General features: G+C 37.8%; 1 protein-coding gene and 1 long non-coding RNA gene across 5 annotated transcripts; one reads left to right on the forward strand and one right to left on the reverse strand.

Annotated features, from left to right (window-relative positions):
- Positions 1-1,439: 1,439 nt before the first annotated feature.
- NUF2 (NUF2 component of NDC80 kinetochore complex) lies at positions 1,440-38,928 on the reverse strand. Of its 4 annotated transcripts, none has more exons than XM_065924890.1 (14): positions 38,800-38,928; positions 35,474-35,608; positions 33,965-34,039; positions 32,949-33,025; positions 32,403-32,464; positions 23,933-24,030; positions 22,715-22,788; positions 20,515-20,611; positions 19,310-19,372; positions 16,892-17,029; positions 13,614-13,754; positions 12,609-12,784; positions 11,560-11,695; positions 1,440-1,835 (listed from the first exon to the last, which is right to left on the reverse strand). In XM_065924890.1, exons 2-14 carry the CDS (start codon positions 35,594-35,596, stop codon positions 1,698-1,700), a joined length of 1,398 nt encoding a protein of 465 aa, XP_065780962.1. In that variant the 5' UTR covers positions 35,597-35,608; positions 38,800-38,928; the 3' UTR covers positions 1,440-1,697. The 4 variants fall into 4 exon arrangements, with proteins under 4 accessions (XP_065780962.1, XP_065780970.1, XP_065780979.1 ...); XM_065924898.1 differs by having other exon boundaries at positions 38,796-38,909; XM_065924907.1 differs by lacking the exon at positions 38,800-38,928 and adding an exon at positions 38,664-38,787.
- A 168-nt stretch (positions 38,929-39,096) lies between these two features.
- LOC136160808 (uncharacterized) lies at positions 39,097-44,756 on the forward strand. The gene is made up of 2 exons (XR_010661656.1): positions 39,097-39,256; positions 42,472-44,756. It is a non-coding gene; the product is annotated as an uncharacterized lncRNA (long non-coding RNA).
- Positions 44,757-72,089: the final 27,333 nt, after the last annotated feature.

The following is a 72,089-nucleotide window of genomic DNA, read 5'->3' on the forward strand; positions in this document are numbered from 1 at the left end:
ATGCCACAAGGTTAAAAATATCTATAGTCACCTCTCAGTATCCACAGGGGACTGGTATCTGCAGTATCCCAGGACTTGTGGTCTCAGATTGTGACTGCTGATGCTCAAGAGCCATAGTGGTCCTCCATATCCACAGTTCTGCATCCATGAATTCAACCAACTGTGGATCATTTATTCAAAAGTTCTACTGAAACAAATCCACATAAAAGTAGACCGACCCTTGCAGTTCCCAGCAGTGTTGTCAGGGTATACTGTATTGGCTATTGAACATCCAAGTCTGAAATTCAGGAAAAATATGACAAATGTTAACAATGTACATAATGCAGTAAAAGTTGCATGGATGTTTAATTCATGATTGAAGTGGTGGGTGTAGATGAAAATTTTCAAGGAGGGGTACAGAGGTTGAGAAGAGAAGGAGGGTCAAGGGCAGACACCTAGAGAACACACACACTCTAGGGAAGAACAGACAATGAGACCCTCATGGGAAAACATCTAAAAGGAACAGACAGATAAGAGAACCAAGAGAGCAGTGTTACTGAGACGCAGGGGGAAAAGTATTGTACAGGTGGAATGTAAGGAAGATAAAGATTAAAACGGTCCAGGAATTTTGAGAACTAGTAAAATGATTTTAGAAAGTTCAGTGAACCAGTATGAATAGAAATAACAATACCATTATGGGCAAGGACATAAATAGAGGCATATATAAATTAGGTTTTTTAGAAATTTGGCTGTGGGAAAAAAAAAGAAAGAACAAGAGCTAAAGGTGGAGACAGGCCTTGGCGAGTTAAAAAATTTTTAAATATGAAATGAGAGACACAGTCATGTTTACAGCTGTTACCCAGCCTCATAAACAGACCTTTCTATGGGCTGAACTTATTTTTTTAAAAAGCAAGACAGGGACAGGGCAATAGCTCAATTTTGTGCCCCTGTTATTCCTCCCCTGGACACCTAGCCCTTTCCACTCCTCCTAGGGCTTTTCCTCTTACTGAAAGCCTACTCTCTACTTACTGTAGTATTTTATATTTCTGTCAAAGAGAAAAATAACTGGAACTCTAAATACCATTAATTAATACGTATTGTCTACCATGGCACTGTTCTAAGCAGTTTGCACATTTTATTTTCCTCATAAAAAAAAGACCACTACACTCATACTTCCTCTTTCAAATAATTACACTAGGAAGTAATGGTAGAGTAAAAACATTCCAGACCTCAGTATTATACAAAGCACAGTTCAAATTTTGGCTCAACTGTTTACTCTTTCAGGACCTTCAGTTACTTCACCCATCAAGTAGTTATAAAAATGTCTACCTAGAGCTGCCTGCGTTAAGGTCAAATGAGATCCCACAATGCTTAGTGCAAAGTCAGGGCTCAATAATACTATGCTTCTGTATGTTGACAGACAAAGCGACAAAAGCCATGAAAATAACAGAAAAGACAAATTCAAATGCAACTGTTTTATTTCAATGACTACTTACAACAAGGAGCAGAGACATGAATACCTGCACAATTTAAGTTCGTGGACATCTACAATAAATGTATTATCTTACAAAATACTAATCTATGAGAGTATATAAAAGATGACTGAGCCAACATTATTTGGTACTTTTGATACTTTCATTAACTTCAACTTAACTATTCCCTTTCAGAATATAAAATTAAAAATTGACAAGCTATTTATAAAAAGATGAGTAATTCTGTTAATCAGGTTGAGTTCTGAACATTTTCTTCTTCAGTTCAGCTGTTTTCTCATCTATTTTAGCATGACAGTCCTCTGTTGCCTTTTCAATGCCTTCGTGGTATTTCTCCAAAGCAGCTTTCAAGCTGAGAAATATTTCCTAAGTAGAAAATGAAATACAATAAGGATTCTTCCATGAAATGACCAAAACTAAAAGTGAGTAAGAAGAATTCCAACAGTCCCAATCATATTTATTCATATTTTAAAGCCTAAATTGTCTTATGCACATGCACATACAGACACATGTGTGCCTACTCTTATTAAGACACACAGATGCAACAAAAGTCAGCTACCTAGAAAGAACAAAGCAGAGACATTAACAATGGCTTGAATTCTAAGACATTAAGGACATATTTTTAATAACCAAAGAAAAATTTTTACTTTGGAGCTTTTCATGTCTACCAGGCAGATACCTAGTTTTCTGTAAACAGCTATAACCTCTGCATTTGACTCTGATCATCATTTAAATTACATGTGAACAGGTTTAATAAGTAAACTAGAGGATTGAAAAATATACCAATAACTTTGTTTTAATAAACTGATCAGGCAGTCCTACTATAAGCAATAATGAGTTTTCATATAAACCTATATGGATATGTTAAGAATTAAGAAAAAACTACAAAACAATTTTTATAGACTGAATAAAATAATAAACCAATTAGTCTGCATGCATTATCTTTTATCTCATGCTTATCAAGTGCAATTTTGATCCATTTCTTATTGATTTTTCTTACACAAAACAATTCTCAAATCTTGATACAAGAAAAAGTAGTATTCTGAAAGATTATAAAAGGTGTTCCACCACTGAAATGAAACAGCAGGGCTTTTCCAATGGAAGGAAAAAGCAATAAATGGGTATAATGGTTATAAATATTCTCAATTTTAACTGCTGCTCCCATTAAACTTTTCTTAAACCCATAGTATAGCTAGTACTTATCTTAGTTTAAATTCTAGTGTAGATACTATCTGATTTTGAGCAAATTATATACATCATAATTAAACATAGTATGAATTCAAAATGTTTCAAAAAAGAACAACACTATTTCCAGAGACTGCCACCTATGAAAGTTTGAGAACTATTGCTCTAGATTAAGTGAGAATATGAAGAGATGGTGAAGGCTAAACATTTTCCTAAAATCTAAACATGGATCAATATTAAATCATAATACAAAAATAGAAGAGTGTACTTAAGATTCCCAACATCTAGTCAGACATAAAATTACTACAACTATGATGGAATATACATCATTAGGGAAATAAATTAAAAATTTTTGATGCCTTTATTTCTTAAAGCTTATAGGAAAAATAAGGTGAATTAGTTGCTAGCTTATGTAAACACCATTTTTAAAAATTGGCACAATCAGCAGCTACAGATCAATTTAATTTCATGATTCTATATAGGAATATGTATTTATTCATATTAAAAGAAAGCTGAATAAATTTGGTAGAAAGACATTACTCAGGAGAAACTATTAAAACAAAGTGTAGCTAAATAAAGATACATAATCTGTAAATATCTGAACCAACCATTTAGACACACTCAGGGGAACAATTTTCTCCTGAGGACAACTATATTCTCAAGGAGGAACCAAATCTGGCAGGTAGAGCCACAATGAATGAATGAAATATTAAAGCCCAATTCACTGGCACGTCCACAGAAGCGAACAGACATCTGAAGTTCTAAGCCAATCCTCACAGGATGTTTGTTAACAGCAATAGATCAGAGCCCTCACAAAAGCTACATATTTCAGTTTCCAATTAAACTCTGTATCCAAGTGGAATTTTACATCAGCTTGCATAATAAGTAAGTCTCACTGTGATGGCTTGCCTGGAGTTAAATATTTTAAATCTCAAACTCTAGTTCCATAGCGTCTAACATGACAACCACTAGGAACATGTGATTATTTAAGTTCACATTTAAATAGCTGCATGCTCCTCAGCTGCACGAGCCACGCTTCAAATGCACTGTAGCTACATGTACCTAATGGCCACCATCCTCAGCAGTCCAGGACATCCCCAGCAGTAGGTTCTATTGGACAGCACTGGTCTAGGTAATTATCTCACTTTCCAAATCAGAGATATCAGGATTGTATAATATCCACGGAGTTCTATGGCCAATATAGCCATTTATCCATCAAGTATGTACTAAATCATCAACCAACATACCATTGACTGCCTTCTACCATAGCGCTGTACGTAGCTTAACAGTACAATGGAACATGCAGTTATGCTTTTCTACCCCATGAAACATACAATCCAGACTAGTCTGGATACTCAGCACTTGAAATATAGCTAGTATAAACTAGGAACTAAATTTTAGATTTTATTTCATTTTAATTAATTTAACTGTAAGTGTAAATAGCCACATGTTGCTAGTAGCTATGGACAGCACAGATCAGAATAGACTAATAATGCTATAGTATTTGAGAAGAGAAATCAACAGTATCTGAAAGGAGCCACGGAAAGTTATAGGGAGAATATATTTTTCATTAAACTTTAAACAATGAAAATGATTAGCTTAGACACAAAACTTGAATAATCCTAGGAGGCAGGGATCACAGCTTCTTTGCTCACACTTACTCTCTGAATCAACTATGAAGGCTACTGCCTAGTAGACCCCTCTCACGGCTCACAGCTCTGTCACAGCAGAGAGGCTGAAGGGACTCGAAGGAGCTGTGAGCCATGCTGCGCAGGACCGACCGAGACGGCCGGGCCACAGTGCAGAGCTCTGACGACACACAGCTCGATGGGAAGGAGACCGAGTCCACTGCAGCACTCTTGCCTGGAGAGCACCAGGCGCGGTGTGAAAAGGGAAAGACACTCTGCCAGAAGACGAGCCCCCAGGTCACAAGGCGTCCAGCATGCTACTGAGCAGGAGCGGAGAACAACCACGCATCGCACCAGGAAGAGGAGGCAGCTGGGCCAAAGCAGAAGCGATGCTCCCTTGTGGATACGTCAGGTGGTGCAGGTAAAGTCCGAGGCTGCATACTGTCATCCTTCTTATTTAACTTATATGCAGATCACATCAGGTGAAATGCTGAGCTGGGTGAATCATAAGCCGGAATAAAGACTGCCAGAGCAGAGGGTGAGGTGTAAGGAAAGAGGAACACGGAAGCTTACATTGCCACATGTAAAACAGACAGCCAACAGGAATTTGCTGTGTGGCTCAGGAAACAAACAGGGACTCTGTATCAACCTAGAGGGGCGGAGGGGGAGGGAGACGGGAGGGAGGCTCAAAAGGGAGGGGTACATATATACCTATGGTGAGGCTTGACAGAAAACAGCAAAATTCTGCAAAGCAATTATCCTTCAATTAAAAAAAAAATACTGCTGGGAGAAATACCAACAATCTCAGACATGCAGATGATACCATTCTATAAAGAATACTGCACAGGAACCTGGAATGTCAGGTTCATGAATCAAAGTAAATTGGATGTAGTCAAGTAGGAGATGGCAAGAGTGAACATCAACATCTTAGCAATCAGTGAACTAAAAATGGACAGGAATAGGCAAATTTAATCCAGATGATCATTATATCTACTACTTGGGCAAGAAATGCAGTGAAATGCAGTAGTAGCCTTCACAGTTAACAAGAGAGTCCAAAATGGAGTACTTGAGTACAATTTCAAAAATGACAGAACAATCCTGGTTTGTTCACAAGGCAAACCGTTCAATATCACAGTAATCCAAGTCTATGCCCAACCACTAACGCAGAAAAAGCTGAAGTTGACTGGTTCTATGAAGACCTACAACACTTTCTAGAACTAAAAAAGACATCCCTTTTCAACATAGGGGATTAGATTGGAAGTAGGAAGTCAAGAGATATCCAGAATAACAGGCAAGTTTGGCTTTGAGTACAAAATGAAGCAGGGCAAAGACTAACAGAGTTTTACCAAAAGAAGGAACTGCTCATAGCAAATACCCTCTTCCAACAACACAAGACATGACGCGACACATAGACATCACCAGATGGTCAATACCAAAATCAGATTGATTATGTTATTTGCAGCCAAAGATGGAGAAGCTCTATACAGTCAGTAAAAACAAACAAACAAACAAACAAAAAAAACCTCGGAGCTGACTGTGGCTCATTATTGCAAAATTCAGGCTTAAATTGAAGAAAAGTAGGTAAAACCACTAGGTCATTCATTCAGGTATGACCTTATGATACAGTGGAGGTGATGAGAAGATTCAAGGGATTAAATCTGGTAGACAGAGTATCTGAAGAACTATGGACAGAAGTTCATAACAGTGTACAGGAGGCAGTGATCAAAGCCAACCCAAAGAAAAAGAAATGCAAGAAGGAAAACTGGTTGTCTGACGAAGCTCTAAAAATAGCTGAGGAGAAGAGAAAGGAAAGGGAGAAAGGGAAAAATATACCCTACTGAATACAGAGTTCCAGAGAATAACAAGAAAAGATAAGAAGGCCTTCTTAAATAAGCAATGCAAAGAAATACAGGAAAACGATAGAATGGAAAAGACTAGGGAGCTCTTCAGGAACATTTCATAGAAGGATGAGCACAACAAAGGACAAAAATGGTAGGACTCAAGAGAAGCAGAAGAGATTAAGAACAGTTGGCAAGAATACACAGAAAACAGAAGGACAATACAAGAAACGTTGCAATGACCCAGGTAACCACAATGGTGTGGTCACTCACCTAGAGCTGGACATCCTAGAGTGTGAAGTCAACTGGGCCTTAGGAAGCATTCCTATGAACAAAGCTAGTAGCGATGACAAAATTCCAGCTGAGCAATTTAAAAATCCTAAAAGATGAGGTTGTTAAAGTGCTGTACTCAGTATGTCAGCAAATTTGGAAAACTAGGCAGTGGTAACAAGACTGAAAAAGGTCCGTTTTCATTACAATTCCAAAGAAGGGTAATGCCGAAGAATGTCCAAACTACTATACAACTGAGTTTATTTCACATGCTGGCAAGTTTATGCTCAAAATCCTTCAAGCAAGGAGTCTGCAGTGTGTGAACAGAGAACTTCCAGATGTACAAGCTAGGTTTAGAAAAGGCAGAGCATCAGAGATCAAATTGTGACATCTGTTGGATCAGGGAGAAGGTAACACAGTTTTCCAGAAAAAACACCTACTTCAGCTTCATTTTACTTTATGGATCACAACAAACTGTTGATAATTCTTAGAAATGGGAATACCAGATCTCCTTACCTGCCTCCTGAGAAACCTTTATGTGGGTCAAGAAGCAACAGTTAAAAGCAGACATGAAACAACTGACTGGCTCAAAATTACTCAAGTTAAGGTTGTATATTGTCATCCTGCTTATTTAGCTTATATGCAGATAACATCATGCAAAATGCTGAGCTGAATGAATCACAAGCTGGAATAAAGACTACCGGGAGAAATATCAACAACCTCAGACATGCAGACGATACCACTCTAATGGCAGAAAGTGAAGAGGAACTAAAAAGTCTCTTAACAAGGGAGGAGAATAAAAAAGCTGATTTGAAAATCAACGTCAAAAAAACTAAGATCATAGCATCCGGTCCCATCACTTTATGGCAAATAGAAGGGGAAAAAGTGGAAGCAGCAAAAAATTTTATTTTCTTGGGCTTCAAAATCACTGCAAATGGTGAATGCAGTCATGAAATTAAGACACTTGCTCCTTGGAAGAAAGCTATGACAAACTAGACAGTATATTAAAATGCAGACAAAGATCTGCCTAGTCAAAGCTATGGTTTTTCCAGTAGTCATGTACGGATGTGAGAGGTGGACCATAAGGAAGGCTAAGTACTGAAGAACTGATGCATTCAAATTGTGGTGATGGAGAAGACTCTTGAAAGTCCACTGGACTGCAAGGAGATCAAACCAGTCAATTCCAAAGAAAATCAACCCTGAAAATTCATTGGAACAACTGAAGCTGCAGCTCCAACACTTTGGCCACGTGATGCAAAGAGATGACTCATTGGAAAGGACCCTGATCCTGGGAAAGATTCAAGGCAAAAGGAGAAGCCAGCAGCAGAAGATAAGATGGTTAGATAGCATCTTCAGCTCACTGGACATGAATTTGAGCAAACTCTGGGAGATATGGGGCTTCCCTGGTGGCTCAGATGTTAAAGAATCCACCTGCAATGCAGGAGACCTGGTTTTGATCCCTGGGTCAGGAAGATCTCCTGGAGAAGGGAATGACTACCCACTCCAGTATTCTTGTCTGGAGAATTTCATGGACAGAGGAGCCTGGGGTCCACAAAGAGTCAGACACGATTTATCGACTGAACCACAACAGTCTTGTAGGTATATAGACCATTTGCTAAATGGTTGACTAAATGCAGGAATAACTATAGGAAAACAGGGAATTTAGGTTTTAAACAAGAAAGTGTAGCAATAAGAGTGATATTTTAACAGCATAAGTTTGGCCATACTTAGGATTCAGGGCAGATTTGATGCAGGAGAATCTTAAGGAACAAATTTAGCAAGTTTTTGCTATAATTCATGAATATTAGAAAAGTATGTGATAGAAATATGATTAGAAAACAGTTGTTATGAATAGTTATCAGTGAGTTTTTACAAGTCATGACGTTAACGTGGTGACTGTCTGGATTATCTAAAGAAAATCCAAAACTGCAACTCTTTGTGATATTTTGAAAATGATGATGCCACTGAAGAATATGAGGAAACTAAACGAAAAAGAGAGGGAGAGGGAAGGGGAAGGAGACAGAGGCAGTGGGAGAAGGAGAAAGTGAAGGTGAGGAAGAGGAAAGACACTGAAAGATGTTAAATTTAATAAATGTTATTTGGTAATGATAAGCTTATCCACTGAAAATATCCATCAGGCAGCTAAAATAAGGAGTTGACGTGGAGAGAATAGGAAAAATAGACATTTGAAAGCTTTCTAATAAAGATGACAATTGAAGCTAGAAGTGATGAAATATCTATGGAAAAGAATATTTAATGAAAAAGAAGAATAATAAAAAAGAATGATCATTAGGATTCAACAAAATTATGAAAAGAAAAATTTGGCAATTTTAACACATCCTTCTTTCCTTTTCATGAAAGATGATTATAAAGTAAGCTAAAGGGATTTTTTTGACAAAATGTGTCTCAATGTCATCACAGGACTTAGAGAGACTCTCCCAAGCTATTTTGGAACAAATGGATATGACAATGTCTTCTGGGTAAAGCTATAGTTAGAACAACTTACCAAGTTGAACAACTAACTGCATCGAGAGTTTTGTTGCTGCTAAAAATCCAACTTGATATTATGCTTCATTTAACAAAAGCATTGTGCGCTGGGATTGGTGATACCATTACTTGGAAGACTACGTTTGGTACTGAACACTACATATTAAGCAGAATAAAAAAGGCAGGAAACAGAGTAGAGGGCAGTAAACAATGAAAATTAAACTATATAAAGAATGCTGGAAAACTAGCACTAATTAACCTGATGAGCAGGCTAAAAGAACCCATGATCTTTATCTTCAAATATCTTAAGTACAATTTTATTAAGTAGAAGAGGGTACAGATTTGTTCCAGAGAGATGATCTTGGTCCACTAGAGTACAGAAATGAAAATTTTTAAACTCAAAACAAGAAGTAACATTTTAATGACTAAAGCTGTCCTAGCAGAACCGCCTGCCTGGTGATGAGCTTTGTAATACTGAAACAATGAAGCAGAATACATGAGTGGTTCTCAAGAGTTATGCTAAAAAATTTAGGCTCATGGGCCCCACTGCCGATGATTCTAATTCAATACATTTGGATGAGGGGTTGCTCATCTTTAATACTCTTGAATTCTTTATTGAATTCTAATACACTGCTAGTTTTAAGCAACAGCATGCTACAAATATTTATCGAAAGCATACTACAATATAAGGCATGGTTTCTAGGCATGGTTTGGCATGACATATTAAGGTAAAATATTTGATCACTATTGTTAAGAAACTTAAAATGTTATTAGTGAAACACATACGCACAAAACTAAAAGGAATTTAAAGCAGGCACAGGCACCTTTTATGACCACAGACAAAAGGTACTTACATTAGTAACTGGTTCATTAATTATATCTGACGAGGTGATAATAAATCTGCTCATATGATTTGGTTAAGAAGTAGGATTAAATAAGGTTTTTCTAATCCCCATTCCAGAGATAAACTGAGGGCCAAAGGCTTGGCAAATATCCAGTTGAAGGAAAGTAGTTGGAATGTAAAAGAAAAGTAATTTGAATGTAAAAAGAAAGAAAAAAATCAGGACAGTGTACTGGGCAGACCAAGGAAGAGGAAACCCAACTATTTTCTTTTTCTTTCTTTCGTTTCTTTCTTTCCTTCCTTTTAAAGCAGCCTCGAGATAATTCTCAGCTGTATATATATACTTACATGTGCATGTGCTAATAATCTAATGTTTTGGAGGATAAAAATTCCTGAGAACAGGTGAGGGGATTGTTTACTGTGATTCTTTTTTTTAGTATTAAGAATCCTTGCAAATTAAATGTGAATGGTGAAAGGGAATGACAGCATGTTTAAATATCTTTCAGGTTTCAGAGGTTTTAGGATATCAATGTAGGCAAGATGAAGCAAAATGAAAAAAAAGAGGCCAAAGGATTTTACATGATAAAGGGCTATTTTTAGTGACTCCTGGTAGAGCAGTTTGGGACCACCTTGAGGCTACTGGACAAACTTTAAAGGTTAAAGAGAGAATGATAATGTGATAAACAGAGTAGGAATAGACTACTTCTTTGGGTCTTTGGCAGTCAAAAGAGAAACAGGTAACATGTTTGGCTATACTGATATTTTGGAAGATAAAAATGTAGAAGATGCCTGTCCACATTAAACTTGAGACTGTTTATGAAACAATAAAATAAATATACTTGAAACAGGCAAAGCAACTTGGTAATTATGATAAAATTATCATTAAAAAATCTCAAAATACAGGAACAGACCTAAGCTACTTTGTTTCAGGTAACAATTCAAATACATCTAAACTGATCATAAGAAACACTTTTGAGATTCTTTTATCAGAAAGAAGATACAAAAATTTTTGGGAAGACTTTACTTTAAATCACCATCTAAGTTAATTTATCAAAAAAATTCAGAAACTTTATGGAGCACCTACTCTTACTGCAAAGCACGATTCTAGGTGCTGACAGGGTAAAAAGTGAGTAAGGAAAAGGTGTGAGGAGACATACATGCAAACTATCCCAGGGTAATGGGAAAGATACCACAAATGGAAATAAAAGCAACAGACCCGAGGGGCCAATTTTTACTCTGAAGAACTGACAAAATCTTCAAAATGAGGGTGATATAATTTACATTTTAAACCCACAAGATTATCTGAAATTATTTCTTATGAACATGAAGAAGGAATTCATAGGGCCTGGACTCCATCTCAGGCCTGTCCGTGCTGACCGTGCTAGGCCGCCTCTCCAATGGACTCTGAGCTCTGTACTTAGTGCCTGTGGGAATGACAATGGAAGGATAAGACCCCCTCTGGGCAAGGGAATCTTGAAGATCACATCCAGGTTACTCATTGCCTAAAAGAAAACAGACACTAATCACCCCTGCCTCCGGACAGTATTTATTGGAATGTAACCACAGGCTTATTGATTATTAACTGTTTAAACACATAACACGTGAATGATGGGGTTATTGTGATTGTATTTACCCTTCCTTTGTAAGCCTCAAGGGATTTGGGCTGGTGGGTTTGGACACATCGGTATAAAAGATTTTCACAAATGCTGGTGGGGGCCCTTGGCTAAGAGGAGACTCTGCCTTGGGCCCGCCGGTGTAATAAACTGCACTCCACTATCTGCATCGTCCTTCTGAGTGAGTTTGTTTCCCGGAAAGCATGGCTATAACAAACATATCCTCACCTGAGACTTCAGTTTCTCCCTTTCAGCAGCATCTTTTAGTTGTTGAATTCCAAATTTAATTTTTTGGATTTCTTGATTAATTGTGGTTACTCGCTCATAGACAGCACCTCTTTTTTCTTGAACTTTATTACAGTCTCTAAAGGAAAACAGAGATGGATGAAATTATAATTCCACTTAACAAACATTTAATTCTAATTTTGATTACAAAGAGATTATTTGTATCAATATTTGGCTAACACACCTACACCTCAAGATTTAAAAGCAAGCAGATGAGAATCACAAGGTGGTGCTATAATCAGGTCTTTGTGTGGAAGAGCAAGCTCTTCCACACAAAGCTGTTATTTAAAAATGAGATTTTTAAGTCACCTCTCCCAGCTGCACTCCCTCATGACTGTTGGTGAGAGTGTGAATTAATACAACTTTCCTGCAAGGCAAGTGACAAATTAAAACCCTCAGGTTCTGCCCTTTTTCTTCATCTGCATGAGGAAGAGGAAAGAAAATCTTCAGACCATCCTAATATACCTTATAGAAACAGTAATAGTGTCATCTCATAGACATATCTGGGGCATTTATTCTAAAAACACTTTTAGAATGGGAAGAAGATTCTACCAATGAAACATCCAAACATACTAGCCAGCAACCACGGTGACAAAATTCTTGCAAAGTACTACTTTGTACTTAAATAAAAAAGACTTTCTCAAAATATGCTATAATGCTATAGACTAGCTGAACAGTAACATGAACTAGTTGACTTATTCTAACACAACTCTAGATCGCTGACTCTGAAATGCACAGAAGTAAGCAATAGCACTAGAACCTTTCTAACGAATTATGCAAAGGATTTAGAATTGTGATTATCAGGAAAATAAATTAAAAAACTAATACCTAAAACATCTCTATACATTCAGATCTAGCAGCATCATGAGTCATAACTGCTTTAGTCACCTAAAGGTGGAATACCTTTTTGAAATTAGAGGAGGTTTGGAATCTTAGGGAAAATAAAATGAATTAGGCTTTTCTAATACATTAAATTGAAAATAAGTTCATACTCAATCACTGTGCGTTTGTACTGCTTGACATCCTCATGCTTCTTATTTATTCTGAACTGTGCTGTGGCAAGTTTTTCCTTCTTCACAATCATCAGTCTTTTAAAGGAATTTTCTTCAGTCTTCAATTTCTTCAATTCTGACTCATCACTCTCAATTTGGTCCTCCAAGTTCAGGCTCTATATTTTACGAGATGTATTTAAAGTCAATACAACAAATTAGAATTTACAAACAAAATAAAGGACTGTCTTCGAGGATGAGGTGTAATAAAATACAATTTCAAAATGTGATAAAACTGTTTAAACACTGACTCAACAAAAGACATAACAGGAAGGCACAAGGGATACTGAGAAAGAATGTGACGCCTAGAGAGGTGTGTCATTTTATCATCAAGGACCAGGGCAGAGGAACGTATCAAGATCAGCCAGCAGGCTAGGTTTGAGGGGGTGAGGGTCTGAATTAAAGGCGCAGGAATAAAGAGGAGAGGGGAGACCCTAGAGACAATCTCACCTTCCAACCCCTTCTTTCCTCAAAAGAGAAATCTTTCATCGAAATCTATGTTAGTGATCCTGGGGACAGTCTGGATTGGGATGATGAAGTGAAAAGAATTTTCAAGTTTCTAGCCTGAGAAACTTTAAAATATCTCTTTATATACCCTAGCTATAGTGTTAGGCAATAAGTTGGCACTTTATGCTTACTGACTAGAAGATCATTTCCAACTGTCAGAACAGGTTTAAAATTCCATTGCTTTTTCCCAAAATATACATGGCAATACGCTATGTTAATTAATTTATTACTCATTTCATCTGAAGGTAACAATGGGTCTACTACTGCTATGTTTAAAAACAATACCGTTTTATTCCTGAGCATACATTGCCACATCTATTATACTGTAGAATGATCCTGCTTTTCTGTAAGAAAGTAGTAACAGAAAGTAAAAGCAAACCCACGGGACTATAGTAAACTATTACATAATAAAAAGGCATAAAAATTCCACACAATACAAACCTCCTTTAAGACAGTGGTTAATTTTTCTCTATTATCTGCAAGGTCCTGTATTTTCTTTTGATATAACTGCACTTCCAGCTGACATGAAGGCAGGCAGTCAACAGAGTCTCGATAGATTTCATATTTTTCCATCACTTCTTGCTTTGAAAGAAAAAAAAACAACAACACAGAAACCAGTGTGACACTCTCCTTTAAGAAACTGCAGTAATGTCAATTTGTTTGCTCTTAATTTCTGTACGTAATACTGAAAGCTTAAGAGCAAAGAACAATTAAAGTTTCTAGGTCAGTAATAAAGCACTACCGCTGACATGTGTCTGAGCACATAAAATTAGGCTTCCTAACCGTTAAACATCCCTGAACAAGGGAAACATGCCATAATTTCACTAAATCACTCATTGAAGTACCTTCCAAGGGCTATTCGTAATGATTTTAAAAGAGTTCATTTCTGCTAATACTCAAACTACTTACTCCCAATTACTCCTGGACAATTATATTACCAATTACAATCTTCCTACTCATTTGTATAACTATTACTACAAGTCATTCGTTCAAAAAGGTTAATTCCTCTTCTAAAATTAGGAAATGAGCATGTTTACCATAAGCACTGCAACAATACAAAGGCTTCTTTCTGAGTCTACCCCTTCTTCCCACTTTATTAACCAGTTGGATTTTGTCATTAGTGAAATACTTAATCATAGCACTGCTCCTTTTTCCATTAAGCTGTCTTTTTCCTACTAATTTGAAAATACTCTTTTGTGTCTTTGCACATCATGGATATAATCCTTTTACCTATCATAAGCATTATATATATGTTTCACAGGTCTACTTTTTTCTGCAGCTTTTGGGTTTTCAATCTTAATTTTAAAATTCTATCCAAGATAATATCAATGTTCACCTAAAACTGTTAAATTTTCAATCCAATTAGAATTTATCTTTGTAAATGGTACAAGGTATAAACCCAACTTGCTTTTTCTTCTAGATGAACAGTCAACTGAACCAAAATTGCTTATTAAATAAATAGACCTCAAATACTTAGATCTATTTCTGGGCTCTCACTACTGTTCTATTAATCTTTGTCTATTCTCATGTGATAATTCTCAATTATTAGAAATGACTTAAATAACAAATTCAGAAACTCTTTTTTTAATTAATAGTTTTAAAACCTTTCCTCATCCAAAAGTCTACAAGCAATAATGCTGGAGAGGGTGTGGAGAAAAGGGAACCCTCTTACACTGTTGGTGGGAATGCGAACTAGTACAGCCGCTATGGAGAACAGTGTGGAGATTCCTTAAAAAACTGGAAATAGAACTGCCATATGACCCAGCAATCCCACTTCTGGGCATACACACCCAGAAAACCAGATCTGAAAGAGACACGTGCACCCCAATGTTCATCGCAGAACTGTTTAAAATAGCCAGGACATGGAAGCAACCTAGATGCCCATCAGCAGACGAATGGATAAGGAAGCTGTGGTACATATACACCATGGAATATTACTCAGCCATTAAAAAGAATTCATTTGAATCAGTTCTAATGAGATGGATGAAACTGGAGCCCATTATACAGAGTGAAGTGGCCAGAAAGATAAACACCAATACAGGGTACTAACACATATATATGGAATTTAAAAAGATGTTTAACGATAACCCTATATGCAAAACAGAAAAAGAGACATAGATGTACAGAACAGACTTTGGGACTCTGTGGGAGAGGGCGAGGGTGGGATGTTCTGAGAGAATAGCAATGAAACAAGTATACTATTCAAGGATGAAACAGATCACCAGCCCAGGTTGGATGCATGAGACAAGTGCTCAGGGCTGGTGCACTGGGAAGACCCAGAGGGATGGGATGGGGAGGGAGGTGGGAGGGGGGATCGGGATGGGGAATACATGTAAATACATGGCTGATTCATGTCAATGTATGGCAAAAACCACTACAATATTGTAAAGTAATTAGCCTCCAACTAATAAAAACAAATGGAAAATAAATAAATAAAGGAAAAAACAAAAAACAAATCACAGAAAATATTTGAATTCACCTATAATACTCCAGTGTGTATCTCTAACACAGAAAGGATGAAAATAAAATAAAACCACAGGAGCTAAAACAAAAAAACAAAAAACTTTTCCTCATAAAGGATGCTAAATTGTCTACCCACTTCTACTTCTATCCCCTCCTAAATCTATCTCCCACTGTTAATTCATAATTTTTTTAAACATAAATCATACCATGTTCCAACATCCCCAACTCATAAATTAGCCAATGGTGCACTCCTGCTCTAATGGTAAAATTCAGCATCCTGAAAAACCTGCCCGTTGCCTATTTTTCCATCATCATCTCATACCATTCTCCTTCTTATACATCATACTTTCTTCCTTGAATATAACTTCCTCCCCACTACTTACCTCATACAATTGGCACATGCTGTTCCCTTCGTCTTGAATGTTCTTCAAAGCATAAATTGACTAAGATAACATCCTTCAGATGTAAGCATAAATTTTGACTTCCTTCCCATCTTTACCTCTAACTTTCACAATACTAAACTAGAGTACTCTCATTATGCTTTTTTGAAGTACCCTATGCTATTTAACTTCCCTGATGGCTCAGATGGGAAAGCGTCTGCTTACAATTCGGGAGACCCAGGTTTGATCCCTGGGTTAGGAAGATCCTCTGGAGAAGGAAATGGCAACCCACTCCAGTACTCTTGCCTGGAAAATCCCATGGACAGAGGAGTGTGATAGGCTACAGTCCATGGGGTTGCAAAGAGTTGGACACGACTGAGCAACTTCACATCACATGCTATTTTTTATTTATTTCTCTTTTTGGTGCTTAAAAAAAAAACACCGTTTTTAGAGCAGTTTTAGGTTCACTGCAAAATTAAGCAGAAGGTACAGAATTCCCATATACTTCCTGCCTCCATACATGCATATTCTATACTTTTTCATAGTATATAATTTAAAATTATATAACTGATTATAAAATTAACACCATTCTTCCTTAAGATATAGTGACTAAGTCTTATGAGGACAAATCACTTCTGTTTTTGATCACCCAGGGCAAAAAAAATTTGTTGCATAATTAAAAAAATGTCTTGAAATTATACTTCTTTTCTTATATCCACTTTAGAGAAGAGCTAAAAATTAGAGACAAGGGCAAAAAGTCTAAGAGGGAGAGATGTACAGATAATTTGGAAATTAGAAAATTAACATATGATTAAACAAGAGTTACTAAAAAATAAAAGAGGGACAGAAAAGCATTAAAATAAAAAGAAAACTCACTCTGGAATTTTTAAGCTTCTGGACTGTATCTTTCATTTTTTCTTTATAATTCTTAACTTTCTCTGGAGAATCCACAATTTTTGTTTTCAAATTCTCTTGTATTTCTTTCAAAGAAACCACTGACAATTTTAGTTCGTTCTGTTGAAAAAACATTTAAATATATTAGATATAATAGTAAAACTAGTGATTTGCCACTATAATAATGAAAAAGAAAAAAGAAATTGGATCTGATTTTGTTGTAGTCAGAACAACACACTAAATTCTGACCGTATCACTTTCCTGCTTGACCGCTCACATTTGTCTACAGGCCAAAGGTCAGGCTCCCTTGTACATTATGGAGCTCCTACTCTCCTCTCCAGTGTCATCTTCCACCAGCTTCCTGCTATACCCTACAATCCGGTAATTCTAGTCTGCCTTATGTCTGGACAATTACAAGTGATCTCTTTCTAATCTCGGAATACTACCATCCGATTCCTGTGCTGCAAATGAATTTCCATTAACCTATGAAAATCCTCTTCCTACCTACTCTGTATTTTTTCTATAAACAGTAAAATCATGTACATGATAACTATAATTATGTATTTAATATGTGTTTCTGAATTAACTGAGCAACCTGGGGTTGGGAACAGTTATTTTTGCTTTCCCACAACCCAAAGAAAGTAATAGCACTGAGAAGGTACTCAGTATATGGTTATTGAACTAAAACAAACTTCCTTTTCCTGAATTTCAGACTATCAGGGGAACTGAAGGAAGGGTCTCTGAGAACTCTCTAACATAACACAAATTCAGTCCTATGAAAATAGAACAAAACAGCAACAAATAAGTATATGCATCTATACATGTGCATGTAATAGCATAGAAAAAAGACTGGTAAGGTATAACCTCTAGGGAAGGTTGGCTGAGAGAAGAGGGTCTTTCATCTCTCTCTCTGATACAACAGGAATGTATCACTTGTATAATTTGTCTAAATTATTTTAACCAAAATTTTTTTAAAAAGTTCTTACTTTTTCATCAACTAACTCAGAAGCAAAACCTGAATGCTTGAAACAATATATTTGTCATTTTATTATTAGAATTTAGCATACCACCATGTTATCTACTCTTTTAATACCCTGTGAAATTAAAGATCATTTTCCTTACATTAGCACTGACTCTTTATCACTTTTAGTCCCTTCACAAAAACTCTAAAATTTGATATATCACTACAAAGTGATTTTATTTTAATATAGATTTAAATGGGACAGAGAAATGAATAAAATTGAACCATAATCAATACTACTCTGATTAAAAACATCTGGCAATAAAGAGAGTGATAAAAAAATAAGGAATATATTATACTAAAGTAAATTTCAGATAGTTATAAAATATAAATATCAAAATAATAGGGTAATCATAAAAGTACAATGGGAAAATATGGGAAAAAATGAGGAATGAGATAGGCCTTTCTATACATAGAATTAAACCCAAATGTAGAAGGCTATGTCTATCAATTTTACTACATAAAAACATGAACCTTCCAATAGGAAAAAATGATGAATTTGAAAGACAAATAGAGTTAAAACCCCTAACTCATGGAGGTTTAAAAAATGAAATTAAAAAGGAACATAAACAGGTTATTCACAAAGTAAGAAATAATAACAAACCTCTGAATAAGGTGGTCTAAATCACTGAAAATCAAAAAAATCAAAATGAAGATGAGACATTTATTCCTCTATAAGAAGGACACAGATTAAAAAGGAAAAAAAACATAAAAATATCCAATTTTGACAACAATGCAGAGAAAGGAATACTCTCATATTCTATACTGATATCTTTTATCTTTTTAGAAGTCAGTTTGGCAACATGGGCCAAATTTAAGTGTAATTCTCTTTAGCCCCAAAACCCTACATTTAGGAATCCACTAAGAAAAAAAGCAGCCTGGTGGGCAAATATAGATGTACATGTATAGGTGTGTAGCACACATATGCTATTGTTCAATAGCAAAAAAATTAGAAGCAATGTGAATGTCTATCAATAGGACACAGGATCGACATTAAGGTGCAGTTATCAAAATAATGGAGATCTACATAGACATGAGAACTATTTATACTATAAAGTGAAGAAAAGCAGGTTTGAGTCACATAGAGTATAATATCATTTATGTAAAATTACACATATATATGTATATTTGCTTAGAGAAATGTAATCTGTGACATGTATCTGATTGTGTGGTGAATTTGTAGATGATTTTCACTTTTGTCATACATTTCTGTGTTTCTGTATTTTTTACAACAATAGCCATCTATTCTATTGGAAAAAGTTAAATTAGCTTCACTTAAAGGGAAGAAAGAAAGAAACATTTAATAATAATGCACAGTTAAAATACTCCTACACACAAGATTCAAACCTTAAATGCTAGTTAAATGAAAAGATGCTTACCAAACGCTTGGTTTTCTCTGAAATATCTGACTTCTTTTGTGAATTTCCCTCTTGCAGCACTATCTAGTGAAAGAAATAAACAACTATTTTACAGTGATTCAAACAGATTTAAATTTAGTCAATGCTTTTTCACAAAATAGAAGTCAGAAAGTAGAAGAATTAAACAGATTAGACCAGATATTCTCATACTTTCTCTGTTCATTATGACCCTAAGGCCAAAATAAACCCCTAACAGATCCTTTATTGAGTCATTAAATTCAAATAACTGAGTATTCATACCCTAACAACTTAGTAGCCCTTTGAAAAAGTAATACATGCAAATTGAAAGAAAAATACTATCTTTATGTTATTCTTAAACAGCTACAACTACTTCCAAATTGGATGGGTATGGGTATATTGTAAAAACTAAGTACTGTACACATCTTAGAATCATGAGTCACTGGCAATTTTCATTTCCTGTTGCATGATAATATTCACACAGCACTTGGCTTTTTATTATGCCGAAAGCCAAAAACCCCGGTTCAAAAGATATGAAAGGAAGGTAACATGAGTTCACGTTGAAACTGTGAACTACCTTGAGCTAGATACTCAAGCAGTGTGTGACAGATGCTGAGCGTTGTTTTCCTTTAAAATTTAAAATATCCTGAAGCACCCTCGTGGGCTTGCTGTAGCACCCAGGGCGCCTCAGTGCACAATTTAGAAACATCAGGATTAGATATAGAAAAAAATCTTAATTCTAGTCAACAACATCACATATACCTTTGATACCATCAATAATCAGTTATTAAAATTCTGTTGACCTGGGCAACAGAAATATATATTCATTATAAGGTGAACAAATGGACACAGCAATATATCCTATTTGTTTAGTAACTGAAAGTAATGTGCTGTTAGCCCCTCCACATCACATATACAAAAAACTTTTGAAAAAGATCTAAGGTGTTTAACAATAGACACCGTTTTTATTTATTTATTTTATTCCTATATATGTAAATATATAAAAATATATATATTTATTATTATTTATTTAATTGGAAGACAATTACTTTACAATGTGTTGTGATGGTTTTTGCCATACACCAGTATGAATCGGCCATAGGTATACATGTACCCCTCCATCCTGAACACTCCTCTCATTTCCCTCTCCACCCCATCCCTCCAAGTTGGATACCCGGGCACCGGCCTTGGGTGCCCTGCTTAGATACCGTTTTTTGACGAAACTCTTGATTCAGCGATTGCTGCAGCTCCTGAATATCATCTGAAAGCTGCTTGAACTCTGCCTGCTCTTCAACTGGGACAGAACTGAACACAGCAAAATAAGTTAAAATAAGATGTATCAAGTTCTTAACCTTGAAAGTCCAAAAAAGCTCTCTGCTCTTCAACAACTTAAATGAAAAAAACTATCTGCTTTCATGTTTCTGAATTCTCATCCTTCCACATGACAATAATTTAAAATCCATGACCTGGACTCTGCTACCCAGTAAAAATAAAAGTCAGATGAGCTCTTTAAATCTCTGCCACCAATCTATGCATGGTCTCATCTGCATATACATCTACCCTCACTTCACTCCTCATTTTAGTGCTGATCCCATCTTTCGTGGGCTCTCACTTCCTCACACCTTTCTACTGTATCATCCATTTGTTTTGCTCCACAAATCCTTCCTAAGAGCACTTTCACATGTTCTAGTCTCTTCCATATGAATGCTCTCAACTTTAGTTTTTGATATGTGGTAGAGAATTGTTACTTTAATTTTCCATTTCCTTGACTGCTATTGAGTTTAATGATTTTTATGTATTTTTAATGGTATTTGCACTTAATTCTCTGTAAATTCCTTGCCCATTTTTAAAATTACTTTTTCCCATCAGTTTGTAGTTTTTTGTATTTTAGGAATACTACATGGGCATCATTAGAAATTGAAACACTTTGCTGCAAATGTTGCAAATTTCACTTCCAGGGTGCCATTTCTCTTTTGACTTGGTTTATTATAAATTTTGTTGTTGTTCAGTCATTAAGTCGTGTCCAACTCTTTGAGACCTCCTGGACTGTAGAAAGCCAGGCTCCTCTGTTCTCTACTGTCTCTCAGAGTTTGTTCAAATTCACATCCACCGAGTCCGTGATGCTAACCATCTCATTCTCTACCATCCCCTTCTTCCTTTGCCTTCAATCTTGCCCAGCATCAGAGTCTTCCAATGAGTTGACTCTTTGTATCATATGACCAAAGTGTTGGGACTTCAGCTTCAGTCATTCCAATGAATATTTGGGGTTGATTTCCTTTAGGATTGACTCATTTGATCTCTTTGCAGTCCAAAGAACACTCAAAAGTCTTCTCTAGCACCATAATTTGAAAGCATCAATTCTTCGGTGCTCAGCCTTCTTTATGGCCCAACTCTCACATTCATACATGACTACTGGAAAAAACATAGCTTTGACTTTATGAACATTTCTTGGCAAAGTGATGTCTCTGCTTTTTAATACTCTGTCTAGTTTGTCACAGCTTTCCTTCTAAGGAACAAACGTCTTTTAATTTCATGGCTGCAGTCAATATCCACAGTGATTTTGGAGCCCAAGAAAATAAAGTCTGTCATTGCTTCCACTTTTCCCCTTCTATGTGAAATGAAGTGATGGGGTCAGATGCCATGATCTGCTTTGAATGTTGAGTTTTAAGCCAGTTTTTTCACTCTCCCCTTTCACCCTTGTCAACAGGCTCTTTAGTTCTTCTTCACTTTCTGCCGTTATAGTGGTATTATCTGCATTGAGGCTGTTGACATTCGAACACTGTACAAATGTGCCATCTTAAATTGTATTATCTGCCTCCTACTCCCAGTCTTTTCAGTTTACTGTTGTCTCTAAAGGCAGTTTATGCCAGAGCAGGCTAAAAACAAAGTTTTTAACGGAAACAGAAAAACCCAAAACATCAACATATTAGAAGGGATAAAAAAATCCTTTTGTTCAAAATCAATATATATAAAGCCAAGAAATTATAACCCTTGAGTGATTTCTTCTCTTATCTAACCTTTAAGTCAAAACAAAACAAACAATAAACCTCAGCTGAAGGAATAAAAATTTTAAAGAATTAACTGATTTGAAGGAGAAAGACAGTCCTGCCAGTTACTGCTTACTACATAAGATAAATACCACTAGATATAATTTAGGAGCATAAGTTAATGGCTTTAAACATGTCTGGTAATGTGCTAACAACAAAAAAAGAAAAGAATACACTATGCGTATATTATGAGTTAAAAGAAGCAAACGCTAGCTTTTCTTCTTGAAAAAAGGTCAACTTAAATACTCTATTTAGTAAGGAAGATAAAAGAGATGAAGTAGACTGTAGATTGTAAAATACTCTTTACCTTCATTTTGCATTTTGAAATTGCATTTATTTTATTTGTAAATTTCCTACTTACTCAAGTCTCTCCAATTTCATTAATGCCTCCTGGTGTGCAGTATTTAACTGCTGCATTTTGTCCACAGAAGATTTCTATTAAAGCAATTTTAACAATTTAATATTAGCATTTTTCAACATCAATAAGTGATGTGTTTAAAAAATATCTACCAGTACTTGCACACTCTACAACTCTCACCATGAGAATTAAGAAATTTAAGAAAGAATTAGACACCTACGACAAATGAGTTAGGAATTTCTTTACTTATTCAACATACAAATGTTGAGTTCTTAACACAATTAATCATGGTGCTAGGTACCATGAATAATTCCCAAGAAGACTAACTTGTAGTTCCTGGACTTAGATAGTTCAGTCTCTTTAACGAGCCAGAAAAATAAATATAAAACTATACAACTTGTCATAAGGCTGAATATAATGACATTCAACCCAACTTGGGTCTGAGAAGGAGTATCACAGAGGGTTCATAGAAATGATAGAAGTCTGAGCCATATCTTTAAAAAAATGAGAAATTAGCCAAGCAAAATTGTGTGTTAGTATGTGTTGGCACACACATCTGTATGCTTTGGAGAGTATTTGATGTTTAAGTGGTATAGGCTGATCATGATTTGTACAAGGAAATATTTATCTATGTAGCTCAGTTGTTCAAGTACTAATTCTCTGGTGTTACCCAAGTGCTTTTCTAAAAGTATAGTACCCCAAACTGAGGGCAGATGGGAAAAAATCACACAGATGACCCAAAATCTTTCCAAATTCTCTAAATTGTGGGTAAAAGGAATTTAAAGTTTAAAGTAATTTACTTGATTCTTATAATGCAATGCTGAGCAAGCAGATGAACACCTAATTAGGCCATTATTTAGAAAGCAAATATAAACTTCAAATTTCTCAATTATTTAAAGAACATTACACTATCTATTAAACTCTAAAGAAAAAGAATTTGATTATCACTATTGTCTTCCCCTCTATTTCCTAATAAAGGAAAAGGAGTCTCTGGTACAAAATCAGAATAAAAAATCCAGCCCCTCCCTAATGTACCAAATATAAAAGAAAATCTCATTCTGAGATAACCTTACAAAATTTGAAATTTCATATAAATATGTAAATTTGATTTAATGGCCATAAAAAATTAGTTATCGTGACAACCATTTCAAGACATATTATTGGTGCATAAATGATGTTATTGACCTGGTATATGACCCCCAAAATACATTTGAATCTTACGTATTGCCAAAGAAATTCCATATATGTCTCACGGCATGCTTCTCGGAAGTGAATAAAGTTGATAATGCCGCTTAAAAACCGAGTTGTCCGTTTTGCCTCTAAAAATAGAAAGCAAGCCTTCTTAAATAAATCTTTGAAACAATAAAAGTGAAAATTTATCTTCTTCCCCCATATATTCAGCTTATAGTATACAGAACAAAAAATCTGTATGCTAATTAACCAAAGTACAGAATATCTGCTCTAACTTAATGATCACAATTATCTTAATTAAAAAAAAAAAAAATACCCCAAAAAACAAAAAGCAATTTTGGCCATGAGAGAACAGAGACCAGATATACTATTCCATCCTAAACAGCCAGAAAACCAGATAAAAAATATAAAATAACAAGTTGTATACACTGAACTATAAGTAATATATGATATCAATTTCCAAGAAAGGTAAATGAGGTGAACCCTACTAATGCACTAGCCTACCACTTGAGTGAATTTTCAGGCTATATCCTGGGGGAGATCACAAACACAACTCTTGAGTTTTGCTGAGACATGAAGACAGAATTTAGAGTCTGGAGAGAACAAAAACATTAGGATTTTTAGAGTTTAAAGAGGCCAAGGAGGCTAGAATATATAAAAACTCTATCTTCATGACTCAGAGTTCATAAATATAGTCTATAAGTACATTCCGTTTGTTCAGGAAGGTTCAGAAAAGCAATAGAATTCATTATAAGAACAGAAAGGAGAGACCGAAATCAAACTTTTACAGGTGAAAAATAAAATATCTGAAATGAAAAATACACTAGATAAGATTAACAGCAGATTATATCTACAGATGAAAGGATTAATGAAACTGAAAACATAGCAATAAAACCTATCTAAAATAAAAGTCAGAGAGAAAAAAACGAATAGAATATTTAGGAACTAAAGGACAATATCAAGCAGCATAATAAATGTGAGTCCTACAAAAAGGAACAGAAGAAAAAACTTTTATAGAATAGCTAAATATTTTCCAAATTTGACAGAAACTTGAAACATACCCAGGCTTCCCTGGTCGCTCAGATGGTAAAGAATCTGCCTGCAATGCAGGAGACGTGGGTTCAATCCATGGGTCAGGAAGATCCCCTGGAGGAGGAAATAGCAACCCACTCCACTATTCTTGCCTGGAGAACTCCATGGACAGAGGAGCCTGGAGGGCTACAGTCCATGGGGTCACAGAGAGTTGGACACGATGGAGTGACTCACACACACACACATAAACATATCCAAGGAACTATAAACACATCTAAGGAAGGGGGACAAAAATAAAATCTTCAAAGGAAAACTTATGATAAAGAGAAAGTCTTATTAAAAACTGCCAGACATGAGGAGACTCAAGAGAGAATAACTCCAGGCTCAGTAAGCAATTAGTTTGGATTATTCACTTTCATGAAGAAACAGCTCATCACACCTTGGACTCACATGTCACAGGGAATTGGAGCTGAGGTCCCTACAAGATGCGGGACTCTAGAAAGGTTACATCCTTAGTGAGATGGTAGATTAAGGGGAAAAAATGCAGGGAAATGACAAAGTTAGTAGTGTTTCTGCATCGTCTCTGTGAGGAAATAATCTCTGAGAACTCTAAATCTTGGACTCATTGCCATAAAGATTTTTATTTTAAACTATATATTTGATCTAAGAACTATCAAAATTAGGCATTTAGATAAAAAGTGGTCTTTGACCAATGATAACCCTGAAATAACTTCCAAAAACAAAAGATATCTCAGAAGGGATGTGGTCTCAATTCCCGAAGCCAAAGAGTCACAGGACTACTCTGTTGAAGATAAAACTTAAATTTATAATCACAAATGCATGTGTGTGTGTGTCAAGTACAGGCAGGATGTTGAGGAATTGAAACTACCACAGAAACATCTATAATAAAGCCATGGCATGCAGCTAATGCAAGGCTAGAGGGAAATTTATAGCACCAAACATCTATGTTAGGAAAGAAGAAAGGTCTCAATTGATGGCCTCAGCTTCTATCTTTAAAAGACTAGGAGAAAAAAAAAAGAAAAGCAAACCCAAAGTAAGCATGAAAAAAGAAGGAATAACAATGAGTACAAAAACCAATAAAACAAAAAACAGAAATAAAATACCTAAAAACTAGTGAGACAAAAAGTTGGTTCTTTCAAAAGATCAGCAAAATGATAAACCTCTAGCCAAATTGATCAGGGAAAAGTAAATGAATGAAGAAACAAATAACTAATGTCAAAATGAGAGAGGGGACATCACTACTGACCCCAAAGACTGTTCAATGATACAAGAAAAATATGAGCAACTTTATGTTAATAAATCTGCTCATTTAAAGTAAATATATAAACTCTCTGAAAAGGTAACCTACAAAAGCTCACTTAGTAGCTCTGGAAATAACCAGCATAATCCTTTATTTATTGAAAAAAATAAATTAATTAATAATTCACACCTTCCCACAGAGAAAACTCCAATCCCAGATGGATTCACTGGTGAATTCTATCGAACATTTAATAAAGAAATAATACAAGTTTTACATAACTATTTCTGAAAATGAAAGAGGGAATCTCTCTAAACTCATCCTGAAAGGTCAGCAATATCTTGATATCCAAATTTGTCACTGCGGTAGCATTACAAACCAAAAAAAATACAGACCAATAGCTCTCATGAACATGATAACAAAAACACAACAAAATATTAGCAAATCAAATTCAGCAATGTTAAAAAAACACTATATCATAATCAAATGGAATTCATCCTGAATACTAAGTTGACTTAACATTCAAAAATCAAACAATGTAATCCACTAGACTGAAGAAGAGAAAGCACATGATTTTCTCACCAGATGCAGAGAAGAAATTTAACAAAAGTGAACACCCACTCATGATACAAAATACAAAGATAAGTTGCTTACCCTGATAAACACCATCTAAGAAAATCCTATAACTAACATACTTCCTGATAAAAGCCTAAATGCTTTCCCCTGAAGAATAGGAATTACACAATGATGCATACTCTCAACACTTTATTCAACATTATGCTAGAAGTCCTAGCCACTGCAGAAGGAAAGAAAAATAAGTAAAATACATCTAGATTGGAAAGATGTAAAACTGTCTTTGTTCTCAAACAACAGGACTGCCAGTGTAGAAAACCCTAAGGAATCTATTCTAAAAATCTATTAAAAATAAGGTCAATATGTAAAAAACAATTGTCTCTCTACACTAGTAATGTCCAATCAATCCAAAATTTAAACTGAAAGAAATATACAACATCACTTACAGATAAATTTAACAAAATGTATATGACCTGTACTCTGAAAATTATAAAACACAGTCATGAAAAATTAAAGACAGCCTAAATAAATAGAGGTATAAACACTTGGATCACAAGACCTAATATCAAGTTGTCTCAATTATCCACCAAATGAACTATATATTCAAAGTAATCTCAGTCAAAATTCCAGGAGATTATGGAGAGTAGAGGGGCATAAAAGTGACAGGCTAATTCTAAAATTTATATGAAAATACAAAAGACCAGAACAACTAAAACAATTATGAAATAGAGAACAAAGTTGGAGAACTTAAACATTGCCTGATTTCAAGACTTACTATAAAGGTTAAAGTAATCAAGGTAGTATGGTTGGTGCAAAGACAGACATAGATCAATGGAGCAAAGAGTGAAGCCAGAAACATATATATTAACTGACTTTTTAATGCAGAATTTTTAGAGCACTTTAGGTTCACAGAAAAATTAAGCAGAAAGTAGAGTTTCCATGTATTCCATGTCCTGATACAGACTACTCCACTATCAACATCCCCCACCTGAGTGGTACATTTGTGACAAAAGATGAACCTACACTGACATGTCATTATTAGTCAAAGTCCATAGTTCATATTAGAATTCACTCTTGGAATGTACGTAGAAATTCGTACATTCTACAGATTTTGACAAAAGTATAATGACACAAATATAACACTGTATAACTACAGTATTATACAGGATAGTTTCACTGCTGTAAAAAATCCTCTCTGCCCTGGTTATCCATTCTTTCTCCCCCCGCAGTCCCTGGCAAACAATGATCTCTCTACTATCTTCATAGTTTTTGCCTTTTTCAGATTGTCATAATTGTAATAGTACTGGAAACAGCATTCGCAGACTGACTTCTTTCATTTAGCGATATGCATCTAAGATTCCTGATGTCTTTTTATTGCTTCATAACTCATTTCTTCATAGCACTAAGTAATATTCCCCTGGCTTGATGTACTAGTTTATTATTCACCTACTGAAGGATGTCTTGCTTGCTTCTAGGTTTTGACAATTATAAATAAAGCTGCAAAAAGATGTCAGCAGGTTTTTGTGTGGACATGAGCTTTCTAGATGTTTGGATAAATACCAAGGCACATAACTACTGGGTCAGACGGTAGGGATACACTTAGCTTTGTGAGAAACTGACAACTGTCTCCCAAGGCTGCTTTGCTATTTTGCATTCCCACAAGCGAGAAATGAAAGTTCCTGTTGCTCCATATCCTTCCTCATCAGCATTTGGTATGGTCAGTGTTTCAGATTTCTGCCGTCCTAATAGATGTGCAGAATGTACACTTTTGACAAATGTGCCAGGGTAGTTCAATGGCAAAAGGATAATGAGTGGTGCTAGAATACTTGGATAATCACATGCATAAAGGAAAAAAGTGAACCTTGCCCTTAGCCTCACATGATATACAAAAATTTATGCATTAAATAATAAATGCTGAAACTATAATATGCTTACAGCAAAATAAAGGAGTAAAATTTAGCCAAATGATTACTTGAGGCCAAGATTTTCTGACAGAATGCAAAAAACAGTTTTATGAATGACAAAAGAAAAATCAATTCAAATATCAATTAGAATATTCAAATTATTAGAATATTCAAAACTCAAATACATTTTGCTTTAGAAAAGACATGGTTATGAAACTGAAAAAGCAAGTAACAGACCAAGGGAAAAATTTGTATAACACATATCTGATAAACTACTTGTTTCCAAAATATCTGAAGAAACCTTCCAACTCAATCATAAGACAAACAATTCAATTTTTTAAAAGTAGCTAAAGGATTCAAATAGATACTTCACCAAAGATATATGGATAGCAAATAAGCATGTGAAAATTTACTCATTATTATCTAGCCATGAAGGAGATGTGAACTGAGACCATGAAACATAACTGGGCAGTCTTTGCGTGCACGTGGGCTCAGTCATGTCCCACTTTTTGTGATCCATGTACTGTAGCCCACCATGCTTCTTTGTCCACGGAATTTTCCAGGCAAGAATACTGGAGTGGGTTGTCATTTCCTACTCCACATGATCTTCCCCAACCCAGGATCAAACCCACACCTCTTGTGTCTCCTGCATTAGCAGGTGGGTTCTACACTACTGTGCCCAGAGACAGCCGTTAGCATGTCCAATTAAAAACCTGCAGTATCAAGCACGAGGAGGATGTAGAGGAACTGAAACTATCACATACTGCCAACGAAATTCACTAGAGCTTTACGATACAGCCACTTAGAAGAACAGTTCAGCAGTTTCTTAAAAAGGTTAAGCATGTGCTTATTATGTAAACCAGCATTTCCACTTTTAGCACTTATCCCATCTGAATGCAGAGTTCCAAAGAATAGCAAGGAGAGATAAGTAAGCCTTCCTCAGTGATCAATGCAAAGAAATAGAGGAAAACAATAGACTGGAAAAGATTAGAGATCTCTTCAAGAAAATTAGAGGTACCAAGGGAACATTTCATCAAAGATGGGCTCAATAAAAGACAGAAATGGTATGGACCTAACAGAAGCAGAAGATATTAAGAAGAGGTGGCAAGAATACACAGAAGAACTCTACAAAAAAGATCTTCACAACCCAGATAATCATGATGGAATGATCACTCACCTAGAGCCAGACATCCTGGAATGCAAAGTCAAGTGGACCTTAGGAAGCATCACTATGAACAAAGCTAGTGGAGGTGATGGAATTCCAGTTGAGCTATTTCAAGTCCTAAATGATGATGCTGTGAAAGTGCCGCACTCAATATGCCAGCAAATTTGGAAAACTCAGCAGTGGCCACAGGACTGGAAAAGGTCAGTTTTCATTCTAATCCCAAAGAAAGGCAATGCCAAAGAATGCTCAAACTACTGCACAATTGCACTCATCTCACACGCTAGTAAAGTAATGCTCAAAATTATCTCCAAGCCAGGTTTCAACAGTATGTGAACCGTGAACTTCCAGATGTTCAAGTTGGTTTTAGAAAAGGCAGAGGAACCACAGATCAAATTGTCAACATCTGCTGGATCATCCAAAAAGCAACAGAGTTCCAGAAAAACATCTGTTTCTGCTTTAGTGACTATAACAAATTATTTGACTGTGTGCATCCCTACAAACTGTGGAAAATTCTTAAAGAGATGGGAATACCAGACCACCTGAACTGCTTCTTGACAAATGTGTATGCAGGTCCGGAAGCAATAGTTAGAACCGGAAATGGAACAACAGACTGGTTCCAATAGAGAAAGGAGTATGTCAAGGCTGCATATTGTCACCCTGCTTATTTAACGTATATGCAGAGTACATCATGAGAAATGCTGGACTGGATGAAGCACAAGCTGGAATCAAGACTGCTGAGAGAAACACCAATAACCTCAGATATGCAGATGACACCACCCTTATGGTAGAAAGCAAAGAAGAACTAAAGAGCCTCTTGACGAAAGTGAAAGAAGAGAGTGAAAAAGTTGACTTAAACCTCAGCATTCAGAAAACTAAGATCATGCCATCTGGTCCTATCACTTCATGGCAAATAGATGGGGAAACAGTGGAAACAATGGTAGACTTTATTTTGGGGGGCTCCAAAATCACTGCAGATGGTGATTGCAGCCATGAAACTAAAAGATGCTTGCTCCTTGGAAGAAAAGTTATGACCAACCTAGATAGCATGTTAAAAAGCAGCGACATTTTTTTGCCAATAAAGGTCTGTCTAGTCAAGGCTATGGTTTTTCCAGTAGTCATGTATGGATGTGAGAGTTGGACTATAAAGAAAGCTGAGCACCCAAGAATTGATGCTTTTGAACTGTGGTGTTGGAGAAGACTCTTGAGAGTCCCTTGGACTGCAAGGAGATTCAACCAGTCTATCCTAAAGGAGATCAGTCCTGAATATTCATTGGAAGGACTGATGCTGAAGCTGAAACTCCAATGCTTTGGCCAGCTGATGCAAAGAGCTGACTCATTTGAAAAGACCCTGATGCTAGAAAAGACTGGAAGGTCGGAGGAGAAGGGTACAACAAAGGATGAAATGGTTAGATGGCATCACTGACTCGATGGACCTGAGTTTGAGTAAACTCTGGGAGATGGTGAAGGACAGGGAAGCCCAGTGTGCTGCAGTCCGTGGGGTCGCAAAGAGTCAGACAAGACTGAGCAACTGAACAGCAACCTTTATCCACAGAAATGAAAATATGTGCATACGAAGATTTGTTCCCTAATGTTCACAGCAACTTTATACCCAATGGCCAAAACTGGAAGCAATTCAAATGTCTTACCAACTGGACAATGGATAAATAAACTGTATACTTATGATAGACTGCTACTCTAAAATAAAAGGACAAAGTACTAATAAATACAATAACGTGGACAAATCTCAAAAGCCTTATGCTAAGTTAAAGAAGCCAGACACAAAAGACTATAGACTATATGATTTCAACTACATGAGGTTCTGAAAAATCAAAATATAGTGATAAAAAGTAGATTAGTGCTTGCAGACTAAATGCATGACCAAAGAAACCTGACCTGCAAATGGATATAAGGGAACTGTGAGGGCTCATGACTGTGGTACTGGTTATATTACTATATACATTTCCTAAGATTTATTCAGCTATGCACTTAAAATTAGTGAATTTTTTATTTTGTATAATTTACATGCCAATAAACAACAAAAAAAGTAGGAGATCCAAAATGGGATAAAAAATAAATTTTTATATAGTACACCTAATACCTTGAAACATAAAATAACTTGATTTATAAATACCAAAGAATCAAATAAATTAAGGGACACAAAATTAGGACAACTTTACATTTTAAAACAGTATCATGACTATCATGATTATCAGTGTTAAAAGGTGTTTTCTTCATGGTAAAAAGTAATTATGATATTTGATAAAACTGGTATGATTAATTCGTTATACAACATCACAGCTTGCATATTGTTTGTATTCATAATCTCAAATTTACAGAACGTTTTCAAATGTAAGGAGTTAAGAAAAACTAATCAAAAAAACAGCTTTTCTGTGACTTTACAAAGGAAAATTTTCCAATAATGGGATATTAAAAAATTCATCCTTGAGAATCAAGACACACTTTCTAAATCCAAGTTCCCTTAAGTCTTTTCTTTTTTCACATTATTGATAAAAAGGTAAAATGTTAGATTAAGGCCAAACATTAAAAATTGTTTTAATTTTCACTTACTTGGATATAGAATATCAGCAATCTCAAAGTCATTCACCCGACAGATGGGCAGAAATGAGTCCCTTGAAGATAAAGTGGAACAAGCATATTGAAAAGCATCTTCTGAATTACATTCTAAGTCAAAGAGGATAAACATCCTTTTATCAAAAAGATTTCTGGATATATTTCTCAGTGTCAAAGGACTGAGTCAGAAGTCTACTACAATACATAATCATATACCACTGAAATCTACTTTTTCTGTATATTACACAAGTATTCATGTAATACCAAGGTATAGTTATAGATTCTAATAACACACAATCTTGGAGGTACCAGGACTCTCTAAGATGCAAAACTGTAACAATTTTAGACTCACAGTATCTTAATACATCAACTGAAGGAGGTAGTTAGCTGTATTTGCTAGATAAGCACAATTTTGAATATTTATGGGAGGGAGTGGAGTGAAAAATGGTAGAAATTCCTTTCCAAAGAAAATCATGTCTTTAAGAAAGCCAAATGTAATGTAAATACAAATGTGGACTAAGAAAATAATGACTTTTTACTTACAAATGAATAAACAAATTGCTGACTGGTAAGAAGCCTTCCATTATGTGTGGATACATGACTTCAGAGTTCACTGGCATCTAAACGTAATAAATCACAAAATCCAAATTACAAATTGATTAGACAAAACGAGAAAAATTTTCAACCTCAAGAAAGTTTAATCATAGATTAAAATCAATATATATTAACTTACTATCATTAAACAAACAGTGCAGATCCTGGCACAAAACTAGACGTGTCATTAACATTAAAAATGCTCAGTTCATAAGTGAGTGCTCAATAAAGACTTTTTAAATGAATGAAAAAATAAACGGGCAATGATTAGCATTTGCTAAATATCACATACTCTGCTAAATTATATAAATATATTCTTAACATATATTCCTTCTTAATTTTTATAACAACAGTAGGACAGAGTACTAACCTTATTTTATAGATAAAGAAACTAAGCCTTAACAAGACTTTATAGCAAATAAATGACAAACTCTTTGATTTTCAAACAATATATATTGAGATTCTACAGATACTGCATTTTTGTACATCTTCAGTTGATGCCCTGATGATTTAACAATAACAGCAAAAAAAGATTAAGAAAAATAATTTTCCTATTAGAAATACCTAATTTGCTAAAAGTTCAACTACTTTATTTCAACTGTTTCCAATCTCAGTGCATATCTCTTATTCTAATTTGGAAGTCCTTCCTGAGAAGAGAACAGTATCTGTGAAGACTTTGCTATTGCTTATTGTAGTCTCTGAAGACAAGCCTGAAAATCTGTGAATAACTGCAGAGAATCAATAACTTGTGTCATTTAGGTCTTCACTAATAGTTTTCATCTTAGTAAAGCTATCAATATAAATCATTACTACACCTAAGATTCCTTTGTAAATGACATTAACTTTAAATAAGCCTTTGATTTTGCTAAAAATAAAGTCAAGAACTTCCTATCCTGAAAACCAATATCAATGTGGGCAGGAGAAATGCAGCAAAAGAACATAATTTTGCTTCATCTTATACCCACCATGTAAAAATGCTCCAGTCGAATTCCATATACAATCTGTAAAGCTCTCATGTAGATCATATGCAAGACTTCAGGCTATAACAGAAAAATAAGTTTTACTACTCTGTTGTACCACTATCACCATTACTGTCCAATATTGTAGTTAATGGATAAAAAGAAGAGTAACAACATTACGCCGTTTCCCTTGAGATATTTCTTTTGCCACTTTATTTTTTAATTGAAGGATAACTGCTTTATAGAATTTTGCTGTTTTCTGTCAAACATCAACAAGAATCAGCCATAGGTACACCTGTGTGCCCTCCCTGCTCAGCCTCCCTCCCAACCCCACCCCTCTAGGTTGTCACAGAGCTCCTGTCTGAGTTCCCTGAGACATTCAGCAAATTCCCACTGGCGATCTGTTTTATATACGGTATTGTAAGTTTCCATGTTACTCTCTCCATACATCTCATCCTTAATTTCTCCATATTTTAAAACACCTTATATACTCACCAGTTTGCTCATATGTGCTAAGTCATAGGTACTGGTCAATAAGATCAGTTGTTTAGGCTTTATACACAGAATGATAACAAGAATATTCAAACACAATCCAAGCAATCTATCCACATTTAGGGAAATGAAGAATAGGTTAGTCTTTCAAAACATGTCATCAAACATACGACAAAAATAATGAGGGCATTTTTTTTTTTAAAGAAGAACATGGGAAACCTTGTTTGATGCCTCAGATGTTAAGATGCCTTAGCTGTTAAAGGGACTATTATGATCCAGGAGGTATACATTTAATAGGATAGTATGGGATTTTTAACTTTTATCTTCTAAATCAGCAGTTTCCAAACGCTGGCCTATAGAACCTTTTCTCATCCATATGAGAAACAAGAGTGTTTACTCTGAGATTATTCCTTCCATTTTAAAGAATTAAAGAGTCATCAAGATCAAGTTTAAGTTCTGCATCATTAAACCAGGTTTTATTACGTTATCACTTCAAGATGAACACAGGAAAATGGAAGGAGACTTTGGACTTTCTGTGACATATGACTAGTTCATTTCTGCATTTAACAACTAAAGACATAAAAAACACTATGTGTCAAAACAAGTCAATTCCCTGTTGGGGCATAATGCAAGAAAATTAATCTGCAAGCTTCCCAAGAAGATTGTTTCTAAGTACTTTTTGTGATTGGAAACCACCTGGAGTAAGTTCCTTCAAGCTTTACCAATAAATGATACCCTCAGACCACTACTCCAATAATAAAGTTTAATGTACTGTAATACATCTATGGTTTAGAAGCTTTTTTTGGAAGACAACAACCGCCTTAAAGACTTGAATTCCTAATAGGAATGCAGAAGCTGCCCCACATAAAAGCAGTGTTATTTTAAAATAACTCTAGTTGAGAGATCTTCTTAGGATTAAAATTACTAGCCTATATCAAATAGTGATATACATGCCTTTCCCCACACATTACAGACCTAGTGTAGCCTGTATATTAACCACATGCAAAAAGAACCACATTTTACCTTGGGATTTGGAGAAAGATCATTCTTAGAGAGGCTTTTACCATCAGCTCCTGTTAAGATTTTGTTTCGAATATGAACCACAATTTCAGCTGCATTATATCTAGGAAAAGACAAAGTTTCCATCTTGGGAGTCTCCTGTTGGTTTGAAGGAATTAAAAACAAAGATCAGAAACATGGCACAACCAGCAGTTCTTACTACCTGGAAGCTGACAAATACAAGCACAAAATTAACAAGCTAAGGTTGAACTATATTTATGGTAGTGCTATTGTCAAATCATCAAGTAAGATAATATTAAAAACAAATATATATATACACACACACATACATATTCTAAAACAGCTTTTATTCTAAAGCAACACAGTCATTTTCTAATTTAACTAATACTGTTCTCTTTTTCATGGGAAAGAGGACTTAGGTTGAACAGACAGATGAGAAATTATGTTTTTTGGTTTGTTTTTTTTTAAAGTTTGGGAGGCTGAGTTCAATAAGATCCTGAAGATTAATCCTCAAAGTAAAATATATAGGTAACACTATCAGCAGAATCTATACACAAACAACAGTAACATACGGTAAATAAATAATAAGCTGTACTATATTCTGATTTGACATTCTATTTAATGACACACAGTGAGATGATTAATAAGGTTTAAGATGTAAGTAGGACGAGAGAGAAAAAAACAGAGTAAGAATAGAATAGCTGTGAGTAAAAGTCATCAGTCATGTCATCATCATTCTTTGAGACACCATGGATTGTAGCCCACCAGGCTCCACTGACCATGGAATTTTCCAGGCAAGAATACTGGAGTGGGTTGCCATTCCCTTCTCCCGGGGATCTTCCTGACCCAGGGATCGAACACAGGTCACCTGCACTGTAGGTAGATTCTTTACCATCTGAGCCTCCAGGGAAGCCCATGAATAGCTGTAACTGGCAGGAATTCCAATCACCAGATGAGAACTTGAAAAATAAAATAACCAAAAAACCACTCCTTACAATGTCCTTCAATAGTGAAATATTCGCACCGGTGTCCTCTTAGAGCAGTTGTTCTCACAATTTTGGAGACACTTTTGGTTGCCTGCACTAGACTGAGGATGCTACTGGAACCTAGTGGGTAGTAGGCCCAGCATGCTGCGAAACACCCTGAAAGGTGATTGACAAATAACTTCCCAGTTCTGCTTAAACATTAGAAACATCACAGAATTCACTGTCTCAAGGCAACTTTTTGTCCACCTTAGTATGAATCTAATAATCAGATAACTCTTATACTATACAGAAATGTGTTTGTTATAACTCATTCTGGTCCTACTTCTTGTCACTGCAACTAAACAGAATTTATTAATCCTTGGTCACATGACTCCACTTTCAAAAATGTGAAGAAAGTATCATATCTCTCTGCTTAGTCCTCTCTGATCTAAAGAAAGTACAGTTTAAGAATAGCCACTCCATTTATGACTTTTAGAAACTATCATTCTGCTCACTTTCCTCTACAACTATTTCATCAGTGTCTTCTTAAAATGTAATGCTCAAACTGAACATAATATTCCAGATATGGTCTGATATGGTGGAATATCAATACAGTTGGCAATAGTCACTGCTCATCTAACGCTACTATAACACTTACTGACAAATGTGTGTGTGTGTGTGTGTGTGTGTGTGTGTGTGTGTGTGTCTGTGTATGGGCATTTGACTCAAAGTCCCAGAACTTTTTCAACGTAGCCCACTTCTCCATGACTTCTTACATGACTTTGTAGTCCACTAGCCAGGAGTTCTCTATGCTCTTTTTACATAACTGATTATTTGAACCTTAAGGATTCGTATTTCCTATGACTGAATTTCCCATTATTCCTATTTCATACTATTGTATTTCATAATTTGCATTTCCTATTATTGAATTTCATAATTCCAGACTTTCCTTCTATAGTCAGAATCTTTTTGTATCCAGATTCTGACACCTCACATGCTATATGTCCCTTTTAACATAAATATTCATTCTATATTTTCATCTAAGTCATAGATTTGAAAATCATTGCCCAAAGAAAGACTGCAGAAAAAGTCAATTTTCCAAAACAAACTATTAATATAGCTGGATCAGAGATTATTCCAATAGAGAAAGATGTGCAAAATACAATATCTTCATAATTATTATCACACATCTCTCCCTTCTAAAGTCTTGTGCACTTTGCTATCAGGTTAATCTGCATAGAACAAGAAATGCATCAGGCAACATCTTTACAAAAATAATTACTTTCCCTACCCATCACATCAAATTCAAATGTTTCTGCTTTTAAAAACTTCCACAATTTAATAACCTAATCTATTTTCTGTTACAAGTTAGTCTCCTCCAGGACGTTTCCCACACTTCCAATGTTTCCTTTTGAAACCACCTCTCCTATCTAACTTCTGTCTTTGTTTGATAGTACAATTTCAGTTCCAATTTTTCACAAGTGTGTGGAGAGTGGGAGGGAGAACCGGACAGGGAGGAGAGGGAAAGAAAAAGACAAGAGGTGGAGAGGCCTTCCAATCCAGTCTGAGCTCTCTGGTGAGATAAACTATATAAATGACCTAATATGTAAAGTAGCAGGCCATTTACTTCCAATCACCTCTCGGTGTCTCATTATCTGCAACACCACAATCCAGCGCACAGCAGGTTCATTTTTCTAAAATAAACTAGATCGTGGAAATCAAAAGCCCAGGGAGCCGATGCTAAACAAAGAGAAGAGTCCCAACCTCAAAAGATTAAAAGTTTCCTGAACTTATTCAGGGAAAAATGATCGTGCCATGCACGCAAAGCGCTATATATACACCGCTCTCTTCCTCTGACTTTTGGATTAAGCATGATATTTCTAATATCATACCGCAGGTTGAGGAGCTGCGGTCCAGTGGATCGCAAAGAACACGACCTGGCGACTGAACAGCAACAATAACATGATATTTTAGCCTTTCGATTTTTGGTTTTGACTTTGGTTAAGCGATGTTTGAGTAACGGAGATTCATGACAGCATCTGGAACCCCATTATCTTCTAAATAAATCTGTTAAAAATATAGAAACACAACCTTCAACTGACCAGCTGGACCTCAAGTTTCTTCTCGCGTAATCTTTGCTGTACTAGACGACAGACATTCGTTTCGTAGGAAACGAGTTCAGATTGTTTTGGGGGCTAAAATCTAACAAAAACGACCGATGAGCTCACCCGCACCACCCAAAGGCGGGCAGCCTTCTCCCCAGCGACGCGTGTAACGAAAACACTGTCAGGCCCGTGGCTCCAGAGCGAGAGAGCACACACTGTCTCCCGGTCCGTCCACGCGTGTCTCTCTGCTCTCACCTACCGCAGCAGCCGCCCTCAGAACGGCGGCGAGTCCGTGGAGCAGCTACAGGCGAAGTCAAAAGTCAGCAAACACCGACCGTTGTCAATTTTCAAACCAGCCGCCTGCTACTGGAAGTCCCTCCCCGTTCCGCCCCGCCCACTTCCTGCGCTCCGGCCGCGCCGGGTACCGGCTGGGCTCAATATGCTTAGAGCGGTCGGCGCTGGAGGCACGAGAGAGAACGCTGGGCTCTAGGCGGAACTATTTTTCGCGGAGTTGACGTCCAGTCGGAATTGGATTCTACAGGAAGTGGGAGAGCCTCGGTTTGGGCTAGCAGTCCGGCAGGCCGCGGAGTTCCCGAGGTCCGTGGACGTGTTTTGCTTCAGAGGTGAAGAGCAAAAGTGAGTAGAGCGTTTCTGGAGACTTAAGCTAAGCTCAGGGTAACAGGGAAAGGAGGACGTGGGGCTGTCAGTGGGGCAAGGTAAGTCATAGAGTCTCAGAGTGTTAATAATGCTGATGCTTTTTGAGCAGAGCTCCCGGGTTCTGTATTGGATGCTTACAGGTGTTATCTTTTTTCAGTTCAGTTCAGTCGCTCAGTCGTGTCTGACTCTTTGCCACCCCATGGAATGCAGCATGCCAGGCTTCCCTGTCCATCACTAACTCCCCGAGCTTGCTCAAACTCATGTCCATTGAGTCGGTGATGCCATCTTCTCCTCCCGCCTTCAATCTTTCCCAGCACCAGGGTCTTTTCCAGCGAGTCAGTTCTTCGCCTCAGGTGACCAAAGTATTGGAGTTTCAGCTTCACCATCAGTCCTTCTAATGAATTTTCAGGACTGATTTCCTTTAGGATTGACTGGTTGGATCTCCTTGTAGTCCAAGGGACTCTCAAGAGTCTTCTCCAACACCACGGCGCCCAGCTTTCTTTCTAGTTCAACTCTCACATCCATACATGACTACTGGAAAAACCTTACCTTTGATTAGACAGACCTTTGTCAGAAAAGTAATGTCTCTGCTTTTTAATATGCTGTCTAGGTTGGTCATAGCTTTTCTTCCAAGGAGCAAGTGTCTTTTAATTTAATGGCTGCAGTCACCATCTCCAGTGATTTTGGAGCCCCCAAAAGTAAAGTCTCTCACTGTTTCCATTGTTTCCCCATCTATTTGCCATGAAGTGATGGGGCTGGATGCCATGATCTTAGTTTTTTGAATGTTGAGTTTTAAGCCAGCTTTTCACTCTCTTCTCTTTCACTTTCATCAAGAGGCTCTTTAGTTCTTCTACACTTTCTGCCCTAAGAGTGGTGTCATCTGCTTATCTGAGATTAATGATATTTCTCCTGGCAAGCTTGATTACCGATTGTGCTTCATCCAGCTCTGCATTTCTCACGATATAGTCTGCATATAAGTTAAATAAACAAAGTGACAATGTACAGCCTTAACGTATTCCTTTCTCAATTTGGAACCAAACTGTTCCATGTCCCGTTCTAACTGTTGCTTCCTGACTTGCATACAGATTTCTCAGGAGGCAGGTCAGGTGGTCTGGTATCCCCATCTCTTAAAGAATTTTCCACAGTTTGTTGTGATCCACAATATCTTTTTTAGGATTCATTAAAAAAGGAAAAGGGGCTACTAGATACCATCATCAACTTAGGGATTAATTCAGGGAAATTATGCCACTGACTTAAAGCTATGTGCAGAAGTTCGTGTGTGTGTGCTAAGTCACTTCAGTTGTGTCCAACTCTTTGTGACTCTATGGACTGTAGCCCACCAGGATCCTCTGTCCATGGGATTTTCCAGGCAAGAATACTGGAGTGGGTTGCTATTTCCTACTCCCATGTAGGGTAGAATCCTGGTCTTTTCTTCTGCCTCCCTTCTTTCATGCTGCCACAAGAGCCAAGCACTGCCGGTGCTTTCTAACACCGAACTGTTCCCTGAACACACATGCCCCTGAGTGAGTTGGATTGCGGGGCAGGCACCTCATTCCTAGTCACAGACCAGGGCCTTGCAGCAGAAGATGGGAGGATAGGGCGGCCTGGTTGTCAGGGAGAGTGGGGGCAACCATTTATGTATCGGGACACTGGGAGATGTAGTAGAACTTGCATCTGACTGTAGGGTACAGCATTAGTGAGGGGGATGTATTGGTTGGGAAGTCTGGACTGAATCAAGTGAAAAAAAATGCTGAGAAGATTGTATTGACAATAGACACAAATTCTGGTACTTTGTTGTATGGGGGAGTGGAGGCTTTACCTATGAATATAGAAATTTATGCTGATTTGAAGTGAAAGTACGTTTCATATGCAGTAGTTTAGGACTTTCTTTTCCCCTTTCTATGTCCATTTACTGATGTAATTCTCAAAAGTCAGAATCTAATAAAACTCAGAAGTTAGTTAGGAAATAGATTTTTTAAAAACATTGAGAATCTGAAAAAAAGAGACCTTTCTCATTGGCACTTACCAAATCAAGCTGATTACTTGTGAATGCACGTAACTCCACTAGGCCATATCTTAGAAACAAAGAAAAGGAATATAGATAGCATAATGGCTGAGAGCTTAGCTCTTGAGTCAGAAGAACTGACTTTAAATCCCTCATCACAGTGTTTACCATCTATGTGGACTCAGGCAGCTTGTTTAACCTAACTAAACTGGTTTCTGCATCTTTAAAATAGCGATAATATCTGATTTATAGGGTGTCATGGAGATTAGATAGATTTATTCTTATGAAGTATTTGGCAGAATAAGTATTAATATTGCCAGTTATTTTGACTATTATTATTTATACACTATCCTAGTAAAATATCCTGCGAATGTTAAGTGTTCAACCATTGTTAAGAGTCCAGACAAGGAAAGGTGACCTATTTGTAAACCAAAAATAGAATGAACCATATGGAGAGAGAAAAGTGAGGTGAAAGAAGAGCAGAATGACTGTATTTATAGGATAATAATTGTGTATTTGGAGGATAATTTTACTGTAGATATGGCAAATTGATAGTTTATTAGAATTAAAGTTAAGAAAAAACTAATAGGTGTTTATTCAGGTTGTCTTGATTATAAGGGTAGATCTGATTTTTGAAAATATAGTTGTCTGTTACTGGTCATCGTGGAGTAGAAGGTAAGACATCAGAAATACAGAAACCCCAACCTAGACTTTCTTGAGTTTTGTCATCATTCATAAAGACATTAACTACAGCAGAAAATTAGATTCCACTACTCTTTATGGCTCTAACATCTTTTCCCCCTGCACCTCTATACCCTCACATGGTCCATATCTGCTCTTATATTTCATCTTCCCTCTCAGCCCTCCTGCCATTACCTCCCTTCTCAGCCTAGACCACATGATTTATCAGTATCCAGATGCCCTGTGTTTCCTTGCCTCAGACCCCACTGCCTGTCAAAACCTTAATCCTGAGTCAGGCCCAGAATCTCCAGCTGAGCCCTTGGGAGGAAATAACACAAAGCGACATAGAACAGATTCTGGGTCTGCAGCTTCAGCTTACCCCAATTCTTGACACTCCTTTATCATTTGTCAGTTCCCAGTCTTATAACTTTCAGTAATAACTACCTCCTCCTTCCTCAGCTTCAACTTCTTTTTTATTACAAGGTGACTAGTCTAAAAGGTATTTTTCAAGCACTTAACACACATTCAGATGTGCCTGCAATTTTAATGCCAGTTCTTTTTTTAATTCGTGTTCTTTTCCTATTGTAGGTTGCACTTTAGATCCCAGATGACAGACCTGTAAAGGCCGAGCAGACTGACAAGATGGGGTGCTCAGTGAGACCATCACAGCCTGCAACTAGGACTTTATCTTGAACTCAGGTGGTGTTCCTGTGGTAGCTAGTGCTTTGGGTTAAATTTTTTTTAATCTCTTTTTAAGTGACAAAATTTCCAAGTTGTTTCTGCTTTTTTTTTAGTGGGTTAGTAAGGATGAAAAGTTGATTCACTTGGTCTAGTGTGGTAGGAATAGGTGAAATACCAAGATTGGGTCTTATGCCCTCCTCACCATCAAAGACCCACTCATTGGAGGATGGAGATTTCCTCGGGGCCACAGACATTTCCAGCAACCTTGTACCTAGTTAATTGAGAAAATCCAAGCCCTCATGTAATGTATCTCAGCTTCCTGTCCACCCCACATTTATCTGCCTGTCTCTTATTGGTCTTGGAAAATGAATAGCACCCACTCCACCTGTGCTATTGACCAGTGCCTCTTCCTAGACCTCTGTTACCTTTCACACCATTGGTCAGATCCTTCTTGAAACCTGAATCCCTTTGCTTCTCTCCTGTTTGTTTTACTTATCTCATGCTTCTTAGGGGCTCTTTCTCTGCCTGTCCTTTAAATGGTATACGCTTAAACCTTGATTTTTTTCTTTTTTCTTTTTGATGAATATTCCCATTCAGAGTGCCATCCATGCTCATTGTTTCAAGCTATTTGCTTAAGGATCCTAAAACTGCTGCTATACCTGACTTCTTCCTTGAGACTCAGACTTTTGTTTGCCTACTAGATAGATCCATTTGGGAGGGCTCATGAGCCATTCAGATTCTAATTTATTCCTTCCTTTTCTTTCAGCTACCAATCTATCTCACTGTTGCCTCCAGCCTTACAACCCTTACCTACATCCCCCAATTTGTCTTTTCAGTAGCAGCCAGAACGATCAGTCTTAAATGTAAATCTGACCATTTTACTGGTCTGTTTAAATGTCTACAACCCTTCCCCGCCCCCTGCCACCTCCACCATCACCTGCAAGATAAAGTCTACCTCCATAGCCTGTATCCTAGGACCTCCATAATCTCACCACTGTTTATGTTTCCACTATCATCTTCCATCACACCCACTTCCCCTTCATGATTCTGTTTTACACTTAGAGAACTTTTCATATTCTTATTGACACTGTCTGGATGTCTTGATTTTCTTTGCCTAACTCCTACTTTCTTTACTTATTTTTCAGATATCTTCTAGAAAGCCTTTCCCTAATCCACAGACTGAGCTAGTTGACTTTCCTTCTGACTTTCTGAGTGTTGATTGATTTATCCAGAAAATACTTAGCCTCTTATTTTATGCCAGACATTGAGCTAGATATGGAAATATAATAATGGACAAGTAAATGTAAAAATCAATCTAATAATTGACCTGACAAAGCTTATATTCTCATAGGGAAGGGAAATATGAATTAAAAAAAAAATGTAGTTCAGTGTGAATGGTTCCATGCTTGTGAATAGATAGGAATTAGCCAGATTAAACGCTGGAGGGCAAGATAGAGATAACTGTAAAGGCCCAGACAGGAGAGGAGAGCATAGTCCAGGAACAGAGATTCTAGATGCAGGGCTGGGGAAGCAAATAGGCTTAGATCATGAAGAGTATTGCTGATCATATTAAGGCATTTGACCTTCTTCCTAAAGATTATAGTAAAGTTGAAAGGTTTCAACATGATTAGGTTTGTATTTTAGGTGATGACTCTGACTACTGTGAGAAAATGGAATTGAGGAGTGGTAAGACTAATGGAAGGAAAACCAGTTAGACCATCATTGTAGTAATCCAAGGAAAAGAAGATGGCAGCCTATACTAGGGCATTGCCAGCGTGGATGGAACTATAAATCCCAGAGGGATCCAGGAAGTAGAACTGGCAAGATTTGACAACTGGATTGGAAGGCCAGAGGTGAGAGAAATAGAGTTCCATAAATAAGTTTTAGTGAAGACCCTATTTGCTGTGATATGTTCACAGCCTGAAAGTCCTTAGACATTGTAGATGCTTGATAAATTGCTGAGTGAGAGTTTTCTGGCTTGAGCCTAGATAAGTGGAACGCCATTTTCTGATTTAGGAAACGTAGAGGTGAAGTCACTGGGGGAGGTGACTGATGATTGAGTTTTGGATGTGTCTAGCTCGAGATGCCTGTGGGAGATACACGTGAAAATGACAGACACGATGCAATTGGGAGAAATCTCAGGCATATTCTTTGTATACTTTAAAAAAATAAAGGTTTATGTTTTATTGAAATGATCTGTTTTATGTCTGTCTCCACTACTACACAGGGCTGATTCTTTTTTTTTTTTTTTAAGCTTATTTTTCAATTGGAGGAAGATTGCTTTACAGTGTTGTGTTTCTACTATCCAACAACTTGAATCAGCCGTAATTATATACATATCACCTTCCTGGGCCTCCCTCCACCCCACTCCACCGCCACCCCCATCCTGCCCCTTCAGGTGGTCTCAGAGCACCTGGCTGGGCTACAAGGGCTGGTTCTAAATGACTTGATTCCCTGGCACCTTAGACCGTGTCTGGCACAAACAGGGCACCTGGTCGTTGTTGAACTGAACTACCCCTTTTTAAACACGGTACATCTAACAGGAGAAATTAATAGTAGTAGTCTCTGAGGAGGGAGACTGGGGCTCAGAGTGAAAAGATTTTATTGTATATATTTTGGTTCTTCATGCCTTTTCCCTCATTTGCTTATATTTCCTATGAAAAATAAAAATGATGAGAAAGAAATGCTCAATTGGTATAAACTTTAAACTGGAAACAATACTCCACCTATGATCTGATACAGAAAGTGAAAGTGAAGTCGTTTAGTCGTGTCCGACTCTTTGTGACCCCATGGACTGTAGCCTACCAGGATCCTCAGTCAATGGGATTTTCCAGGTAAGAATACTGGAGCGGGTTGCCATTTCCTTCTCCAGGGGATCTTACCGACCCAAGGATCAAACCCGGGTCTCCCACATTGTAGGCAGACACTTTACCGTCTGAGCTACCAGGGAAGTCCATGATCTGATACAAAGTAGACTATTAATGCTATATGAAGTCATACTGTTAATAGCGTTTTTTGACCACATCACATTATCAACTTTTCTACAGATTTGATGATTGTGTCATTGTTGCTATTGTTCAGTTCATTATTAGATAAATAATATTTATGTCTTAAAAAAAGTGAAATTATCAGCACATACTTTATATTAAGGGCATCAGAAAATCTTTGAAACTATGTATTCTGAGGTATAGTTAAAACTTACTAAACCAAAGGAGTATGGTACTTTTATATCTGCTCAACAATTCATATGAGAGAAAACAGTGTGCCTCTTTGACCTGTCAGTTAACATTTATTGTTTGCTAACATTACAAGTAGTGTCCAACATGCAAAACCCTTTCTTTACAAGTGTTGGAATGTTCCTTTTACATCTTCAGTTTAGTTCAGTTCAGTCACTTAGTCGTGTCCGACTCTGCAACCCTATGAATTGCAGCACGCCAGGCCTCCCTGTCCATCACCAACTCCCGGAGTTTACTCAAACCCATGTCCATCGAGTCGGTGATGCCATCCAGCCATCTCATCCTCTGTCATCCCCTTCTCCTCCTGCCCTCAGTACCTCCCAGCATCAAGGTCTTTTCCAAGGAGTCAACTCTTCACATGAGGTGGCCAAAGTATTGGAGTTTCAGCTTCAGCATCAGTCCTTCCAATGAACACCCAGGACTGATCTCCTTTAGGATGGACTGGTTGGAGTTCCTTGCAGTCCAAGGGACTCTCAAGAGTCTTCTCCAACACCATAGTTCAAAAGCATCAATTCTTTGGTGCTCAGCTTTCTTCACAGTCCAACACTCACATCCATACATGACCACTGGAAAAATAGCCGTGACTAGACAGACCTTTGTTGGTAAAGTAATGTCTCTGCTTTTTAATATGCTGTTTAGGTTGGTCATAACTTTCCTTCCAAGGAGTAAGTGTCTTTTAATTTCATGGCTGCAATCACCATCTGCAGTGATTTTGGAGCCCAAAAAAATATAGTCAGCCACTGTTTCCATTGTTTCCCCATCTATTTCCCATGAAGTCATGGGACCAGAATGCCATGATCTTAGTTTTCTGAATGTTGAGCTTTAAGCCATCTTTTTCACTCTCCTCTTTCACATTCATCAAGAGGCTTTTCACTTCCTCTTCACTTTCTGCCATGAGGGTGGTGTCATTTGCATATCTGAGGTTATTGATATTTCTCCCAGCCATCTTGATTCTAGCTTGTGCTTCTTCCAGCCCAGCGTTTCTCATGATGTACTCTGCATATAAGTTAAATAAGCAGAGTGACAATACACAGCCCTGACGTACTCCTTTTCCTATTTGGAACCAGTCTGTTGTTCCATCTTAACTGTAGTTAATTATGAATGAATATGTAATAATGCTTTTATAGATTGTTAGTTGGCATTTTAGTGTATAATTTTTTTTAAAAGGTTGGGATTCTAAGTGCACTACAGATGCACTGATACTTAGAGGTGAATTCTAGGAGCAGTTTGTTCCCACAGCCTACTCACTGGGTGGCGCTGTTGTATTAGTGTTGACCTCACACAATTTAGAATGATGAACATTGGACACAGTGTTCTAGGTGGGAAAGTTAGATTCTGACTTTGTTGGCTTTAAGATACATATTTAGAGTTCAGGCTTAAGACAAACAGCCTTGAATTCAAAGCAGGTCTCTGTTTTTGTATTGCCTTAAGTCATTCCAGATCTGTTAATCTACTTCATTCCTCATCTGTGTCCATCTTTATTAGTACATCTGGGAACTGGGCTATACATTTGAGTTACTTTAAACAGTATCTTCGTTTTGGTTTCAAATGAAATTTTTAGTCTGAAACCATAAAATATATGTCCTTTGTTAATTTGTGATGAACTCTAAACCAGATGTAAGGAAGCAAAAATTTGGTATATTCTACTTTAAACTCCTAGTATCCTATCCTCAACTTTCACATCATCCTGAATTATTGTAACGTAGCATAGAGAACCTTGGGCTTCCCAGGTGGCGCTGGTGCTAAAGAACTGGTCTGCCAGTGCAGGAGACATAAGAATTCCTGGTTCAATCCCTGGGTTGGGAAGATCCCTTGGAGGAGGGCATGGCAACCCACTCCAGTATTCTTGCCTGGAGAATCCCATGGACAGCAGATCCTTGTGGGCTATGGTCCATGAGGTCGCACAGTCAGACACTACTGAGATGACTGAGCAGCAGCAGCAGAGAGCCTCAGAAATCAGTAGCCCGTACAGATTGAATATTGATAAAAATATTTGTCTAATGTGACTGTTTAAAATACAACTTTTTTTTTTTTTCACACTACTGAGCATATACCTGAGATAAAATACAACTTTTGTACTCTGTATTTCTGAATTTGGTATTATGATATCCTATAGTGAGATCAGTCCTGGGTGTTCATTGGAAGAACTGATGCTGAAGCTGAAATTCCAATACTTTGGCCACCTGATGCGAAGAGCTGACTCATTGGAAGAGACCCTGATGCTGGGAGGGATTGGAGGCAGGAGGAGAAGGAGACAACAGAGATGAGATGGCTGGACGGCATCACCGATTCGATGGACATGAGTTTGAGTAAACTCCAGGAGTTGGTGATGGACAGGGAGGCCTGGCGTGCTGCGATTCATGGGAACGCAAAGAGTCGGACATGACTGAGCAACTGAACTGAACTGATAGTGCTACCAGGTATTTCAAGGAAGTTTAAGAGATTTTTGAGAGGAGGGTTGGGAAATGTGAACACTTATGTTAAAGTTATCATTTATAACAAATTTTGGAAAAGGAAGTTAAAAAATAGAACCAATAATGACAGTACCAGAAAACTCTGGAGAAAACTAGCTTTTTTGTCAGAGATTTAGTGTCACTTCAGTGACATTGTCACTCCAGTAGATTTTCATTCCAGTAGATTCTTTTATGCTAGTAACTTGTTATCTAGAGTAAATCTTCTAGTACAGACTTTATTTAATGAACTCTTAGAAGGAAATCACTTCTAAGTTCTCAACATCTTCTTGCCATAGCCCCTAATCTTATTTCTCTCAAAAAGAAAGCTGTATCTGTGTGTTTTATCAAAACATTTCTACATAAGTACCAGGTAAGAGTATCTAATTTCGTCATTAATATTTGAAAAAAGTAGCCTTCAGTTTTCACTGACTGTTAAGCAGGCAACCAATAAACAAATTGACCATATAAATTCAAAATTGATAGCTGAATGTTATGCCTAGGATAACCCATTAAGACAATTTCCATTTATATTCCTTTTGCATACAGTATTTAAATAATACTAGTTCACATTCATAGAAGATATTCTAGGTGCTAGGTATGTGTATTTTCTCATTAATTCTCACAACTGCATGAAGTAGTTTCCATTCCCATTTTTCAGATGTAAAACCCAAAACTTTTTTTTTTTTTTAAAACCCAAAACTTAAGAAAACTTAAATAGTTTGTTATAGTCATATATCTAGAAAAAGAGCCAAACTTTGACCCCATGCAGTCTGACAGTGGAAGCTGTCTTTAACTACTCTACTGTACTGCCTAATCTCAAACCCTTATAGCTGGTAGGGGCAGTGTTAATCTTTGTAACAGACCGCTTCTTATGTTCCTCGGGTTGTGTTCCCGGGTCCTCCTAGGAAGGACTGTATCCCCAGATACCTTCCACCCTTTACCACCTCCCTACAATACTCACACACAAAACCAGTGTTGTCCCTGACACTGTCTGCTTGGCATTAGTGCCACAGCCCACAAGTTAACGGGGAGCTCTCTCTCACAAGGCTGCTGCCACTTCAGCGGCCCGCTGCAAGCCCCACATTGTCATCTGTACTTCTGACTGACGGACTATAAATTGGAGTCACCACAGTTCCCTCCTCAGGCTTCAGTAATTTGCTGGAATGACTCAGAACGGGGAAGCAAGTCTGCTGGTTTGTTGCATATTAAATGATATAAAGGAGTAGCCAGGTGTGAGACACATGCAGTGAGGTCTGGATGGGCCCAAGCACAAGAGCCTCTGTCTCCACTGAGTGGGGTGCTCCCTGGCATGTGGACGTGCTCATCACCCCAGAAGCTCTTTGAACCCCATACTTTCATCCTGCAGACATAACTGATTACTCACTCAGTCTCTAGCCTCTCACCTCTGGCCACTCTCCAAAGAATGGGGATTGCAGCTGAAGTTTCCAAGCTTCTACTCATGGCTTGGTCTTTCTGGTGATCAGCCTTCATCCTGAAGTTATCCAGGAGCTCACCATAAATTGCCTCAGAGCAAAAGATGCTCATGTTACCCAAGGTGTTTAGGTGCTCTGTGTTAGGAACTAGGGTCAAAGACCAGTTATTAGAACAAAAGATATTCCTAGCACCTTTATCAGTTAGCAAATTACAAAAGTTTTAGCATCGCTGGCCAGGAGCCAGGGCCTAAGGTCAAATTTTCTATTATATCAAAATAGCATAGTAAGAAACTACAATGTCCTTTTATCTGCCATGTTTAGACTCATTATTTCAGTACTAGTGTGTCTCTCACATCATCCAGTCCACTTTTCTTATTCAACTTAAACTTCCACTACATGTGTTTTATTAGTTGTGTTAATTTCTACTGTACAGCAAAATGACTCAGACTCAGTTATACATATATGTGTGTGTGTGTGTGTGTGTGTGTGTGTGTGTGTGTGTGTGTGTGTATTCATATGTACACTTTCCTTTTTATATTCTTTTCCTTTATGGGTTATCCCAAGACGTTGCTCTCTATGCAATACAGTAGGACCTTGTTGTCCATCCATCCATATGTAATAGTTTGCATCTACTAACTCCAAACTTCCATTCCATCGCCCCGCGCTTCTCTGCCCCGACCTCCCCCTTGGCAACCAAAAGTCTGTTCTCTACGTCTGAGAGTCTGTTTCTGTCTTTCACTGTCTTTTAAAACATCCCTCTGTTCTCATCAGACTGGTCTCCTTACCATAATCCCAGCTCCCATCGCTGTCAGCCCTCAGTAGCTTATTTTCACCCTGGTGTATTTTGTTCCTTTTCCATTTAGGGTTCTCTTTCCTCTCTAAACAAATTGAATTCAGCGATCACTTCTTTCACCTGTCCTTCACTTCCTGCTCCAGTCCACACAGATCTCTCTTTTATTTGCTCTTCTAGTATGTACCACATAGTAGCATACCATATTGTAAGCTCTTGGGTCATTCCATACAGGCAAATGTGATTATCTTAATTAAACTGCAAATATTCTTAAAGTTCTAAAATTACTCTCAAGTCCTAAAATTTCTTCTTTATACATCCTATAACAATGAACTCCAGTTGGTCTATAAATATAGTCTGACCCATGGACCTATTTAGATCCCTGATAAAGTTTTATCAATTTAAATGAGAAAAATAAGACAATGTAGTGAGTTTCTCATAAAGCTAGATTTATTTGGTTTAAAAATCAGCTTAATATTACATTATGCCTTTTCTACATTATTATTTTTTGAGTTGAATTATCATTTTTTTCCTAAGGTGATTGTAATAATAGATGGCTGTTTTCTAAATGTTCCTATTTGTCAAAGTACATAATTTTTCATCCTGTGCCAGTACCTCACTTTTGCTTGTACTGCTTCAGATAATCCAAAAGTCAGAGCATCACTGCCATCACATAAGAATTTAATGATTTAGTTACTTTAATTCATGTTGCATGGCTCATTTATTCAGGAAGTTTCAGCTGAGTACCAACTCAATTTAAAATGCATTAAATATTAAACACATTGAGAACACGTTGGTAAACACTGAAATGAGGAGGATTCTTTTTATTCAGTTGTCTGGCAGAGCATGTTCTCTGGTAAAGTGATCTGAACTAAAGGTTAAGAATCACTCTCAGAGTTTTTTTTTTTTTTTTTTTTTAATGTAGTTCAGTAGTCAGAATCATTTGTGATGGTGAACTTGTTTGAAATTCAAATTTTTGGACCCCCACCCCCAGACCCACAGAATCAGGATCTCTGGGTTTAAAAAGTTTAGCACTTAAAGTCGTTTCCCCAAGTCATTCTGATGCAGTTCATTATAGAGTTGAGAACAACTGCTAACCTAGCGGACTAATTATAGATCTAGATTCAGGACCCAGTTCTGCCAGTCACTAGTCATCATTTTGGGGGGAAAGTTTCTTGACATCTGCAAATCTCAGCTGTTCTAGAAAATATGGTTAATAAGTCTGCTGGGATGAGGATTAAGTGAGATAGTGATTGTAACATAGTGGCCCATAGTGGTCAGTAAATACTCCTTAACTTCCTTTCATCCCTCTGAAATTCCTTTGCGCTTTGTTGGGTAGAATAGTTTATGATAATTTATTTGACATTACTCTTGACTGCAACCAGTTATGTTACTAAATTTTTTTTTTCGTCTTTTTTTCTTATTGCTGTTGAAGCCAAGGTCGTCCCACGTGTCATTAAGGAGCAGGAATATAGGACTTTCTTAATCCCCGGGTTCCTGCTGCTCCTTTTCTTACCAGCAAGTAACCAAATGGACTAGAAAACATGTGGGTGTGGGTTTCTGTCTGGGGAAGTCCTCCTTAACTCACATTCAGAATACTTGTGACACCAGACGTGGGGGAAAGAGGGTCCACAGAGGGGGAGTGCAGTTTCCATCAAGCACTATTCAACAGCCAACTGGGTATCCCGCAGGTCAGTTCAGTTCTGGTACTGCCCACTGGACTTCGCATCAGATCCCACAGGTTAAGGAACTGAGTCCACAAAACTGCCCCCATTTCAGATGTCAGTCACAAAGTCTACATTGTTACTTGTACTTCAGTCACCTATAAACCAGGGTTTCCGTGACCCCTCCTCAGGTTTGATCATTTTCTAGAATGACAAACCGGACTCAGGGAAATTCTTACTTGTGTTTACCAGTTTATTATAAAGGATATAATAAAGGATACAGGTGAGTAGTCAGCCGAAGAGGTACATAAGATGAGATCCAGAAGGGTCCTGAGCATATGAGTTTCTGTCCTTGTGGAGGGGAGTTGTCCCACCCTCCTAGATGGACTTCCCTGGTGGTTCAGACGGTAAAGCATCTGCCTACAATGCCAGAGATCTAGGTTCAATCCTGGGGTTGGGAAGATCCCCTGGAGAAGGAAATGGCAAGCCCCTCCAGTATCCTTGCCTGGAAAATCCCATGGATGGAGGAGCCTGGTGGGCTACAGTCCATAGGGTGTCAAAGAGTTGGACATGACTGAGCAACTTCACTTTCATGTTTACTTTTTCACCCTCCTAGATATGCTCACCAACCCAGAAGCTCTCTGAACACCATACTGTTGGGATTTTTATCACGGCTTCGTCATGTAGGCATGATTAATCATTAGCTCAGTCTCTAGCCCTTCTTCCCTTACCAGAGAATGGGGTTTGGAACTAAAAGTTCCAAGCTTCTAGTCATGGCTTGCTCTTCCTGGGGACCAGCCCCCTTGGAAGCAATCCAGGAGCCCACTAAGACTGCCTCATTAGAACAAAAGACACACTCCTATAACCCAGGAAATTTCAAGGAATTTAGGATCTCTGTGTCAGAAACTAGGGTCAAAGACCAAACATGAGAACAAAAGATGCTCCTAGTGCTTTTATCACTTAGGAAACCCTTAAATTATAAAGGTTTTAAGAACTCTGTTCCAGGAAGCAAGGACAGGAAGCAAAGACATTGTTTCTATTATTTCAGTTTCCTATTCAATAAAATAGGAACTTATTCTAGATAATTTAATAGATTCTTCCTACTTAAAAAAACAAAACAAACTTTTCTAATTTTCATTTTGTAAATAAAAACTAAGAAGTCTTTATTAAGTTCTCCAACTATTACCACTTTGCCAGTGTAGAATGCTAGACTTATATTGGAAAAAACTATTTTATTTTAGGGAAAAATAAAGGATATACTAGAGTCAATTTTTATATCAATGATGACATCTCTTTGACTCAGAAAGGAGATGTGGTAGGGAGAGATAGCAGGGGCTAGAAAGTGGGAAAACTATACTCTGAGTAGCCTAGTCATATCAAAATCCCATATCTCTTTCCTCCATTTTAGTGTTACCCCTTATAGGAGTTGCTCCCAAATATGAGATAAGTTCTTTTGTATATGAATTCAGAAATTAAAAGATGAGGAAAAAGGCATTTTGTGTTATTAAATAATTTGCCAGGGCTGCTATGAGAAGTACCTCAAACTTGGTATCTTTAGCAACCAGAAATTCATCATCTCATAGTTCTGAAGTCTACAAGTGCAAGGTTTATAACTGAACAAGGCCAGCACTGAATGCAAGCTTGGCTGCTTCCCAACTGAAAGTCCAGTATTCAAGAGAGAAATGTTGGTGGAAAAGGAGAAGTCATTTTTTTCAGGAGACCAGAAATTTGGAAGGTCGGTGAACTAATGTCCTAAGACCACCTCCAGGTTTCAGGTTGGAAGACAGAAGTTTTGAAGACAAGTGTGAGGGAAGGGGCTGCAGAGGGCATGAAGGGCTTGTGTGCAATTCTCAGACTGGTTGACATCAAGGTGAAGTTTTGAGCATCATCAACATTTTGGTTTCAACCAATCTGGGGTCTACATGGTTGAAGTCAGCAGTTTTCATCTGATGGAAGTCTGCTTCCTGTAAAAACAACTTAGCAATATGTGTCTATGCTTTATCTATCTATATCTTTCAGGGAACTGGGAGTTCAGTGACTCTGCTGCTGTGGCTGGTTTATAGTCCAAATTGTTACCACTTTTCTAGCCCAACAGCTATTCTTCATTTTTACATCTTCAGATTTCCTGCTCATTAACTGTTGAGCCAACATTTGCAGAATCAGGGGAGGCCTGGGACTCTAAAGCAAAGCCTTTCACTTCAAAGGACAGGGATATAGGAGCTTGTATGCAGTTTCAATCCCCCTTTTACCTGATACTCCTCAGTCTTGAGGGGAACAGGATCAGGACAGGAAAGGGAATGCAATTTTGCATAGAGGGGTTAACCATAAACTCTACAGAGGAAACAAAGTTTGGGAGTTTTGGTCTCAGGGGCATTTGGTCTCAGATTAAGGTGTCAACAGAGTTGGTTCCTTCTGAGGGTTCTGAGGAAGAATCTGTTCCATTTCTCTCCCCTAGCTTATGATGGGTTGCTGGCAACTTTGGGTGTTCCTTGGTTTGCAGATATACCACCCCAATCTCTGCCTTCGTCTTCACATGGCACCCTCGCTATTTTGTATCTGTGTCCAAATTTCTCATAAGGACACCAGTCATATTGGATCACCCAAATGATCTCATTTTAACTTGATGACTTCTATAAAGACCCTATTTCCAAATAAGGTCAAATTCTGAGATTCAGGGGCTTAGGACTTTGGCATAATTCTTATGGAGGGTGTAATTCAATCCATAAAACGTGATTCACAACACCCTTCCTGAACAGGATCTATAAATAGCCTAAGGGTTCAAACCAGGACAAATGTGCACGCTTTCCTCAGAGCAAAATACAATCCCTTTTTGTACCTCCTTTTTAAATTGAGTACTAATTTATTATTTTTATATTGACTAACGTCCTTTGAGTGCAACATGCTCAGTTTATGTGTTTCATTTTATTTTTCTTAGAAACAGAACTCTTAAAAACATGTCTGAATATCTTCAAAGGGAACAAGCAAAAGTAATTGAATTGGTGGCACTTTGGGTCTTGTCATTAGAGAACAGTAGGTTTCATTCAACAGATCATAGACGGCTATCCTAATTTACTGAGGACTGACAGTGTCTCTGAATTCTAAAACTGTGTACTTAGTGAATTGTTTTTTTACAGTTGCTAAGTTGTGTCTGACTCTTTTGCAACCCCATGGACTATAGTCCACCAGGGTCCTCTGTCCATGGATTTCCCAGGCAAGAATACTGGAGTAGGTTGCCATTTCCTTCCCCAGGGAATCTTCCTAAGCCAGGGACCGAAGCTGCATCTCCGGCATTAGCAGGCAGGTTCTTTACCAGTGAACCACCAGGGAAGCCCACTTAGTGAATACACAGAAATAAAGTTGAAAGGAACATAATAGAGTGAGCATGTATAGTTTAGAACAACTTTAAAAATATGCCCAAACTCCAGGCTGCTGAGAGCATAGCAGTTTGCTAACACAGAAATCCTTTTTTTTACTGTGTGTATTCAGTGTTCAGTGACGCATGTTACAGCCCTATCATTCTGAAGGTAGTCAGATACCAGCATTGGGCACTGTGGTTTTGTAGTGCCAGCCACAACTGATCAGCTGAGGACCTGTGATCCTTACAATCTGGCCGAGAGGATAAAGGGGGGCACGGTGCAAGAGAATCACAAATAGAGATGCCAACAAAATGGAGAGTTTGTCCGCTTGTTCCTTGCTCATCTGTAGAACCTACAGGCCTGCTTTAGAGTTCCCTTTGGAACACAGTGGGCTAGGAGAGAATTCTTAGGAAAGCTTGACAAGGAATTCAAAAGAGCATGTTTTAAACATGAAAGAAAGTGCCTATTTCCTTCTTAGATATTCTGAAAGCAGAAGGCTTACTAGTGTAGCCTGCACCTGTAAGGCTTAAAGGCACCAAAGTAAGGAATATTTGGGAAGAGAACCCATGGATTATGAGGCTGCATGAGAAAGGATATACTGGTGGGGGGGGGGGGAGGTGCGGGGAAGGATCCCTGAATTACCTCAGACAGCCATAGGACCAAGAGGCTGAATCCCCATCCAGAAAAATTACTGCAGCAGGAGACACCCCAGGCTTAGGACAACTGAACACCTCTTCAAGAACTAAGTACTCCACCAGCAAAGGACAGAGTCATTCCAAGCCAAGGAAATTCTAGAAATCCCTCACACCCTGGTGTGTGGATGATTTTGTAAGATGACCTCTGGTTCTCCTGTCCCTACCCCTGCCCCGCCCCTAATTTCAGTGAAAATAGACCCAAGATGCGGGGGGGAAGAAGTGGAAGAGATGCCATGCTTCACCTACTCCCCTCCCATTTTAAAGTAACAAGTCTGTGTTTAGTAATTAAAAGTGACCAGAAAATTATGGAATCTGTCTAAGATACTCTTAAATGAGAGATTTAAGATGGCCTAATTGGAGGTATCATCTGCATATCTGAGGTTATTGATATTTCTCCCGGCAGTCTTGATTCCAGCTTGTGCTTCCTGCAGCCCAGCATTTCTCATGATGTGCTCTGCATATAAGTTAAATAAGCAGGGTGACAATATACAGCCTTGACGTACTCCTTTTCCTATTTGGAACCAGTCTGTTGGTCCATGTCCAGTTCTAACTGTTGCTTCCTGACCTACATACAGGTTTCTCAAGAGGTGGGTCAGGTGGTCTGGTATTCCCATCTCTTTCAGAATTTTCCACAGTTTATCGTAATCCACCCTTATGGCAGAAAGTGAAGAGGAACTAAAAGGCCTCCTGATGAAAGTGAAAGAGGAGAGTGAAAAGTTGACTTAAAGCTCAACATTCAGAAAACTAAGATCATGGCATCCAGTCCCATCACTTCATGGGAAATAGATGGGGAAGCAGTGGAAACAGTGACTGACTTTATTTTTCTGGGCTCCCAAATCACTGCAGATGGTGATTGCAGTCATGAAATTAAAAGACGCTTACTCCTTGGAAGGAAAGTTATGACCAACCTAGACAGCATATTAAAAAGCAGAGACGTTACTTTGCCAACAAAGGTCCGTCTGGTCAAGGCTATGGTTTTTCCAGTGGTCATGTATGGATGTAAGAGTTGGACTGTGAAAAAGGCTGAGCACAGAGAAATTGATGCTTTTGAACTGTGGTGTTGGAGAAGACCCTTGAGAGTCCCTTGGACTACAAGGAGATCCAACCAGTCCATCCTAAAGGAGATCAGTCCTGGGTGTTGATTGGAAGGACTGATGGTGAAGCTGAAACTCCAATACTTTGGCCACCTGATGCGAAGAGTTGACTTATTGGAAAAGACCCTGATGCTGGGAGGGATTGAGGGCAGGAGGAGAAGGGGACGACAGAGGATGAGATGGCTGGATGGCATTACCGACTTGATGGACATGGGTTTGAGTAAACTCCAGGAGTTGGTGATGGACAGGGAGGCCTGGCATGCTGCGATTCATGGGGTCGCAAAGAGTCCAACACGACTGAGTGACTGAACTAAACTGAGTTGGAGGTAATAATTAGAAAAAATGAAACAGTTTAAAGTTTATAATGTTTACACTGTAAACACTCTTGAATCAAGTCATAGTTCTATTCTCAGGAGGGATCTTCAGGGCTGACAAGCTAGAGATAATTGAAGATGATTATTAGACCACAGGGTTTTTTTAAAGGGGCTTGCTGGGTGGCGCTAGTGGTAAAGAACCTACCTACCAATGAAGGAAATGTAAGAGATGTGGGTTTGATCCCTGGGTCCAGAATATCCCCTGGAGAAGGAAATGGCAACCCATTCCAGTATTCTTGCCTGGAGAATCCCATGGACAGAGGAGCCTGGTGGGCTTCAGTCCATAGGATTCCAAAGAGTTGGACATAACTGAAGCAATTGAACATGCATGCATGCACGCAACTGAGCTAAAATAACTAGAAAGGAAGATTAAAAAAAAAAAAAAGCCTTTTTAGCTATTCTCAGTGTTTGACCCTCTAATCATTAAAGAGTCAGTATCTGATTGTTGTATACTTAGGAATCCCCATTTGAATAAATTCAACAACATTTATTTAACAAATATATATTGATGGCCTCTTATTAGGCAGAAAGCATGTTAGATGTTGGCAGTATAAATTCAAAGAAGGGGGCCTTTCCTGATAGTCCAGTAGTTAAGAATCCACCTTGCAATGCAAGGGATGAAGGCTCAAGCCCTGATTGGGGAACTGAGATCCCACGTGCCACAACTACTGAGCCTGTGTGGCAGAACTAGAGAGCCGCCATGCTGCAAAATATTTAAATAAATATTAAATAAATAGATATCAAAGAAGGTATTACTTGTCCTTGAAGAGGTCACTGTGTGTGTATTTATAAGTTCAGTTCAGTTCAGTCGCTTAGTCGTGTCCGACTCTTTGTGACCCCATGGACTGCAGCATGCTAGGCCTCCCTGTCCATCACCAACTCAGAGTTTACTCAAACTCATGTCCATTGAGTCAGTGATGCCATCCAACCATCTCATCCTCTGCCGTCATCTCCTTCTCCTCCTGCAATCAATCTTTCCCAGTATCAGGGTCTTTTCAAATGAGTCAGTTCTTTGCCTCAGGTGGCCAAAGTATTGGAGTTTCAGCTTCAGCATCAGTCCTTCCAATGAGTATTCAGGACTGATTTCCTTTAGGATGGACTGGTTGGATCTCCTTGCAGTCCAAGGGACTCTCAAGAGTCTTTTACAGTTCAAAAGCATTAATTCTTTGGTGCTCAGCTTTCTTTAAAGTCCAACTCTCACATCCATACATGACTACTGGAAAAGCCACAGCTTTGACTAGACAGGCCTTTGTTGGCAAAGTAATGTCTCTGCTTTTTAACATGCTTTGTAGGTTGGTCATAACTTTTCTTCCAAGGAGCAAGTGTCTTTTAATTTCATGACTGCAGTCACCATCTGCAGTGATTTTGGAGCCCCAAAAAATAAAGTCTGTCACTGTTTCTATTGTTTCCCCTTCTATTTGCCATGAAGTGATGAGATCAGATGCCATGATCTTAGTTTTCTGAATGTTGAGTTTTAAGCCAACTTTTTCACTCTGCTCTTTCACTTTCATCAAGAGGCTCTTAGTTCTTCACTTTCTACCATAAGGGTGGTGTCATCTGCATATCTGAGATTATTGATATACCTCTACCAGAGGACTACTAGACATACTAGAGAGTGGATAGAAGTGTAGAGTAACACCCAGGAGGAAGCAGTTGACCTTCTGGGGAAATTAATAGAGGTGTCACAGAAAGCCTGACATTTAAGCTGTTCTTGGAGTAGGTTTGTGGTTCAGCTGGTAAAGAATCCACTGGCAATGTGGGAGACTTGGGTTCGATCCCTGGGTTGGGAAGATCCCCTGGAGAAGGGAAAGGCTACCCACTCCAGTATTCTGACCTGGAGAATTCCATGCACTGTTGGTCACAAAGAGTCAGGCAGGACTGGGCAACTTTCACTTTCCCTTTGGAGTAGGTACACATTAAGCCTATGAAATATGTGGTAGCCTTTAATGCCTTGCTCAGATTAGTTTATCAGGTTGTTTTTCCACCTGGCAGTTTGATAAGAGCAGGGCAGGGAAATTCTGATGGGAGGAAGGAGTGCCAGAGAGAGAGGGCCTTACAAGGAAGGAAGTCTGGCAGTCAGAGCTCCCTGAGTCTTCCCAGGGACATAGCAGGGATACTAGGAAGAAAAGCTCTGCCAGAAGTGGGGGGAGACAAAGCTGTAGCTACATCACTTTACTTGGGTCCGGCCTGGCTCTACTGATCTATTTCAGGGGTTCTTTTTCAACCCCTGTATATTTCATATGCAGGATTCTGTCCATGAGACAGGACAGTCACTGACTCTTAAGACTTTCCTATTTGAAACAATGTATGCAGATGGATATTCATATAGAACAATAAAACAAGGGCTGAACTAGGTACAAACGCTCATGGCAGAATGAGTAAGTGAGCACACACGAAGTGCAGTTCAAGTTATCTTCCTTCTTATAGCCCTCTGAAGTGTTGATGATCTACTTTATGTTTTTAATATTTCCAGTTTCAATGAGGTATATACTAAGACGTTGGCTAGTTGTATGATTTGGAGCAATCAGAAAGATCCCATTTTTAAAAGTAATCCTAAAACTAGAAGATTGGACTAAATTACCACTATGAGCCTTTCCAGGGCTACCTGTAATTTATGAGTTTTAGAGGCTAATTCCAGTACTTTGGCCACCTGATGCGAAGAAGTTCCAGTTCTTTGGCCACCTGATGCGAAGAACTGACTCATTGGTAAAGAACCTGATGCTGGGAAAGAATGAAGATGGGAGGAGAAGGGGACGACAGATGATGAGAATGGTTGACTAGTATCACCAACTTGACAGACATGAGTTTGAGCAAGCTCTGATGGTTGGTGATGGACAGGGAAACCTGGCGTGCTACAGTCCATGGGTCGCAAAGAGTTGGACACAACTGAGCAACTGAAATGAGAAGCTAGTTCAATCAGTACTAATGATCTTATAGTCAGATTTGGAGCACTTAGATTAAATTCATTTATTTAAGAACTATTTGGTCAATCATCTATTAATAAGGCTGCCAGATAAAAATACAGGTCACCTGTAAATCTGAATTTCAAGTAAGGAGAAATGACTTTTTCTAAGTATGCTCCATGTAATATTTAAATATGCAAAATACTCAAAAATTAGACTTAAAATTAATCTTTAACTGAAGCTCAAGTTTAATTAGGTATCTTAATTTTTTTTCCCCCTAAATCTGGCATTCTTATTATTAAAAGCTGGGCTCTGGGGAAGATGAAAAAGTGAGTCAATTATAGATTCTGCCCTTTAGTCAAAAGAGATTCAAATGTAAAACCACATTACAAAATGAAAAGTGATACATTTATCAGAAATATACAGTGAGAAGATTATAAAAGTTGGCAAGAGGGAGAAATTACTTCTAGGCTTAAACAACAAGGGAAATCTCTGAGCTGGCTGAGAAAGATGGCAGGATGAAGGCATGTGGATGTGGTAGGGAGAGGAAGAAGTTGTTCCTGGTGGACGTCATGGCTTCAGCAAAGCCTTGGAGGGGCAGCGTGGAGCGAGGGAGGCCCACTAGTCACTCAGTCTGACCGTAGCCTGACTACATGAAGGGAAATAATGCCAGAGAAGATTGGAAAGCTGAGTTTGGGTCATACCAAGGGAGCCTGGACAGATAGGGAGGGAAGGGAAGTTGCTCAGTCGTGTCCGAGTCTTCGTGACTCCATGGACTGCAGCGTACCAGGCTCCTCCATCCATGGGATTCTCCAGGCAAGAGCACTGGAGTGGGTTGCCAGGGATGGAGACTGGAAGTTTGAATAGGCCAAGGAGTTTGACTTGGTGCTCAAAGGTTTTTGATCCAGGGTGACATTGCATACCAAAGAGACAAGGAGAGTATGAAAGATCATCCCAAATCAATCACCTCTAAGAAAACATGGCTCATTAGTTTTGTCTGTGTCCACAAAAGAAAACACATCTTAAAATATGTACTAAGCAGAGAGGAAATGTGGTAAAGTGGAAAAACCATAAGCTTTGTTATAAAAGTATTCTGAGTTTAAACCTCCATTTTCCCTCTGACATTTCCTATCTCTGAAGAATGGTTTCCTTATCCATAAAGCAGGACTAACTATGTTCTTGTTATGCTTGGATGTTGTGAGGAGGGACCACCATGTACCTGGAACACAGTGGGAGCTGACCAGATACTAATTACTGAGCTATTAGTTTGCTTACTACTTATTCCTCTCTAGCTTCCAGAATTTCTTATTTTATTGTAAAAGGTGAAGATGCTGCTAGTAAATAGGAAGCTTCCTTTCAAAAGATAAGCCAGAAAGATAAAGACCAATACAGTATACCAATGCATATATATGGAATTTAAAAAGATGGTAATGATAACCCTATATGCAAAACAGAAAAAGAAACACAGATGTACAGAACAGACTTTGGGACTCTGTGGGAGAAAGCGAGGGTGGGATGTTCTGAGAGAACAGCAATGAAGCAAGTATACTATCAAGGGTGAAACAGATCACCAGCCCAGGTTGGATGCATGAGACAAGTGCTCAGGGCTGGTGCACTGGGAAGACCCAGAGGGATGGGATGGGGAGCGAGGCAGGAGGGGGGGATCAGGATGGGGAACACATGTAAATCCATGGCTGATTCATGTCAATGTATGGCAAAAACCACTACAATATTGTAAAGTAATTAGCCTCCAACTAATAAAAATAAATGAAAAATAAATAAATAAAATCCAGCTGACTGAAAAAAAAATTATTTTTTTCTCTCTTTGTAAAGAATTAATATTGTTAAATAAAGAACAGCATGCCCATCTGAACTGAAAAATACAGGAATAACCAAGAAGCCAATATTTGGAATATGGGGGCCAAATATTTGCTTTAAACTGGCTCCTCAATGTCAAACAAACAAACAAACAAGGTTCCCTTCCTAACTTAACTATCACATGGTTAGAATGGGTATCCTGGGAAGAGCTTGAGTGTTTCTGGGTGATTATTAAGTGAAAGCAGCCATTTATACTTGTTTATCTGTGGCCTGACCAGACGATGTGAAAGTTGTACCTCAGCTACTGAACCAGGGAGTCTCAGGTATGCTCCGTAGTTGTTGGAATAACAGCTTGTGTGGTCTGAGAGCCAGAGGGAAGGAGAGACTTGAGAAATACTAGGACAGTTTATCAGCGTAGAGATCCATTCTCACTTATTATTCTTCTGGTTTCTGGTGTTCTCCCCTAGAATTCTATCTCGGTTGTTTATGTAAGATGAGCCACAAAGACTCACGATAAATTTGTTCTCTGAGAATGGCAACTAGAGGAATGGTTGCCCAAAGTGCCCTGTCATGGTCTGTAATAGCCACCATTGCTGAGCTTCTGTGTTTACAGATAATGCCTCCCCATTTGGGCATTTTTCTTTCAAAAGTGAATTCTCATCAGCAGTTACCTTTGTTCATACATCTTCTCCTTGACTTCATTCCCGTCCCCATTGCTGAGAACCCAACATAGATTTACAGCTGAAGAGAAACCACCTGTTCCCTTGTCTCGCCCCATCAGACCTGCAGTTTGCTCTCAGGTCTATTCCTTTGCATAGTCCAAAGTAAGCAGTGTCTTCAGTTCATCCTCATACTTTGTACTTGGGGTCAGTAAGCTCGCTAAGTGCACAGCTGTGACACAGTAGGATTCCTTCAGATTTTAAACACACAGACATGGTGTTTTCAGTCCCAGAAGACCAGTCCTTGAGTGATTTGCCCTGGGTAACATTTTTGACAGTGCCTATTCCTTTGTGTTTAATAGCAATCTGGATTCATGTTTGGGAGACTCTCAAATTTATTTCCAATCAGATAAAGGTGACCTTCCTCGTCTCCAAGCTGAATCTCCCATGAGACTCATGAGTTCTGTTGAGACCTATCACAGCTGTCCTTAGTTAACTGCTAGAGCACCTTGAGTCCTAAAATAGTTGACATAAAAATAAGGCCATGACACAAAGGAAGAACAGAATGGTCAGGCACATCACACCACATTTTTATCAAATTATTTGGGTTACGACTTGAAAACCTGGTTAGTGCTTGACATTTTTAGTTTAAAGATAGGTGGAGAAACTGAAGGAAGCTTAATCACAGAGCACAGAATTAGGACCTATCATATTCAAAGCCTGGGAACAGTGAGATCGGGTTGCTTTAGAACACTGCTCTCATTTGTCTGAGTGGCCCCCGTACAAGAAAACACTCTGTCATGTGGGTGAGGCTGACTGCAAGACCATTGGCCTCCATCCCATTTATGCTCCAAGGCCTGATCCCCTCTGGGGCTCACAAAAGTCAGTCACTCACTTTGGGATTGAGATAGCTGAGTCACTTCCTCCTTTCTACTTGTTTTTCTGCCTGTCTAGGAAAGGGACAGGTTCACTGCTTGCCTTGGGAAACACGAAAGTTAAACATGATAAATATAAATGGTGATTGAAACCAGTGTTAGATTCTATAAAGTTGAAAGTGGGACTTGATACTCTGGGATAGTGTGTGTTCTTTTGTATAGTCATTTTAGAAAAGTTAAGTTCTACCACCTCTCCAGATATAGGCATAACTTCAAGCTACTATATGTAGGTTTGGTTCCAGACCACCACAGTAAAGTGAATATTGCAATAAAACGGGTCACACAATTTTTTTCTTTTGTTTCCCAGTGCATGTAAAAGTTATGTTTATACTATACTGCATGCTATTAAGTATGCAATAGAATTATGTCTAAAAAACAATGTACATACCTTTACAAAAAAATACTTTATTGCTAGTGATCCAGTGAATAAGACTCTGCCTTTCAATACAGGGACTATGGGTTCAGTCCCACAGGTCTCAAGGACAAAGAACCCAAACATAAAATAGAAACAATATTGTAACAAATTAAATACTTTAAAAAATACTTTATTGCTAAAACTTCCTAGCCATCTTTTGACAATGTGAGACAGTGAGAGTGAAAGTAGCTCAGTCATGTCCAACTCTTTGTGACCCCATAGGCTATACAGTCCATGGACTTCTCCAGGCCAGAATATTGGAGTGGGTAGCCTTTCCCTTCTCCCAGGAATCTTCCCAACCCAGGGATCAAACCCAAGTCTCCCACATTGCTGACGGATTCTTTACCAGCTGAGCCACAAGGGAAGCCCAAGAATATTGGAGTGGGTACCCTATCCGTTCTCCAGCAGATCTTCCTGACCCAGGAATCAAACTGGGGTCTTTTTCATTGCAGGTGGATTCTTTACCAACTAAGCCATCAGGGAAGATCTTTGTGAAAAACACAAAAATGAGGTAAACCTGTATTCCCAGAGCAATGAAAGAGTAAAATTTAAAACACTAGAAGACTGTTGGTTAGAATACTCTTTTCCCGTCTCTAAGTTAGGAAAGAATAACACCTACTAGATAAAAATCATAGAACAATGATGTTTACTCAGAAGCCGTAACTCTGGCCTCTAGGAAGCAGGATCCAAATCATTATTTCTCAAAATTTTTCATCTCAGTGATACATAGATAGTTTCCTTTCATGAGAAAACATCCCAGTATTTATTTTAGATTCACTGTCAACAAAGAATGATAAATTGTATATAAAATGCACTTCTATGCTTTTTGAGGCATTTCACATGTGCGCCTTAATTGTTCATTATGGGAATAACCCTCTCCTGGTATTGTTATTTCAGAAAACCTCCAAGTTTGGGAACAACGTGCGAAAAGAAGGGAGAAAGTTAGTTGCTATTCCCCAACTGGCTTCTCTACACACCTTTCCTCCCGATATTTAAAAGCTATAAGGGAAGGAAGAGTTGAGGCAGGGGACAGATGGGGTCCAGGCTGAGCAGTTTCTCCCCTGTGGACAGAAACTCCATAATAGCAGAAACTTCACAGAAGCAGGGTGATGGAGGAGGCTAGGCTATGCCCAGATAAGAGGTTAAAGACCACATATTCCTCATGGTCCTGGAGTAGGAAATGGCAAGCCACTCCAATATCCTTGCCTGGAAAATTCTATGGACATGTGCTGGCAGGCAGCAGTCCATAGGGTCTCAGAGAGTTGGACATGACTGTGTGACTATCACTTTCACTTTCCACTTTTATTTCACTACTTTCCAGCTTTGTGGGAATTTTTTTCTGCAAAGCCAAAGAGCCTGGGCCTTGTCACTGACCACTGGTCTACTGGTTAGGATTTAATGCTTTCACCACTGTGACCCGACCTCGGTCTCTGGTCGGTAACCAAAGCCACTGCAGGCCCCAGGCTTCTCAAGATGAGACTTGCATTTTAAACACTGAGATATTGCTCAGAGAACTCACTTACCTGATGAAAGAGGACAATTTGTTCTTCTAAGGTTGTACAACTGCACTGTCCAATTAGATCATGTGGTTTCAAGAGTTTATACATTCAACTCTTTTCTGCATTCCTCCAGTGCCTACCCCCACGGGGGAAAGAGAGAGAGAGAGAGAGAAAATACTATTGGCTTAATAATTCTTGTGAAACACAGTGTTTAGATTTCAGAATAGGGACAAGAGAAACCCACAACTGGCTGTCCTCTAGATTGTGTGTTTCTATCACAGAAATTTGAGTATTCTTTTAAAAGGAAGTGTGGGTTGTGTTTCTTGCCAGCAGCCACAAAGTAAGTAGTGATCTACTTAACCTACATAAAAGCAGTCATTAGAGTAGTTTGAAATTTACCCAATTGTTATATATATATATGGGCTTCCCTGGTGACTCAGACGGTAAAGAATCTGCCTGCAGTGCAGGAGACCCTGGGTTTGATCCCTGTGTTGGGAAGATCCCCTGGAGAAGGGAATGGCAACCACTCTGGTATTCTTGCCTGGAGAATTCCATGGACAGAGGAGCCTGGTGGGCTACACTCCATGAGGTCGCAAAGAGTTGGACACAATTGAGTGAGTAACACTTTCACTCTATACATACATACTTGTACATGTCTTGCCATGCCAGGCAAAATAATATATACATGTAATAGATATTTCCTATCTCTGTGCCCTGTTTCCTATTCATTCCTAGAATTGGACCTTGTGTATTTTTAGTGTTCAACAAATATTTGTCAAATCAGTCAGAAATCAAATGAAAGAAAGACAAATGTCAGTCTACAAACTTAACCATAGTAGACAGTAGTGGCAGTACTTTTTTTCCTCCAAAAAACCAAATGAACAGCTTCCAAGCAAAATCAATCTTGCTGATATTCCTTAATGACTTAGCAATCAACAATTTCCAGCTCAAAAAATAAGACAAAACAAAAAGTTTGCTGTTGGAGATCCTTCAGAATAATTTGTTCATCATAAATTCAAATATGATTGAATTGTGCTTTTATGAAACTTTTGGGAATGTATTTCATTCTGCCCTTTGTTCTGATGACACTTGTAGTAGGATGACATTCTCTTTCTCCCTTATTCCTTTTATCTCTGCTCTGCCTGGTTCTGTGAAAAGGAGACTGTGATTAAAAAAAAAAAAAAAAAAAGCTTCAGATTTGGCTAGCATAACAAGTGAGAGTCAATATATTGAGAGAAAGAAACATTCTGTCTTATAAATACCATGATCTGAAGAATTTAAGAGTCAAAAAGCGTCCTCTGAAGATTCACAATACCAATCTGATGCCATCCATCAAGGATTGTTGTTCATTCAGTTGCTAACTTGTGTCGACTCCTTGTGACCCCATGGACTGCAGCACGCCAGGGCTCCTTGTCCTGTCCTTCACTATCTCCCTCAATTTGCTCAAACCCATGTATATTGAGTCAGTAATACCATCCAGTCATCTCATCCTCTGTCATCCCCTTCTCCTGCCCTCAAGCTTTCCCAGCATCAGGGTCTTTTCCATTGAGCCAGCTCTTCACATCAGGTGGCCAAACTATTGGAGATTCAGCTTCAACATCAGCCTTTCAAGTGCATATTCAGGGTAGATTTTCTTTCAGATTGACTCATTTGATCTCCATGCTGTCCAAGGAATTCTCCAGCACCACAATTCAAAAGCATCAGTTCTTCAATGCTCAGCCTTTTTTATGGCCTAACTCACATCCGCATGACTACTGCAAAAAATCATAGCTTTGACTATATGAACCTTTGCTGGCAAAGTGATGTCTCTGCTTTATAATATGCTGTCCATCAAGGATGGAGACAGGATATTTGCTTAAACTTTTGACATCTTGATGGTGTACCTCCAAAATGGAGTCAATTACCTCAGATTGGGGTGTGGATGGGCAGAAAAGTAAAAAAGTGGGAAGAAGAGAGAGCAACATTTACATCTTGATTGGGAAACAGTATGATGTAGTAATTAAGGTCAGATTCTCTGGAATCAGATGCCTAAGGTTGAATCTATCACCTTTTTAAATGAGGAAGATAGTCCTGAATTCACAGTTATTTTAAGAATTAAGTGAATTATCCATGTAAATTTCTTAGAACAATGGGTGACAATTAATCATTTTATAAATATTACCCATCATTATCTGAATCTGTTTCTTTTGAATTGGTGGGTATTTTGATCGGGAAAGGATGCAAGTATTTTGACCACTCTTCTGGACTACATGTATATGTTGGATCAGGTAACAAAATTTCAGTTATGGTTCTAAATGGCAGGCCTGATTTTGCTTGGTTTCCAAATTCCCTCCATAGCACAGTGGTGACTTTAGTTTTCCCATTAACAGGAGACTATTCTGTGCTCATTCCATAGTTCTTTTCCAGAAAATAACTCAAGCTCCCCGCTTTTTTCAAATCTACATCATCTGTTTGTTTCTTTAAGTTCACTAATGGAGTAGATTTTCTATTTTTAGTTTTCAGTCATATTTTTTTACATAAAAATCTTGTGCTTCCTTTTGTATTCAAAGTGCCATTAAAGCAAATACTCACAATATACTATTAAATTTTTTAAAGGCAAAACATAACACTCTATGTACAGGTTGACCCCAGTTGTTTACTGTAGTTGCCTCTAGAGTAAGATCATGGCAACTTTTGGGTACTTCTTTATACTCTTAAATCTCTATACTCTATATACTCTATATCACCTAAATATGCTTAGAGTACTTTGACAAATAATTAAAATATTACTTAAAATTTTGTGTCACCTCCAAAATGAAAGTTATCTAAACTAAATTTTAAATGGAGAAATGAAACTAAAAAGAAGTACCTAATTTCCCCTGAAACATATTCCCCAGATCATTAATGCTAGTGGTTTTACTGTTAGCCTACGATTAAATGATAAAAATAGATGATACCAATATGCTTAGAATGTTGTTTTATCAGAGTAATCTGGCTGATAGAACCTGGACACATGTTATTTTCTCTTTCCTTATTAACTTTTAGTCCACATCACAGAGATTATTTATCAGTCACACAAGTATGATGGTTATGCTACATTGGGTCTATTGACAACTCCAGATTTTTCAGAATAACGAGAAGGAGGAGATAGAAATGAGTCTAATCCTAAATGTTGGATAACATAAAAAATCATTTCCATTTGAGTTTGGAAAGTAATTGTTTTGGTACATCTATGCCTTTTTTTCCCCCTTTGGAATTAGCAATGCATTAAATAAAATAACGAAGCTGTACCAGCGATTGAGGTAGCAGAGGGAGAGTTCTTTGATTCAACAGAGGACCCTATCGTTTTTTAATGGCCTGATTTAACTTTCTCAGAATGGATGCCCTGAAACTATTTGCAGCACTAGGAATTCATCTGCTATTAAAGAAATCTTTTGATTCAGTTGGTTAAGTCAATAAAATCCATGGGATTGGAAACAACAATTTGAACTCTTTTATTATTTTAAATTATTAAATTCCTGTGGTTGCCACTTACAAGCATAATTTTGTCCTTTTATTTATCTCTGGTCCTAAACCTGAAGAATTCTATACAAGTGATATTTCTTCTTATAACAGCCATTTTTAGGACTGTATTTAATGGTGAGTAGAAGATTTCAAATTGGGCTGATATCATGGAATATCAAATGGATCCTTTCTTTAGTGAATGTATGAAAAAGGAATCAAGAGAAGAATCTTTTTTGATATTTGAAAGCCTATATTTTTCTTTCAATATGGAAGCCCTGAAGTCTGAAATTTTTGAAAGATCTATTATTTTTCTCTCTGTGAGCTACAAGTATCTTATGGGCAACATACTTGAATATGGATGTATTGCGATGAAAGAGAAGAATATAATATTAATTTGATATTTATTACAAGAGAATAAATAAACCTTTGCTGGCAACAAATAAAGGCATAATTGGATTACTAAAAAGACATCTCTATAAATATATTGGGATGGTTTAGTAAACAGTGAATAACTTTTATGCAATATTTTAGAAAGGGTTTTACTGAAGGAGATAATGGTCAGATGTTGTTTGTAAGATTAAATATGAAATGGGATACACTTGCACCAAACCAGAAGATAATAGAATTATGCAATAAGCATTTTAGATCAAGAAGAGGTCTAAAAGTTCAACTAACTCCACCACAGCGTTTCAAAGCATAAAATATAAAATTCAGAAAGATGGACTTTGCCAAGGTCTGAGTCAATAGCACAGTTAAGTTTAATGCAACATAGTTATATTAAGCACTTACAAAGATTTTAAAAAAGATAAAACAAATCCTTTCTTTGATTACCTACTATCTGATTGGAGAACCATGCAATCTATGCATTCCCTAGATTTAAATATTAAGCATGGTATTATTGTAAGTACTATGATAGAGGAAAACAGAGTACCTGATATGGAGTTTCTGGAGAAGATGACACATAGATTAGCCAAACCAAGGATGACAGGAAGGGCATTCCAGGGGAAAATAAACTATAGGAGCAAAGAGATAGAGTATTGTGTGTACAGGAAATAATGAGCAGAAAAGTGTGGAGGTAGAAGGTGCAAGAGCTCTGTTAAGTAGGGACAAGGTCTTGTAGGGCAACATTGGCAGAACTTGGAAGCTTAATCTTTGGAACAGTAATATGGGGCATTCAGAGAGTTTTAAGCCTGAGAATATTTTGAATGTGAATTTGTGATCTTCTGGTTGTAGTATCAAAGAAAAGCAACCAATTAAGAAGTGTTTAGAGCAGTCCGAGCTAGCAGTGATGAGGCCATGATCTAGCACAGTGAAGAAACTGTAATATACTAAGGTGATAAAACTGGACTATGCCAACCTAGAAATGCCAAAGAGAAGCAGTTCAAGAAAGACAAGGAGGTAGAATTGTCAAGAGTGAGTATGACTGCTTTCAGGTTTCCAATTTGAGTGGCTGCAGAGATGATGGTGCCTAAGTACTAGAATAGGAAAAGTTTGTTTGGAATTAAAAAATGAATTCAGTTTTGAAAGAGTGTGAGCTGCTTGCAGGACATCCAATTTGATGTGTAAAAGGATATGTGAAAGGATATCTGTAGTTCTGATAATCACCGACCCCCCTGACTTGAAGAGGTGACTCAGTGGAACAGGCCCTGATGGGGGAAGATTGAAGACAGGAGGAAAGGGGAAGACAGAGGATAAGATGGTTGGATGGCATCACGGACTCAATGAACATGAGTTTGAACAAGCTTCAGGAGTTGGTGATGGACAGGGAGGCGTGATGTGCTGCAGTCCATGGGGTCACAGAGAGTCAGACACGACTGAGCAACTGAACTGAACTTATTTGAGAGTCATCAACCTAGAGATCTTAGTTAACATTATTATTGTGGATGAGATAACTAAAGAGAGCACATAAATAATGAAGAATATCTGACCCTGTTTACAAATCTGTAAAACGTAAGCACAGCTATTGAGAAATGATCAGAGAAGAAAAAGGGAGACTTGATGGAATAAATTATAACTGATAAAGGAGAGAGTTGAATTTAAAGAAGTGAGTGGTTAACAATACCAAATGTTGCAATGAGGGCTAGAGAGATAAGGCTAGAAAAGAATCATGGAATTTGACCATAGAGTCATGCTTGGTAATCTTTGCCAAAATCATGGCATTGGAAATCAGACCATACAGCAGAAAAACAGATGATTCCATTCACTCCCAGTCCGGAGCTCTTTCCACTATACAATACTGTTATGAAACTTTAAACTCTCTCTCGCTCATCAAAATTCATTCGCAGATTATTATTTTTGCTATGCATTTTTTTTTTTTTTGCTTAAATACAGAACTCTAATATAACTTAAGAGTTAATAGGGTGAGTAGATCCTTTCTTGGACCTAAATGTATAGGTTCTACTGTGTCTGTTGCTTGAAAAAAAAAAAAGTCAGAAGGGAAGGGCTTATAAGTCTCTATAGAGATAAATTAATATAATTTCTAAAGAAAAGCTTTACTCTATTTTCTGCCTTTATGAGTTACAAAATGCTCATTTACCAAGATATTTAGAAAGGGTTAATAATATACGTGGGGACTTCAAATTACAATGACACGCTGAAGGAAATGACACGCCTTAGGAAAAGCAGTGAATATAACAAACAACCAAAAATTCAGAATAAAACTCCATCTTTAATAAACTGAAAAAAGGAGATAAGGAAGCCTTAAAATATGTAGGCAAT

This window comes from Muntiacus reevesi, chromosome 1, assembly GCF_963930625.1.
Source record: "Muntiacus reevesi chromosome 1, mMunRee1.1, whole genome shotgun sequence".
NCBI classification, from domain to species: Eukaryota; Metazoa; Chordata; class Mammalia; order Artiodactyla; family Cervidae; genus Muntiacus; species Muntiacus reevesi.

Coding starts and splice junctions, on each gene's coding strand:
- NUF2 (XM_065924890.1), bottom strand. CDS start 35,596: ATGGAAACTTTGTCTTTTCCTAGATATAATGCAGCTGAAATTGTGGTT. Junction 22,789..23,932: donor TGGAATTTCTTTGGCAATAC/GTAAGATTCAAA, acceptor TTGCTTTAATAG/AAATCTTCTGTGGACAAAAT. Junction 13,755..16,891: donor AGAAGCTTAAAAATTCCAGA/GTGAGTTTTCTT, acceptor TTTCTTTCAAAG/CAAGAAGTGATGGAAAAATA.